Source organism: Bos grunniens, chromosome 23, assembly GCF_055505025.1.
Source record: "Bos grunniens cultivar Pamir isolate PY7600 chromosome 23, Bosgru_T2T1.0, whole genome shotgun sequence".
Taxonomy (NCBI): domain Eukaryota; kingdom Metazoa; phylum Chordata; class Mammalia; order Artiodactyla; family Bovidae; genus Bos; species Bos grunniens.
Window position 1 is genome coordinate 18,788,403 of NC_141187.1, and position 71,030 is coordinate 18,859,432.

A 71,030-nucleotide genomic window follows, 5' to 3' on the forward strand; every position below is an offset into this window, starting at 1 on the left:
CATGGACAGAGGAGCCTGGAAGGCCACCATCCACAGGGCTACAAAGAGTCAGATGCAATTGAGCACACACATCAAAACACCCCAGGACCTGGCTGCAGGCTAACCCGGTCCAGTCCCCCGACACCAGAACTGCCATCTCACAGCCTCAGAAGAGGGAAGCAGGGCTGTCAAAGCCCCCGTCTGGGATGGGGTCCACGGGCAGAGTCCGCATGGGCTTCATACCTGCAGGAGTTCCCAAAAAATCAGCTGAAGCCTCTGCTAACAGAGGCCTGCAGGCAGGAGGACCTAGATAGAGGAGAGCCAGTCTCACCTCCAGGGGTCAGGAACCAGAGGCTGAGCCAGGCCCACCCACCACCCACAAATCCCCAAAGCCGGGCCTTGGGAGAGGGGACCTGCTCACACCTGCCACCACCATGAAATATAGTTGACCCTTGAATGATGTAGGTTGTGAGAGGTGTTCAGGTGTGTATGACTCATAGTCAGTCCTTCGCATCCACCCAACCACAGACCATGTCTGATTGTAGTATTTATTATTGAAAATTATTTGCATAGAAGTGGACCCAAGCAGCTCAAACTCACGTTGTTCAAGGGTCAACTGTGTGCTTGATTATTCAAAGCACCTTTCCCAAGGTTCTCCCACAGGCTGTCAGGATCCAGGGAGACGTCCACGCCCTGTGCAGTCCGTGGGGCAGCGAGGCAAACATCAGTCATCATTACTGTGGGCTCTGCACAGGGAGGGGCCAGCCTAGAGCTGTGGGTTTTGGGGTTGTTTTTTTTTTTTTGCCATTCTGCACAGCTTGTGTGATCTCTGTTCCCTGACCAGGGATTGAAACCAGGCCCTCAGCAGTGACAACGCCAAGTTCTAACCACTGGACCACCAGGGAGTTCCCAAGCTGTGCTTTAGAAGATTACTCTTGGGAGAAGGTTAGAGGGGGCAGTCTTCCACTTGCCACCCACCTGGGCCCCAGGGATTAGATTCTTCAGAAAGAAAGCCTCTACCTTAGCCTGGTTTCCTCCAAGAGTGGGGTTTGAGAGGGCTTTGGGCTGGAGTAAAGATAATTTATTTTTGAAGTGACCCCAGGGAGCAGGAGTGACAGAGGACAGGGGACAGAGTGAGACAGGGAAGTGGAGTCAGCCAATACCAGGAGGTTCTGGCACATTAGCTACCCTATGGGTGACTGGTGACCCAGCAGGGACCTATTTAAAAGTCTTAGGACATGTGTCTCAGAATTGTCTGCCCAGGGCGTTCCTGGTGACTCAGGGGTAAAGACTCTGCCTGCCAATGCTATTGACTTGGGTTTGATCCTTGATCCATGAAGATCCCACAGGCAGTGGAGCAATTAAGCTCGTGTGCCACAACTATTGAGCCTGTGCTCTAGAGCCTGGGAGCCACAACTACTGAGCCCATGTGCTGCAACTGCTGAAGCCTGCATGCCCTAGATCTCGTTCTCCGCAACAAGAGAAGCCACTGCAATAAGCCTTGCACTGCAATGAAGGGTAGCCGCTGCTTGCTGCAACTAGAGAAAACCCACACGGCGATGAAGACCCAGCACAGCCAAAAATAAATAGTTTGGGGTTTTTGGTCTGCCTGCTCAGGAGGGCAAATAGGGAAACATTTATCTGTTGGCTTCTGTCCTTCTATTGAGCAAAAGTGTCTCCCAGGGGCCTTCTTTCGAAGGTGTGCACACGGGGGAGACCTCAGGAGGGTCTCAGGCTCCAAGGAGGAGATCCTTGTGTAGGACCTCGGAGAAATCCTGGGGAAGGAGGTGGGAGGCTCTGGGCTCAGCTAGGCTCTGTCTGATGGAACCTGCATGGAGGGGTTTGAAGAAGCGTGGGGTCTAGAGAAGCTTGGACCCTGGTGTCCCTCATGGGCCTTCGCCTTCCCACCTCCGTCAAGCCATCAGCTGCATCAGTAGCTGCCTGCAGGGCCAGCTTTTGAGAATATGAAAAATACTTTCCTACAACCAGGGAAAGCTCAAAGCTTGCCGCTCCCCCCCGCCCAGCCCCCACCCCCCCTTGGTGTGGAAGCAGGCGCGTTCTAAGTACTCGGTTTCAGAGCCCTGCTCTGTCCAGCTCAAGGACCAATCTGGCTTAGCTTCTGAACAGCTTCCCTCGCCAGGGGGCCTAGGCCTGGAAGGAAGCTCAGTCTGTTCTGCCTGGAACTGCGGCCAGAATCTCCCCCTAAGTGCCTGGCTGCTCGTGGCCCCCCGCCCAGCCTCTCCGCAAGCACTTGTTTCCTGCCCAGCCAGCCGACCTCACTTCATTTCTCTGGCAGCAGCTGGGTCGGGCTCCTCCACCTTCCCCCTGCTCAGCGTCTTGCTGTTTTCCGGGGCCAAACCTCCAGCGCCCTCCCACCTACCCCGCCAGCTCCAGACATTGGCAAGGGCTGTCCCGGCCCCCCGTGGCTTGGCCCTTTCCGAGCCTCTTTGGGGCCCTGCCCGAATCAGCAATGACAAGTACCTTCTCTTCCTTCTCCCTCGCACAAGGTGACCATTGTCCACCGCGCAAGGGAGGACCATCCGTGTTCACGCTGCGGCGGTGAAAGGATGTTTACCCGAGAGAGACCTCAGCACTGCTTCACGCTGCGAGCAGCCACTCCACTCCGTGTCACATGCAGGCCAAGCGTGTATCTCTCCCAGGCCCACATCACAGGTGCAGAAAGCAGGCCTGCAGGGCACAGAGTGGGCAGGCGGGCTCAGGAGAGGCCCAAAGGCTCAGAACAGGATCATGCCAGGCCCACAGGTGGCCTCCACTTGCAGAAATGAGGCTTTGGCAGGTCTTACCGCTGGGGTAAGACCTAGAGCCAGACATCCTGGAATGTGAAGTCAAGTGGGCCTTAGAAAGCATCACTACGGACAAAGCTAGTGGAGGTGATGGAATTCCAGTTGAGCTATTCCAAATCCTGAAAGATGATGCTGTGAAAGTGCTGCACTCAATATGCCAGCAAATTTGGAAAACTCAGCAGTGGCCACAGGACTGGAAAAGGTCATTTTTCATTCCAATCCCAAAGAAAGGCAGTGCCAAAAATGCTCAAACTACCGCACAATTGCACTCATCTCACATGCTAGTAAAGAAATGCTCAAAATTCTCCAAGCCAGGCTTCAGCAATACGTGAATCGTGAACTTCCAGATGTTCAAGCTGGTTTTAGAAAAGGCAGAGGAACCAGAAATCAAATTGCCAACATCCACTGGATCATTGAAAAAGCAAGAGAGTTCCAGAAAAACATCTCTTTCTGCTTTATTGACTATGCCAAAGCCTTTGACTGTGTGGATCACAATAAACTGTGGAAAATTCTGAAAGAGATGGGAATACCAGACCATGTGACCTGCCTCTTGAGAAACCCATATGCAGGTCAGGAAGCAACAGTTAGAACTGGACATGGAACAACAGACTGGTTCCAAATAGGAAAAGGAGTACGTCAAGGCTGTATATTGCCACCCTGCTCATTTAACTTATATGCAGAGTACATCACGAGAAACGCTGGGCTGGAAGAAGCACAAGCTGGAATCAAGATTGCCAGGAGAAATATCAATAACCTCAGATATGCAAATGAGGCAGAAAGTGAAGAGGAACTAAAAAGCCTCTTGATGAATGTGAAAGAGGAGAGTGAAAAAGTTGGCTTCAAGCTCAACATTCAGAAAACAAAGATCATGGCATCTGGTCCCATCACTTCATGAGAAATAGATGGGGAAACAGTGGAAACAGTGTCAGATTTTATTTTGGGGGGCTCCAAAATCACTGCAGATGGTGTCTGCAGCCATGAAATTAAAAGACGTTTACTCCTTGGAGGAAAAGTTATGACCAACCTAGATAGCATATTGAAAAGCAGAGACATTACTTTGCCAACAAAGGTCTGTCTAGTCAAGGCTATGGTTTTTTCCTGTGGTCATGTATGGATGTGAGTTGGACTGTGAGGAAGGCTGAGCGCCGAAGCATTGATGCTTTTGAACTGTGGTGTTGGAGAAGACTCTTGAGAGTCCCTTGGACTGCAAGGAGATCCAACCAGTCCATTCTGAAGGAGATCAGCCCTGCGATTTCTTTGGAAGGAATGATGCTAAAGCTGAAACTCCAGTTCTTTGGCCATGCAAAGAGTTGACTCATTGGAAAAGAGTTGACTTATGCAAAGAGTTGCCTCATTGGAAAAGACTCTGATGCTGGGAGGGATTGGGGGCAGGAGGAGGAGGGGATGACAGAGGATGAGATGGCTGGATGGCATCACTGACTCGATGGACGTGAGTCTGAGTGAACTCCGGGAGTTGGTGATGGACAGGGAGGCCTGGCGTGCTGCGATTCATGGGGTCGCAAAGAGTCGGATACAACTGAGCGACTGAAATGAACTGAACTGACCCCTGGGGGTTCCCTCTGTTCAGGCCCTGAAACACTCTCCTCCATCCCATCTCACCTTCCCACCTCCTCATTCAACCCTGCCAGCTTCCGTCCCCACAGCAGGTGTTCTTATCACCCCACCTTTTAATATTTATTTACTTATTTGTCTGCCTTCGTTCTTAGTTGCAGCACGCAGGGTATTTCATTGCACCAGGACTTGGACTCTTCACTGTGGGGTGCAGGCTTGGTTGTCCCACTGCATGTGGGATCTTAGTTCTCCAACCAGGGATCAAACCCACATTCTCTGCATTGGGAAGTGGATTCTTAACCACTGGACCACGAGGGGAGTCCCTGATTCCGCTTTCAGGGATAAGGGCACAGAAGCTCAGAGAGATTTATCAGCTTCCCCGCAGGGAGAGGAGAAGAAAAGCAGATAGAGGGAAGGAAGAAGAAAGGGAGGTCTCTATCAGCACCTTTTTTTTTTTTTTTTTTTGAGTGTAGTTGCTTTACATACTTGTGTTAGTTTCTGCTGTGCATCAAAGTGAATCAGCTATATGTATACATATATCCCCTCTCTTGGATCTCCCTCTCACCCACCCCCCATCCCACCCCTCTAGGTCATCACAGAACACCAGGCTGAGCTCTCTACACTCTACAGGAGAATCCTACGATGCAGGGATGGCAGAGCTGGCCCTGAGGAGGTTTCTAGACTTCCTCTTGGGAGACAGGGTGACGAATTGCTCAAGGTCACATGGAGCATCTCCCACTGAGCTAGGGCTTGGGGGTTTGGACACTGGGGTGGTGACTTCGTGGTCACCCTCTGCAGGAGAGAAAGAAGGTTCTAAGCCAGGACACGCCTGCCCTGGAGGCAGGTAGATATATGAGGTTCTGTGTCTGGCCTGTCCAGCCTGCAGCCTTGGCAGGGGCCACACAGAGAGGGGGCCACATAGAGAGGGAGCACTGCCAGTTACTCCAGACACTTTCACTGGCTTTGCCCCCTACCTCTGCGCAGGCCCTAGAGTCCTGGGCTGGAGCCGAAGCTGGGCCAAGACCAGAGAGCTTGGAAGGAACCTTTCCAATGGGAGGTGCTGTGGAGAGGAGCTGAAAGGGGGTGGGCGTGGCCTCCATGCACATTCAGAATTCTAGAATCGATGAAGTCCTTCCAGCTCAAGACTTTGTGTCTATGGAGTGTGAGGTGTGTTTCTCTCCATACCCCTGCTGCTGCTGCTGCTAAGTCGCTTCAGTCGTGTTCGACTCTGTGCGGCTCCATAGACAGCAGCCCCCTAGGGTGCCCCCAAATCCTACCAGGCTGTAGTCAGAGGGATCTTGGAGACACAGCTCCCCAAGATTTTTATGGCTGCAAACAAATCAGCCCCTCAACATAGTTGAGCCTAAATAACAATGGTTCCTTAATTTTTTACGATTCTGGGTGTGGTCCTGGCTGTCCTTCAAGTTTTACCTGGGACTAGGTCACTTGATCAGCTGTATTCAGCTGGAAGTTCCAAGTGGCTTCCATCACAAATCTTAGGGCTCCATGCCTCCTCTCTCCTCCACTTAGTGTCTCATCCTCTAGGGCCTCTCTCTCCTGCAGAACACCCTAGACTTCTTCCAGCATGGTGGGGGCTGAGTGGGAGGGAGGGAGAAAAGAAGCGAGGGGAACGGCTAAGCCCTTCAAGGGCTAAGCTTGGAACTGGCACAATTTCACTTCTGCTACATTTTTTTCCATCAAAGCAAATCACAGGCCCCAGCCAGATTCAAGGAGAGAGAAAGTAGACTACACCTTTTTTTTGTCTTTTTTCAATTTTTTAATGTATTCAGCTATAGTGGATCTTCACTGGGGCATGTGAGACCTTTAGATGGAGCATGTGAACCCTTAGTTGCATCATGCAGAATCTAGATTCTGACCAGGATTTGAACCCAGGCCCCCTACATTGGGAGTGCGTAGTCTTAGCCACTGGTCCACCAGGGAACCCCCAGTATCTACCTCTTGATGGTAGAAAAAGCAAAAAATACCTGGCCATCTTTAATCCATCTCAGAGAGGCGTGAATTCACCAGTTTTAAGAAAGTCAGGACAGAGCCCCAGGGGCCTGATGGAGACTCCGGCACTTCGAGATGGGTGAGGCCCCATCCCTGCCCGTGGGACTCTCTCCCATCGGCTCCTAGATGACAACTTCCCCCAGTGCTCTTCCCACAGTGGCCCCAGAGGCCTGGACTGCAGGAGGAAGGGCTGGGGTCAAATGAGGCTGTGCAGGGAGGTGGGGAGGGCACCGGCCCCTCTGTACCAACTGTCGAGGCTTCTGAAGGTGAAGGTGGGTCTCTTTATTGCAGGATGTGAGGGGAAAGCACCTATTCCTTACAGAAACCCACCCCACGAAGGCTTTGGCTGGGACCAAGCTTGAGGAGGCTGAATCGTGGGACAGGACAGGCTCTGCTCATCTCACCGCCCTGGGGGGGTTGGTCCTGGGGGACCCCAGGTCCCCCTCTTCTCGTCTTCCAGGTGCCCTCTGCAGCAGTGCTTAGCTGGTCTTAGCAGGCCCAGACACTGGGCAGCCATGTGGGTCCCTGAAGACTCCCGATTCCCACCCCTCTCCTCCTGGCTCTCATCTAACTTATTCATGCAGCCCCTTGACAGCTATTTACTGAGCACCGGCTGTGGGCCAGGCGCTGTGCTAGTCACTGAGGCTCTATCAGTGAGCAAAATAAACAAAATCCTTGTCTTCTTAGAGTCCAAATTGGAGGAGAGGGAGTGTGTTTATAGATAATAAACAAAATAAATAAGTAAATTATAGAGTGCTGCATTCATTTCCTGTGGCTGCCATAACAAATTACCCCAAACTTGGTGGCTTAAAACATCAGAAGTGTATTCCCACACAGTTCTGGAAACTAAAAGTCTGAAATCAAGGTGTTGGCAGGGCCACACTCCCTTCACGGGCTCCAGGAGGAGAGAATCGGGCCTCTTCCAGAATAGTGGTGCCTGGCAATCCCTGGAGCTTCCTAGCTCGTGGCAGCTCCCTTCCAAAGACCACTTCCATCTTTACATGCCTTTCTCCCCTGTGTTTCTGTTTTCTCCTCTTCTTATAAGGACACAAGTATTGGACTAACTGCCACCCTAAATCCAGGACTATCTCATCTCAAAATCTGTAATTTGAGCACATCTGCAAAGATTTCCAAGTCAAGTCACATTCTGAGGTCAATGACTTTGGGGGACACTATTCAACCCACTACAGTTATATTTGCAGGTTCCAGGGGTTTGGACATAGACGTATCTTTTAGGGGACCACTCTTCCACCTACTACAAATACAGTAGAGAAAATAATATGAGGATATTTGAAGGAAAACGAAGCGTGGTAGTGCCTCTCTGGTGGCTTGGGGATAAAGAATCTGCCCACCAATGCAAGAGACGCAGGTTCGATCCCTGGGTTGGGAAGATGCCCTGGAGAAGGAAATGGTAAGCCATTCCAGTATTCTTGCCTGGGAAATCCCATGGACAGAGGAGCCTGGCGGGCTACAGTCCGTGGAGTTGCAAAAGACTTGGACATGACTTAGTGGCTAAACAACAGCAACAAAAAAAGCATGGTAATATAGGAGGAAGGGTGTAGGTGCTGGAGTGGGAAGGGTAGCCTGCAGTATTAAACAGATGGTCAGGAAAAGTTTCCTAGGGCTTTACTGGGGCTTCCCTAGTAGCTCAGTTTGTAAAGAATCTACCTGCAATGCAGGAGACCCTGGTTTGATTCCTGGGTTGGGAAGATCTGCTGGAGAAGGGATAGTCTACCCACTCCAGTATTCTTGGGCTTCCCTGGTGGCTCAGCTGGTGAAGAATCCACCTGCAATGCAGGAGACCTGGGTTTGATCCCTGGGTTGGGAAGATCCCCTGGAAAAGAGAACATCCCCTGGAGAAGGGAATGGCTACCCACTCCAGTATTCTGGCCTAGAGAATTCCACGGACTGTACCTTACAGCAAAGAGTCAGACACAACTGAGTGACTTTCACTTTCATGACGACTGAGAAGGTGATAGTCAAGGAAGTAAAGGGGTGAGCAATGTGCATGTCTGAGGGGAAAAGCATCCAGGCAGAGGGAGTGGGCAGTGCAAAGGTCCTGAGGCAGGAACGTGTCTAGCAATCTGAGGAATAGGGAGCTAGAGCAGAATGAGTGGGGGGCAGAGTGGTAGGAGGGTGGAATCACACGGGGCCATGTCAGTCACAGTATGCACTTTGGCCTTGATTCTGAGGAGAAACGGGAACTGACTTCGTTGTCACAGCATCCCTCTGGTTGCTGGGCTAGGCATAGACTGTGGGGGGGGGGCCAAGGACCGAAGCATAACTCAGCTGCCCACTCCCTGCCCCCACCAGGGCGGCCCCCCCGGGCAGCAGGCCCTCTTTGGCTCTGGAACAGCTTCCCAGGACCTTGTCATAGAGAGGCGCCTCAGATCCCCTGCTGCCTGACCCCCTGCCTGCCCACAGGGCTCGGGTTACCCCTTGTCAGCTGTACCCACCAGAGCCTGGGAAAGTCAGCTTTCCAGAAAGATTTCATCATTTTCCATTCGGAAAAGCTTGCCGCTCCCTCCGCTCCCTCCCTTGTTCCTGGGGCTGAGTACAAGGGCTGAGACACTCAGGAGCTCAGAGGGGGCCTTCCAGCCCGCCCCACAGCCACCTGGGACCAGACTACCCCATCCCCCAGCTGGCGAGCCTTCCGCCTGGGGCATCCTTCCTCCTGTCCCCACTGGACTCCGCCAGTCACAGCCCTCATGCCCTGGCACCTCCCCAGCCTGCTAAGTGGGGGTGGGGGCACTGGACAGAGGCACAGGAGAGGGCTGTGGAGGAGGGGAGATGGGTCGAGGGTCCCCCTCCAGGGCTCCCTCACAGAGGCCGAGCCACTGCTGGAAACCAAGCACCTGCCTTCGCATCTAAGGCCAGTGGGCCCCAGCGTGTCTGGAGCCCAGAGTCTTCTCCTCCATGATGTCCCTCATTCCCATTGCCGTTGTGGGCCCCTCAACACAGAATCTGTCAGTGTTTGCAGACCCTGTCAGCATGTGCAGGACCTGTTGTGGTTTGCAGAGCCCGTCAGTGTTTGCAGAGCCTTCTTGGTCATGGAGCCTGTTGCTATTTACTGAGACTGTTTCCTTTGTTCCTCCAGGCAGCCCCCACCCGTTGCACAATGATGGCTTGTAAAGTTCCTTCTTTCTTCCTCCCCTGACGTGTCTCACATCCCTCCCTGTGGTCTCCCCAAGGATCCACAGGGCATTTCCCCAAAGGCTGCAAGGCTCAGACCTTCAGAAATGTCACAGCCAATCCGCACACTCCCCAGTGGGGCCATATAAGCTAAGGGAAGGGTGGGTGGGGCTAGAAGTGAACGGAGAGGCTACCTGCTTCTGAGCTGAAGTCCTGAAACAAGCATCAATTTGAAGGCAAGCAGACCTGGCCCTCTGTCACTTCCTAGGTATGGGCTTTGGACATCTTCTCAAGATTCTGAGTCTCAGTTTTCTCATCCATAAAATGGGGTTGGGGACTTCCCAGGTGGTCCAGTGGGAATTCGCCTTCCAATGCAGGGCACGTGGGTTCAATCCCTAGTCAGGGAACTAAGATCCCACATGCCGCCAGCCAGCTGAGCCCGTACGGCAACTACTGAGCCCAGGTGCCGAAACCTAAGACCCAACACAGCCAAAAATAAAGAAATATTAAAAAAAATAAGATGGCGCTGAGTTAGACCATGTGGTGATATGAGATTCACCTGGTATAACGGGTGGGCAAAGTGTGTGAATGACAAGCGTCTGTGTGTGCTGGGTGTGGGGCTTTCCTCTTCCGCAGAACACCTCCAAGGGCTCAAGAAGCCCTGGGCATTCCTGTCATCAGCTCTGAGTGGTGAAATTAAGCCCACAAGGGTTTAAAGTGGGAGCTGACCTCACGCAGGCCCTGTCTGTCAGGAACTTGGAGAGAGTCAACGTGGGAGCCCTTGGTCACTGGCCCTCCTCCTCCCCCAACCTCAGTGTTGCTTTGATAGTGAGTCGCACCTAAAGCCGCAGGTGTCCCCTGAGGCAGGGGCTACACACTCCCGTAGACTACGGCTCCCTGAGGCAGGGCTGTGTCCCCCCTCAGACTGGGGCGCCTATCCCCTCTCAAACCCCAGGACAGGAGTCTCAGCATCGGCCTCCCCTGCTGTACTCATGCACTGCTGAGTGACCACCCAAGGGGACAGGGTGACTGGTCCTGACAGAGGCACAGGGCAGGGCGGGGCGCTGCTGAGGAAGAATGTGCGGATGAAGGGTCACTTCTCAGGGCTCCCCTGGCGGCTCAGTGGTAAAGAATCCACCTGCCGGTGCAGGAGACACAGGCTGAACCCCTGACCTGGGAAGATCCCACAGGCCGCGGAGCATCTAAATCCAAGCACCACAACTACTCAGCCTGAGCTCTAGAGCCTGGGAGCCGCGACTGCTGAAGCCCGTGCGCCCTGGAGCCCGTGCTCTGTGACAAGAGAGGCCACCGCAGTGAGAAGAACTCGAGAGTAGCCCCCACTCACCACAAGTAGAGAGAAGCCTGCGCAGCCATGAAGACTCACCACAGCCAAAGTAAATAAATAATTTTTTTAAAGGGGGTCACTTCTCTGAGCCCTTGGCTCAGGTCAGACTGGAGCCGTGATCAGCTTGGAGCCATCAGCCAGCTGACTCTATTTAAAGTGCCTGCTGTATGCAGGGCCCACGGGCAGGTGTTCTGGAAGAGACCAAGAGGATCAACCTGCGGTGTCCTGGCCCCTGGGAGACAGGCCGGGGCCCTAGAGGGAGCTGAGTGCTGGGTGGCAATACAGACACAGGGATCTGGGGAGAAGGGAGAGAGGACGCTGTGGTCAGGCAGCGTCCTTAAGGAGACCCTCCTGGGACCAAGTTTTGGGGCCAATGGCCTCGGCTTTGACCTACAGGGAACCCCTGAAGGCCCTCTCCTCATCCCACCCACCTCCATTCCACCCCCACCGCTCTATCCCACCCCTGCCTTCAACTTCTCTGGCAGTCTTGGTCCCTGTTTTCCCAGGAGCCTGTCCTCCCCATCCCTTGAGCCGCCAAGGCTGAGCCCTTTCTCTCCTCCTGCTTCAGCTCCAGCTCCTGCTGGGCCAGGGGAAGCAGAGGAAGGAGCTCCCTCGAGAGTCTGCCTAGGGGACTTCCCTCGTGGTCCAGTGGCTAAGACTCCACGCTCCGAGTGCAGGTGGCCTGGGTTCAATCCCTGCTCGGGGAGCTAGATCCTGTACATCACCACTGAGAGCCCACATGTGGCAGTGAAGATCTCGTGTGCCATAACTAAGACCTGGCGATGCCAATAACAAACAGAAAAAGAGCCTGCTGAGGGCCGCTTGGGATCCACCTCCTGGCTCCTGAGCCCCCCGCCCTGAAGCCTGCATAGACTGGGAATGTCTCATAAGATGGGTAGCCGGGGTGCTCTAGAGAAGGAAGGAGCCCACGGGAGGCCTCTCCTAGATCCCCTGCCTCCACGTAGAGCAGCTACACCCACAACCAGCAGAGGAAGCGGATTCTAGGGCCCACCAGGTAGTGGGCTCCACCCAAGCCATCCCACTTTCGTTCCCTGCTAGCAGGTTGAGGCCAACTCATTCCTCAGCCTGGCTCGGGTTCCTGAGCAATGGGGTGCTGAGGGTCCTCAGAGGTGGCGTTGCTCAGGGCCCCTGGAGGTGACGATGATGACATCAGCATTGACCCAGCCTCAGGAACCTCATTCTGAGGAGGGAGACACAGCCCTGCCGTCTGGAATGCTCTACTCCAATGGGGGAATAGAGCCCCTGTCCTCCAGCAGCCCCCAGACTGAGCAGACAGACACGGCCCCTGCCCCCCTTCAGGGTGGTCTGACTGGGCCTTGAACACCTCCATCCACATCCAGCGAGTGAAAGCCAAGAGGTCATCATCCCCTGCCTTAGGTCAGAGTCTTCCCACGCCCCCTCAGGACGAAGGATAGGACCAGCATGGAACAGGAAGGGAACTTAGAGACCTGTGTCCCCGCTGGTCACTGGCAGGCAGGCCCCTTCATCGTCGCCCATGGGGCCCAGTCTTTCCCAGAATTCCTGCTAAGAAGCATTCCTTGCCATATGTAGGAGAGGAGCCCAGGGGCGGCTTTGCCCTGTCCCACCAACCGCTTCCCTCACCCCAGACGCTGATATGCTCGGAGAGGCCCTAGGGGTGAGGGAGCAGGGGAGGCGGATAAGCCGACCTTCCTCCAGACCCTGTTTTGGCTGGAAGGCCGCTGGGCTGTTCTGTCTGTGGGCACAGAATGGACAAGGGACCCTGGGTGGGAAGGGCTTCCAGGCCCGAGGCCCCAGGGGGTTGGGATGGCCCATCCACTGGCAGGTGGGTGAGTGCTCCAGAGCCCCCGCTGAGGTTCACGGTTTCTCTTGGCTCCTCAGGACACCCACTTCACTCGTGATCCCCACTCCCGGAGACACAGACAGAGGTCCCCTGAGCCTCCCCAGAGCTTCCACCAACGTCCCTCAGGCCCCTGTTATTCTCCTGTCTAGAAACCTTGCCCCCAGCAACAGGGAAAAGAGAAAGAAGGGACTGTGTCCCCAGTGAAACTAATGGATAGAGCCTGGCCAAGCTCTGCCTAGACCCTGCCCCCGCACTGCTCAGCGGTGCTGCAGTTGGGCGATAAGATCCAGGGAAGGCCACGTTCAGTCTGGGGGAGCTGAACTTGACCCATGTGTTAGATAATTATAGGAAATTGTTTTTTTCAGTATGAGAATGGCTTGCAGGTTCATATAGAAAATTGGGTTAATTTTTGAGAGATGCAGGCTTCCCTGGTAGCTCAGTTGGTAAAGAATCCGCCTGCAAGGCAGGAGACCCCAGTTCGATTCCTGGGTCGGGAAGATCCACTGGAGAAGGGATAGGCTACCCATTCCGGTATTCTTGAGCTTCCCTGGTAGCTCAGCTGGTAAAGAATCTGCCTGCAATGCAGGAGACCTGGGTTCGATCCCTGGGTTGGGACAATCCCCTGGAGAAGGGAAAGGCTACCCACTCCAGTATTCTGGCCTGGAGAATTCCATGAATAGTATATGGGGTCACAAAGAATCAGACACAACTGAGCGACTTTCACTTCACTTCATTTGAGAGATGTATTCTAAAGTGATTAGAGGGGACATGTTGTAATGTCAATAATTTACTTTCAAATATTTCAGTTCCAAAAACGATGAAACAAATCTGGCAAAATGTCTACTGTTCTGTCTTGGTAATGGATGCTTGTAGGGTCATTGTACTATTTCTCTCTACTTGTTTAAATGTTTAAAGTTTCCCACAATAAAATATCCCCCCAAAAAAATTAAAAAAAAAAAGAAACATTGTATCAACCTGAACTTGAACACCAACACTACTACTTTCTTGCTATGTGACCTTTGGCAAATCACTCAACCTCTCTGGGGCTCATTTCCTCTATAGTTAAATAGTATGACTATTGGGCTTCCCTTGTGGCTCAGCTAGTAAAGAAGCTGCCTACAGTGCGGGAGACCTGGGTTCCATTCCTGGGTTGGGAAGATCCCCTGGAGAAGGGAAAGGCTACCCAGTCCAGTATTCTGGCCTGGAGAATTCCAGGCACTATGTATAGTCCATAGGGTCACAAAGAGCCAGACACGACTGAGCGACTTTCACTACAACTACTGCATACTCCTCTTAGCAGGGTGTAGTGAGGATTAAACATAATAACTAACGGCGAGCAGTGCCTGGGACATAGTAAGTGCTCAGTTAAAAATGGGTGTTTGCAAAAAAAAAAAAAAAGTTATTTGTGGGACTTTCCTGGTGGTCCAGTGGTTAAAACTTCATCTTCCAGTTCAAGGGGCTCAGGTTCAATCCCTGGTCAGGGAGCTAAGATCCAACGTGCTTCCTGGTCAGAACATAAAACAGAAGCCATATTATAACGAATTCAATAAAGACTTCAAAAAAATAGTCGACATCAAAAAAAAAAAAAAGCCTTTTAAAAATATGGATGTTTGCGAAATGAAAGACGGGGAGGCTATTGAGAGGAGTCATTTTCTCAAATTCTGAACTTCAGTTTCTCGGCCCTCAATAAGCAGTAGTTAATGATATTACTTGAGTCAACGACTGCGCCCCCAGCCCACAAACCAGGCCAGGTTAGTGTTGGATGCTGGGGAGAAGAGAAGGCTGGGGGTTACTTTTAACAGGGCCAGTAGACACTGGTTCCATACAAGAAGCCCCTTCCCCACTTGGTACCCAGCTCAGGAACAGAACAACCTCCCACCCTTTGGCCATGCCCAGCCACTCAACGTCGAGAACAGTCAGGGTTGGGAGGTCAACCCCCTCAATATCCTCCATGGAGAAGCAGGGTGGGGAGTGAGAGCCCTGTTCCGAGGACAAGGGCAGTGGGGCACGCAGCGGGTAACGGGAGAAGGCCAGCACTTTCCTATTTTGGGAGGCAGGAGGCAGCAGGTGGCTGGCTGGTGCTGAGACATGTGAACCCTCCTGTCAGCAGGCCATGTGGCCAGCAGCAGGGCAGCCTGGCACTGCTGGGCATGGCCTGGGCCCCGAGTGAGCCCCCCGGCCAGGAGTACTTGTGGCCACAGAGGGAGGGAGGTCTGGTTTCACCATCACAAGGGCATTCTCCCTAATTCAGCTAGGGAGAAAAGGCTGCCTAGAACCCTCAAGTCCCCCAGGGAACCAGACTCCAGGGTCTGGATATTCTGAGGTGCTCCCAGTCTGAGTGCTGTGCTTAGTTGCTCAGTCATGTCTGACTCTTTGCAAACATTGACTCCAGCCTACCAGGTTCCTCTGTCCATGGGGATTCTCCAGGCAAGAATACTGGAGTAGGTTGCCATGCCCTCCTCCAGGGGATCTTCCCAACCCAGGAATCAAACCCAGGTCTCCTGCATTGCAGGCAGATTCTTTACCGTCTGAGCCACCAGAGAAGCCCAAGAATATTGGAGGGGGTAGCCTATCCCTTCTCCAGGGGATTTTCCTGACCCAGGAATCCATCCAGGGTCTCCTGCATTGCAGCTGAGCTACCAGGGAAGCTCATTGCAGCTGAGCTTTACCAGCTGAGCTACCAGGGAAGCCTCCCAGTCTGGGGAAATGCAGTCTTTGCACTCCAGGAGCTCCTAGTCTGATGAGAGACATGGCCTCTGCCCTGGGGAAGCCCCTAGTCTGACAGAGGAGACGCAGCCCCAGCAGGGGAGGGTTCCAACTGAGGGGGAAGGCTGGCCACTGTGGGGTGTGGGGCTGGAGCGCTCCACTAGGCTTGGAGGCAGCCCACGATGCTGCAGTTTCCTTCGGCAGCCTGGTTATTTCGGGGTGGGCAGGAGGAGCAGGCAACTTTCCAGATTAAAATAGCCTTCCCTGGGTGTCATTCCTGAGACGTGCACAGCTCCCAGCTGAATGTTTGTCACATGGCTCTATTCCTCCCACCCTGCCCAGGCGGGCTGGGCAGGGCTGGGATGGTAGTCCTACCCAGGGAGGGGGGCGGTGCAGGGAGCAGAGTTGAGCCTTGTTTCCTAATTGGGGCAGTGTGGGAATGCAGCTCTGGCCACTGAATGCTGCCCATCACTTGCCCAACTCCTCCTTCCTAAAGGGGCCGCCAGCCCCCTCCCTCAGGAAGCCTTCCCACACTGACTCCAGCTGTATGAAGCCCTCTGGCTCCACCTGCCTCCCCAATGCTGTGGCCAGTCAGTCATTTCCCATGGTCAGGGGCTTCCCTTATCACTGGGGGTCCCTGGAATCAGGACTGGGGGTCCCTGAGGCCAGGCTGTGTCCCCCCCTGAGACCTGGGCTCTGTGAGACCAGGGCTCTGTCTCCTCACCACCTGTTTCTGGTCCAGTGAGAAGAAAGTTGACCCAGGACTCGAGAGCTCTGGATTCCACGTGACTCTTGAGGGCATCTCTTTGCCCTTAAGGCCAGTGGCTGGCCACACATGGCTCTTAAGAGCAGAGATGCTCTAGTAACCAATCCAGGTTGCAACCCCAGCCTGGGCTGTTCCAGGCTGTTCATCACCTCCAGTCACTTACTTAACCCTCTGACCCTCTGCAGGGTCAGGAGGGCAACAGTAGCTCCGGCCCCTGGGCAGGTGTTAAGGCTCAAGTGAGATAACGCACCCAAGAGAATTGGCATGGTTCGTGGCAAAGGGTGGGGAAAAGGTGAACCAAAGAAAAGTGTAGCAGTCCAATTCTCAGGCCGGTTGTGGGTTGGGCAGAGCTCTAGGCTCCATGACCCTGGAGTCTGGGGCCAAGAATGGCCCTGGAAGACCACAGCGTGACCTAGGTCACCAGCCAGGCCAGGGCTGTGCTAGGATTCTGATCTGCAGTTCGAGGAACAGGACATGACCTGACTTCGTGAAAGCTCTCTCTCGCCCTTCCCCCCCTCTTCAACTCTCTCTCTGGCTACCCAATTCCAGCTGTCTCTGGTCCTTGTCGCTTGCTGCGCCCCTGACTTTCCCCGCCCCCCTCCCTCCTCATCCAGTTATCCTGTACATGTGACATGTCTGGCATGGCGTGACCCCTCTGAGCGGGGCAGGGGGCTGGGGCTGGGCCCACACAACATAAATATGTCCTGGGAGTTTACATTGTGGGGGCCAGGAATACACACCAGTTGGCCGGCTGCTGCCCCTGTTTATTCCCTGGGGGTTCATGGCCAGGGCCGGGGCAATCCTCAGGTGGCTGCAGCTGTGTGGATGTCAGTGTGCCAGGGACCCCAGAAAACCCCAGGCCACCCACGCCCGTCGTGTCCCAGCTGCCCCTCCCCACCCCCATGGACCACGCCATGGTGCGCATGGGCGTCTGAGCGAGTGGCCCTCCCGGACCTGTGGTTAGGGGCCCCTTGGCCTTCCTCCCCTTCGGCCCCCACCCTGCTCCAGGAACCCAGATCAGGCCACAGTCTGTTTTTTCAGGTCAGGCCAAACTGGGCCTCGCTCAAGGCAACCACTATTAAGGTTTCCCCTGGAACTCTCCCGGGCTGTTTGGCTTTTCTGAACACTTGACGTCATCACTCAGCATCTTCTCCAACCTGCTCGGTGAAGCAGGCTCTGCCAGGGTTGTCCGTTGTCTACACGGGAAGGTTGAGGTCCCAGGGTATACAGGCCCTGAGTTCCATCCAGAGCGGTCTGTGGTGCTTGTACTCAAGGTAGACAGAGATGGGGACTTGCTGGGTGGTCCAGTGGCTAGGACTCCACAGTCCCCGTACAGGGGGCCTAGGTTCGATCCCTGCTCAAGGAACTAGAGCTTGCAGGACACAACAAAGATCAAAGATCCTGAATGCCACAACTAAGACCCAGTGCAGCCAAATAAATATTAAAAAAAAAAAAAAGATAAAAATGATAGCCTCACAGTGGCCCTGCACGGTGATCCACTCCACCTGTGAGAAAAACTGAGGCTGGAGGTGGATAACTGACCACTTGCCCATGACTGGTGAAGTCAAGTGACAAAACCAACTCTGCCTGGCTTCCTGCATGGTCCTTCCCAACCCACTGCCCACACTCTACCCAGCGAGCTCAGGAACCTTCTGGTAGCAGGTGGGGGGACAGTTCTCAGAAAGGTGCAACTCTTCCTTCCCTCCCAAGATGTTCTTATTGAAAAGTCAGAAAGTATCCAGTAATATAGTTATTTTCACTGACAGCACAAAGTCCTGTGTTAAGTATTGGCAGGAAGGACTAACAACAACAGCAATAACTAATGTTTATTGAAGACTTGCTGTGTGCCTGCTTCTCTGCTCTAAGTGCTGTATATACAACATCTCAGAGACCCCTCACCATGACTCTATGAGACATGGTATTAGTACTATTTTTTTTTGGCCACACTGTATGGCATATGGGATCTTAGCTCCCCAGCCAGGGATCAAACCTGCCCTCCCTGCTTTGGGAGCATGGAGTCTTAACCACTGGACTGTCAGGGAAGTCTCGGAGACATGGTATTATTAAATCCAATTTACAGTTGGGAAGACAAAGAAAGGTAACTTGTCCCAGGTCCCACAGCTAGAAAGCATCAGAGCCAGGAGTGAGATCCAGGGCCATCATGCTTTGTGTAGGTTATCTGAGTGGAGGCTGACCTCAGAAACCAGCTTAAACAGTGTGGGTGTGAGAACGCAGACACACACACACACATCAGTTTAGGAGGGGACAGGCAAAGCTGAGCCATGGTGTACAGAAGTCATCGGAATAATGCAGGATAGGTTAAGGAACGGATCCTGGCAGAGGTGGGTTCTGTGTCAGACCTTGAAGGAAGTGAGAGATACAGGCTATTCCCAATGTGTGGGACCCTGGGCAGAACTAATCTCTAACATAGTATTGAAGAATTGTTCCTGGAACGATGGGGTGGTGATAGCATGGTGGTGGAGATGGAGGTATTGGCGAGGAGAGCAGTGACGGGCGGCTGAAAATGACAGTGACATTTGAAATTAATTTATTTTTGGCTGTGATGGGTCTTTGGTGCTGCGCGTGGGCTTTCTGTAGTTGCAGCGAGTGGGGACTACTCTCTAGCTGTGGTGCTCAGGCTTCCCATTGCAGTGGCTTCTCCTGTTGCAGAGTGTGGGCTCTAGAATGCGTGGGCTTCAGTAGTTGAGGCTTTGGGGCTCTAGAGCGCACAGGGGCTTCGTAGTTATGGCACATGGGCTTAGCTTCTCTGTGGCATGTGGGATCTTCCTGGGCCAGGGATCGAATCCATGTCTCCTGCATTGGTAGCTGGATTCTTAACCACTGGACCACCAGGGAAGCCCAGTGGAAGTGATTTTATAATAGAGGAAGTGATGGTGGGAAGGAGATGGAGGTGGTGGTGATGGAGGTGGTGGCAATGGAAATGGGAATGGAAGTAGTGATAGAAGCAAGGACAGAAATCCACTTCCTTTACACTTCTGTACATCCCTCTACACACACAGCCCTCTCTACTCTACACCAGCCATCACACATTCCTTAGCCTCACAGTGACCTTTGGGAGGGCATTTTTGTCTTCATTCTAGAAATGATGATGATGAGCCACAGACAAGTCACATTCTGCTTGCCCAAGGTCACAAGGCCAGGAAGCTGGCGCCAGGCTCTCTGCCTTCAGGGCTCCTCCCCGCTCAGAATGGGGTACTAGGGCAGCATTGTGATGTCCTGAGTGGGTGGCAAGGCAGGGGCCCTCCTGCGCTCCCCACATAGAGGCCTTGGCAGACCTCGGTTTGGGGGCGCAGGGAGGAGCAGGACTGGGTGCAGAGGAAGCCATTCTAACCCCAGGCCCATCACCACATGCTGTGACCTCTGCTGGTGGCAGCCAAGGCAGATGTCAGCTGCCAGGTGACAGCGGGCCGGCGAGGCAGAGCCAGCCTGGCGGGAGCCCCACACACACCAAAAGGATGAAGTCAGGGCTGGGAAATAATCCTGGAGTCAGAGGAAGGCTTGCTTTGGGGTGGCATTCCTGGAAAGTTCTGTTCCGATTGGCTTGAGGCTGGGTCTCTGCACAGGCCTTCCCAGTCAGGAGCGAGTTTATTAATAACCCCTGCCCTGCCCTCTGCCCTCTCCCTGGGCAGAAGTCAGAGCTTCCTGGGGCTTCTGGCCTCTTACTCCAGGGGTGGTGAGGCTCACTGTGGGTGCAGGCAGACCTAGGCTTTAGTTCTAGGCTTAGGGTACAAATGCCCTGCACCCCTAGACTGCGTTCCCCACATCCCCACAGCCCCAGGGCTCCTTTGCTTCAGCCACAGACTCTCAGGGCTTCGGAGAAATGGTGAACAGGGGTGGGTGGTGCACACGAGCACACAGGACTGCAGGAATGCATGGGTGCCTACGTGCCTGCTTGGGTATGCAGATGTAAGCATGTGATCGGGGTTAGAAGAGTGGTAATGGGCTCCCGAGGGTGCACACGTGCAAGGCTACATGTGGCTGGCCTGGAAGCATATAAACCGTGTCTCACTGAGGGGGTTCTGTGTGTGCCCTTGTGAGCCCTGGGTGATGGGTGTGGGTGGCAGGGGCAGATGACTGAGTGTGAGGGGTGCTAAGGGCCTTGCGAACAGGCCACCTCCCCCTAAGTGGGTCCCGCCTACAGCTCATTAGCACCTAAGACCTAAATTTACTGCCTCCACTTCCCCACCCACTGGCAGTGACCTCATTAGGCTCCTGCCCCTTCTCAGGTCAATGGGATGAAGGGGAGGGATGACTCCTTAATCTGCAACACAGGATCTCTAGGGGAGGAAGGGAAGTCCTAGGGGCAGGGCAGAGGGGAAACCAGGTACAGACCTTAATATAGTCACAGGGCAAGCCAGGAGGATGTCGGCTCCTATTACACCTTTCTCCTCCTCACCATCATACGACCCAGCTCCTGCTGGCAAGGTGTGGGCGGGTGAGAAACGCAGGTCCTGGGTGGTGCTGGGGGCCGCCCTGCATGCTGCCCTCCTGCACATCCTTAAATGACGCCCTTCTCCCAACCGGTCCTCCTGGCAAAGAGCAGGGTCCGGTTGGCCATTCTGCCTGGCTCTGACCCAGCTCAGCTGGGTGGTCCTGACTCCTCCCAGTGGGCCATGCCAGGAAGTGGGGGAGGGATGGAGAACTCTAGCGCTGACTCTGGGACAGTTGCCAAAGGAACAGGCTCTTCTGACCCATGCCCTCCCCTACTTTCTCCTTCACCCCCCTGATCCATGATCCCCAACTCTGGCACCCCTAAGGGCAGAGCTCTGAGCTGAGAGGTAAGAGCCAGGGTAAGGAGCAGCAGAAGGGCCGGGGCAGCAGCCCCTTCCCGCTACTCCAGGAGAGCAGTGTGTGTGCTGTGAGTCGGGTTCAAGGCAAGATCCTTCCCTAAACCCCTCCTTCGTAGAGACCCCTGAGCCCACACAGATGGCGACACACTTGCACCCCCAGGGAGCCGGAGTCTGATGGAGCTATCATGCCAAATCCCCTCCGTTGAGCGTCCTGTGTGACCTTGGGAAAGTGCTCAACAGCTCGGAGCTTCGGTTTTCTTGTCTGTGAAATGACAACACTGCCACCCGTCCCAAAGATACTTTGTATATGCCTGGCAGAGAGTAAAAGCTACGTGAAAAGATAGCTCTTCTTCTTCAATGTGGGATTTTTGTAGAAGAAATCACAACATTTGGTCTTTAATCTGAGAAACAGATTGCAGTGGGATCTCTGCACACCCATTCCCACCCAGAGATGGGTCAGCTACGGAGGGTCTGGGCTGTCGAGACACTGCAGGGCCTCCCCAGGCTCAAAGTTTATAGTCAAATATCCTGGTAAGTCAGCCACACAAGGGACCCCAGGCCCAAGGACAGCAGTGCAACAGGGGGACAAGGCAGGTTCTGCAGCCACCCACCCCAGAAGATGCTATCCGACGCAGTGACTTCTGGTCATTGACTTCCCGGAAACCCAGTTGAAAAAAAAAAATTATTAATTTGGCTGCACTGGGTCTTAGTTTCAGCATGCGAGGTCTTCAGTCTTCGTTGTGGCATGTGGGTTCTTTAGTTGCAGTAGGAGGGATATTTTTCTTTTAGTTGCAGCATGTGGGATCTAGTTCCCTGACCTGACCTGACCTGTCCCCCTGCATTGGGAGTGTGGAGTCTTAGCCACTGGACCACCAGGGAAGTCCCAACCCAGTTTTTTAAATTTACTTTTTTTTTTAATTGAGGTATAAGATTCATGCCTCACATTAACAAACGTGAAGGGTATTGCTTGGCGAACTTGTGCATGTATGTGTGTATGCCCCTGTGACTACCACCCAGACCTAGCACGGAGTATTTCAGCCCCACGGGAGGCTCCCTCAAGCCCCTCCCAGTCAACACCGTCCCCTCAAGAGAGAGGTGACTGCTCTGACTTGTTTCACCATAGATTGGCTTTGCCTGTTCTTGAACCTCATGCAAAAGGACTCCTGGGGCACTCACTCTTTGTGTCTGGCCCAATTTATTGGACGTGAGGTCTGTGGGGGTCATCCACGTTGTTTCAGCAACTCTAGTTCTTTCTTTTTCATAGCTGAGTAGCCTCCCATTGACCAGCTCTGCCGCAACTGATTGATCTGGTCTGTGGATGGACGTTTGGTTGTTTCCAATATTTAATTCATAACATTAAAGCAGCCACAGCCTCCTTAGACACGTCTTTTGGTGCATATAACCATGGCTGCCCATTCTTGAGAACATATTTTAAAGGGAATGCCTTGTTAAGAACTCCAGGGAGGGAAGGAGGGATGAAACATAATTGCTCTCTTGCCTGGCACCATGAACTTTTTTGCATCCACTGGACCAATCACAGGGGAAGAAGAACAGAGACAGAGCAGCCTCCAAGAGGGACTCTACCCACCTCGTCCCTGCGTCTAGAGCCACCGTGACTGTGTGAATGCATGATTGTGTTCATCTCCTAGGGCAGCCATAACGAACTACCACAGACTTGGTGGCTTAAAACAACACAGATTTATTCTCTCATAATTAAGAAGGCCAGGGAATTCCCTGGTGGCCCAGTGGTTAGGACTTGATACTCTCACTGCCAAGGGCCTGGGTTCAACCCTTGGTTGGGGAACAAAGATCCCCCAAGCTGCTCAGTGCAGCCAAAATAAAAAAAATAAAAGAGGTCACAGTCCCAAATCACCATGCTGGCAGGGCTGGTTGCTTCTGGAGACTCTAGGAAGAGTCGGTTCAGTGCCTCTCTCCCAGCTTCTAGTGGGTGCAGACAGTCCTTGGTGTTCCTCAGCTTGGAGCCACATCACTCCAGTCTCTGCCTCCATCATCGTGTGACCTTCTTCCCTGTGGGTCTCCGTATTTCTGTGTCTACAAGTCTCTCCTAAGAGGACACCAGTCATTGGATTAGGGGCCCACCCTTATCCAGTCAAATCTCATCTTGATTACATCTACAAAGACTTTGTTTCCAACTAAAGTCACCTTTGAAGGGACTGGGGACTAAGATGTCAATATGTCTTTTAGGAGGACAATTCAACCCACAATGGTGATTATGACTCTGCAAGTTTGTGTGTGGTGTACATGAGTGTGTGTGTCAATGTGGGTATGAATAAGTGTAAGGGAGGAGTGAGAGTATATGTGTGAGTGTTTCTGGTTGTGCTTATGTGGCTGTGGACACATGTACAAAAGCATGTATGTATGTGTGCCCTGTGTCCATGGCTTGGACAACCTTCTGGAAGGGCTGAGAAACGTGGCAAGGTAGCGAGATAGCCACAGGCCTGGCTCCACGCTCCCAGCTGGGGCGGCCCCATGAGTCAAGAGGGCGGAAGACTGTGAGAAGCAAGGACAAAGGTGTTTGCTGAGCTGGGTACAGCCCGGGAGGTCGAGGCAGTGGCTCCAGGCAGCAGCGTGGTTCCCAGGTCCTCTTCCAGGAACGTTCCTAGAAGGCCCCTCCACCCAAGCACCCATCCCCAGAACCCCATTTGCCTGGATGGGGCGGTGCAGGCTGACTCATCCCCTCCCTGGGCTGGAAGCCAGCACTCAGCTACCTGTTGGGCCAGTCAAGTAGGGGCGGGGCAGTCAGTCAGCCCCTCCCAGGCCCTGCCCTCAGGCCAATCCGGAGCAGCGCCCCATCAGCCCCAACACATGACCAGGGCTGGACCCCAGGAAGTGAAGAAAGCCAGTGGTGAGCACATGGTCAGGTAAGGCCCCGGATGAAAGCTGCTTTTCTCCCCAGGGCAGCTCTGGTAGGCAAACCCACCACCCAGAGACAGGACATTTGGAGGGTCTCCTCAACAGTTATGTGGGCTGGGGGTCACCTCCTTTAAACTTCCCTACCAAGTTTAAACAGGGTCCTCATTATCCCCATCTTACAGATGCAATCGCTGAGGCCCCAAGGAGTTAGACCATCTGCCTAAGATGCCACACATTTGTTTATATTTGTTGGAACTTTCTTATTCTCTCTGGAAATCCATCCCTGGCCCCCACCGCCAAACTCAGACCACAGCCGCTCCCACTTGCCCACTACATTCCCTTCCCACCCTTCCCCAGGAAGACCCCCGGCCCATGGGGTAGGATCCGTGGAGGGAGAGGGGCTGGTGGTGGTCTCTCATCCCACCTTCCTGGGCTCCTCTCTAGGGTCCCGGTTTTCGTTTTGGTGTGGTGGTGAGCTTGTTGTCTGTGAGGATGTCGGCTGGTTTGTGTGTACACAGGAGAAGGGGATGTGCAGCATACCTCCGGGTGGGTTTGCCTGCCTGGGACACCCGGGGGCATGGCTGCAGGCTGCATCTGCGAGTGTGCCCTGGTGCAGGTGTGTGAGCCGCTGTGGGGGTTCAGAAGAGCCTGCCCCCGACGTGTGTGGGTGTCCACAGGGTGCCGCCCCACCGCTTCCCACTTACCAGGTCACCGCCACCATCCTCGGCAGAGCCCCCGGCCCAGGTGAAAGCCTGATGAAAACCGCCTGTGACTGGGGACAGGCACACCTGAGTCTCAGGCCCAGACCCGCTCACTCAGGAACTCAGGGCTGCGGTGCCCTTGAGCAGGCATCACCCCACCCAGACAGCAGCCGTGTTCTCACCCAATGGGATGGGGCGATTCGGGATGGGGTGGGGGCGGGAGGGAGACCGCAGCATGGCTTCTCCCGCCCCTAGGAGCGCAGGGAGCTCCGGGCTCCCCAGATGAAAGGCTCAGTACCCCAGCGCTCGGTAGACTGTGGCGAGGGGCGGGGGTGGGGGGGGAGAAGGTCGTGCCAGGACTTGGCACAGACTACAAAGTGTGGGGGGCACCCCCCAGCACTCCCGCTGCCGGCTGGCAGGGGGAGGGGCTGTGACGTTCGGTGGCCTCATGCAGCCGGGAGGAAGTAGCTAATTGCTGACCTGATGACTGGGCAGCCTGAGGAGTGGGGTGATGATGCCACTCGCAGAAGCAGGCTCCCGGGATCAAGGAGGGGGCCCTGCAGGGACAGAGCAGGCCAGGCTGTGCTCTGCAAAGGCTGAGGTGGCTGCGGCCAAAGGAGCAGGGGGTGGGGGTGGTTGAGGCTGTGACCGTGGGAAACGGCTTCTCCCAGGCTTCCCTGAGCTTCAAGGGAAAAGAGTTCAGAGGCCCCGGGGGGGACAAGGGGATTTGGGAAGGGGCGACAGTGGGGGTGGAGGGGGAGGAGAGGGTGGCAGAGGCGTCCTCTTGTTTCCCCTCCACCTACGGTCCCCCCACCTTCCCTTCTGTCCCCACCCCCACCTTTGTCCCCTCCCTGGCCCCTGTGGCCCAGGTTGGTGAAGACGGAGATAGAGGTCTCTTTTCACCACAAGACCGCCAGGCACAAGCATCCTACGTGGCCATACCTACCGTGCTGAAGGCCAGAGCATCCAGGAGGTGTATGAGCCATCAGCCGTCCCCAAGGACAGGAACAGAGGGTGCTGTTACAGAGGACAGCACAGGCAAAGGCTGGGTGGTGGGGTTTGTGAGGCTGATGGACGACAGAGGCTTGGCAGCAGTGGTTTTGGGGAGAGAGGAGGGGTGCAGGGCCATTCTGCACTGAGTGCCACCCTGCCCCTTCCTGGCAGAAAACTGTGGGTAACCAGACTCAGATATTCTTCCACACGCTGGGCACAGCTTCTGCTGAGGCAGGGGGGGTCAGGACCAGTTCGAGAGCCACACTGAATAAAGACCCACCCTCCAAGTCCCCAGGTCCTTCAGCTCTAAAGAACCTGCAACCCTTAATGCCAAGAAACAGGACCCATTCAGCTGCAGTTCAGTCCTCTGGGCCCCCAGCGCCCCCTGTAGGCAGGACGCTACACCAGTAGGGGGAGGGGCCTCCACGTGCTGGGAAGAGAAAAGGAGACGAGACTTGCTCTCCAGGAGGTACGAAGACCCCACCTCAGGAACCTGCAGTGGGATAAAGGCACAAACGTTGACCTCAAAGCTCCAATCTGAAATTCAGCCTCTGTCCTCAGGAAGCTTCTACTGTGATGGAAATATACACACTACCATCAGAACTCCATTCAGAAAGGTGAAACACAGCATCTGGCTTCAGAAAACATACCATCCCAGGGTAGAGAGACACACAGCCCCACTGAATTTTTAGGAAGCCCCCAATCTATTGCAGACATATACTAGACATTTCAGTGATTCTAGGGCTGCTAGGAAAATGAATACAAGACGTAAAAAAAAAATGTCCAGTTAAATCTGAATTTCAGATAAACAATGACTTTAGTATAAGTATATCCCATATAATACATGGGGTAGACTTATACTTTAAAAAAGTATTCATTGTTTATTTGCAATTCAAATATAACTGGACGTCCTGTACTGTTATTTGCCAAAGCTGACAACCCCAGATGCCCCCAGTCCGAGGGCAAGAGGACACCCCCACCACACGCACACCCAGACATGGAAATGGAGGTAAACATGTGAGCGAGCTTCCTGCTCCTGGAGTAGTGAAGGAGGTGAGTCCTGGGGCGCCGGCTCGCAGCAGTTTAAAATTCCTTCCAGGCCAGATCCCTAATCCCTCGGTGCACAATGGCAGCCTTCTCCCCCGCCGCCCGCGCCCACGCCCTCCCCCGCGGGGCCGTGGCAGTGCCACCACGGGCCTCTTTAAGCCCCTTTGAAGCCGCCTGAGCCCCGCGCCGCGGGAGGCCCCGCCGCTATGCCAGCTATGCCAGCTATGTCCCCGGCCGCCGCCGGCCACCACCGCTCCCCCATTAATACTGGCTAATCTGGCTAATAAATAAACTCCCCTCCCAGCCTCAGCCCCCTGCTCGCTCCCCTCTAGCTCCCCTAGAATTGACTTCAGGGCTCTGCTGGAACACACGTCCTCAACTCCCTTCTCCCACTCCCTTCCTGATGTTTCTGACTTTTTTTTCCTCTCACTGGCCGGACTCTGGCCGAATTCGGGGGACCTCTGCCTCGCGCGATGCATCAGTATCTCCTTCAGTCCACCTGCGCGCAGGGAGCCTGCCACATGGCTGGGTGCAGGGGACCGGACTCGAAGCTGGGGAAAGAGCCGCAGGACCTAGGAGCGCCCCCTGGAGGGGGGACGAGGCTCTGCCCACGCCCCTCGCTGCCCCGCCCCCAGACCCCGCCCACTGTGTCCTCGGAAGTGGGGAAGCTCCTCCAGCAGCCCCGAACAGGTGGCTCCTAGCCCGGGGAAAGTGCCGGCCCCTCCCCGGGCAGGAGTCCCTTCTCCGCAGCCTTTGTCGTCCCCTGCGTCCCAACCCGCGCTTCCGCGAGTCTGACTCAGAGCCGAGCCCGCATCGTTTCACCTCCTCCAACACACCCGCAGCGCGCGGGAAAATTACAGTATTTCAGCGGCACTGCTAATGTGCTCTAATTACCCACCGCCGCTCTCTTCCGCGGCTCTCAGTGGCATTGGGCCAACGCGCCATAATTAGGCCGTCCCTCCCCGGTCCTGGAACACCGCCGTCACCTGTCCCCTGTCCCTCGCCCCCTGTCCCCAGGGGTGCTCGCCTCGGCCCCTCCCGCAGCCTCCTGCCGTCCTCCGGGACTGCACCTTGGTCCCAGGAGAGAGTTAGGAGACCCCACCTGGGATGGGGAGTGGGGAGGTGCAGGACTTGGAGACCTGACCCCAGGCCTGAAGGGGGCCCTCCCCTTCTGTAAGGCTACAGTCTTTGAGATCTCTGCTGGAAGGGACTGGGAGAGTGGGGAATGGGGCAGGACTCTCTCCATTGAGGTCTATTGGAAAGTTAACTGTTTGGGGCGGGGGTGGTTAGGGCGCCTGGGCAATAGTATCCCATTTTGCACATGAGGCTCAGAGAAGTAAGGCTCTTAGGGAAGGCCACCCAGCCAGAACTTCCAGATCAGCTCATTTAAAGAGTCGGACAGGCTCCTTCTCCTAACAGGGGAATTACATTTCTGTGAAGAAAGATGATATCCCCATCACAGACTGGGAGTATTGGCAGCCGACCAGCTGTGGCCTGTTGGTTGCAAGTGAGCTGGTGATGAGTGGCTCAAGTCTTTCATCCCAGGAAGGGTGGGAGGAGGCCCTGAAGACACAGAACCCAAGCCTGGTGGCCAGGACTTGAGGGGAGCAACTTGGCTGTCAGCCTCTTCATCCAAACCAGCTCAAAACTCTCTTCTATCAGGAACTCTTTCCTGATGCCCAGGGGTTGCAAACTCATGGCCTTGGGCCAAGTTTAATCTTTAGTGAGATTTTGTTTGGCCTTCAGTGTGTATGTGGTTTTTATATTGAATGTAAGATCCTATGACAGTGCAGGCTGCCCTCCTCATTGGCAGAGACAAGTGTGGCCAGATTAAGTCCCCAAAGGCATTTGAGCTCTTGGCTTAGATCAGCCCACCTGGCCTAAGCCTTCACGTTTTCCCTCATCTTCTAGGATCTCAGTCTGCACTGCTGCCCCTTTGTAACTTTTGCATGTTTCTCCATAAGCATGCCGAGATGAGTGTCCCTCCAGCCCCCTCTTTAGGCTCCCCACAGGTGGTGACTGCCTATATTTCTGAGAACCCCTCTGGCAGCCCCTTTTTTCATCTTGCATATCAGTCTCTGCCCTGGGCAGGCGCCACGTCTTTTCCAGCAGGGGTGACGTGGTATTTTTCTGCCATCAGATTACAGGCTGCTTGAGGGCAGGATATTGACTCAGACTGGGATCTCACTGAGGGCTAAATGAATGGGTGTGGGAGTAGCACCCTCTATCATAGGGAGCTCCCTGAGGGCAGGGCCATGTCTCCCCTCAATCTAGAGCTCTTTGAAGGCATTGGATTTTCCCCTCAGATGAGGCTTTTGCACCCCATCCAACCCCTCTGGCTCTCAGCTGCTCCCAGGCATTCCTCCCAGGACACCGTTTGTCATGCTTTGATGAATGAAACCTACTAAGAATAACTCAGTCCTTGTAGTCTCTAAAGGACAGGGGTGTTGGGGGCGGCGGGGGAGCCAAGACTGGTGATTGTGAGGGGCTAGAGAAGGAGGATGAACACAACTATTCATTCAGTAGCATTTTCGCAGGTGCCCATCATCCACTGGGAAGAGACTCAGGGTGGGGGTGCCACAAGCCCCCATGGCACCCCCCTACGGTGCCATTCCTGCTGTTGCCAGTAGGGGGAGGTTCCACAGGACTCCTGAGATGGAAATGCCAGCCCCCTTCTTCCCAGCCCCGAAGTCATCACATCAGTGCCACCCAGCCCCCTCTATGCCTGCCACCAGCTTCCTCTGCCTGGAAGTCAGGTGCTTGGGGTGAAGGGCGGCTTCCACTAGGACAGGCATTGTGGCGGGGGGTGCCTTCATCTTCCTGAGGAGGACTGTCAGAGTGATCACCGTGGGGTGGGGGGGTAGGGAATGGAGAAGCAGTCTCAGAATGACAGGAGGGCATTTGGTGGTGGTGGTGTTTTTTTTTAGATAAGTTATTTATTAGTGGTGTTTTAACTTAGGGATGGGGCATGACTGACCCAGAAGATGAACCCCTGTCCCCGCCCCCACTCCACTCTTCCTTCCTCATCCCGCCCCTTTCCACTCCCAGACCTCAAGCCTCCAGTTCAGAACTGAGCGACCTTTCCAGGGCAACTGTTCTCCCAGGCACTTCACAAGGGGCCCGAGGGGTGGAGAGGCTGTGACCTTAACGCGCTTCTTTGGACGAGGCCTTCCTGGCACTTGGCCCCCACCTGCCACCTCCTGAGAGGGACATTTCGGCCTGGTCTTGGCAAAAACACCAGCCTCTGAGCCAGGCAGCCTGGTATGGTACCAGCCCTGCCGACTCCACTGTGACCTTGAGAAGTCCTTTGCTCCCTGGGCCTCAGTTTCCCCATACCTAAAATGAGTTTGCTCTAGGTTTCATGCTTTTCAAAACTTTCTTTTTAAAAAATAATGGATCCTATTACTTACATAGTAACTTATGTGGAGTCTCCACTGGTAACATCGAAAAAGTTTGGAGTTCTGGGGTCAGAACAGGAGTGGGGGTCCAGAGCCCCAGGGTTCAATCCATCACACACATGTCCACCACAGGTGCACACACAGACACACACGTGTGCATGTAGAATGGCTCCAGGGCACTCCACAGAGCACACTTTACAAACCTCTGAACCCTGAAATCCCCTGAACAAACATTCTGGGGCCCTGCCACATCTGGGAGCTCCAGAACTGGGGACGAGGCTGGGAATGGGGGCCAGCCCGGTGTAGGGAGCAGGGCTGAGAGGTCCCAAGGTGGGGGTCGGGTTGGGGGCAGAGCCAGTAGGGGGAGTCCTTGTGATACCACGTAACACCACTGAGGCTGGGCAAGGGCCTAAGTCCAAAGCTGGGTTCATGCAAACCCTCTGAGCCAGATTCAAGTAGGCTTGTCTGGTGCTGGGTCCCCTCAGCTGAGGGGAGAAGAGGACTGGTAGGGACTGAGTGCCCTCCCAAGCAGGAGGGGCAGCAGGCATAGGAGGAGGGGGAAGCCTCTGGCAGCCTTTCTCTGGAATCCCTCTTGCCAGGCCCAGGATGAGGGCCAGAGTGGCATGGTGGGGGCTGAGCCCCAGGGAGCCCCAGTAGGGTAGCATTCCCCACTATAGGAGACACAAGGAGCCTCCCAGCACCCCCAAAGCTGAAAGTCTGAGGATTTGGTGACCAGCAAGAATGCAGTGGGGAGCAGACCTGTCAGGCTCTGGAGACAGGAGAACGAGGAGATAAGCAGATACCACACAGGGAAGGAAATGGCACGATAAGAGGCAGGACTGGGCCTGGGGCCCTGGCTTAGGGCAGTGGGGAGGGTTCCTGCAAAGTGGGGAAACAGCAGAAGCAGCCCAGTTCCTCCTTGCTGGCAGATGGACTGTGCTCAGGACTCACCAGGTAAAGTAGGTGCTGCCCCCTCCCTGATACCCCAGGCAGTCCTGGAGTGTCCATGTTCCTGATTTCCCCCAGAGAGCACGTGGGGGGAACACAGAAGTCTCCCCAGGTCCACCTCCCTGGGATTTATGATGCGGGATGGGGCAGAGCCACCTCCAAGCTACCTCCCCATCCTCTATCCCAACTACACACACACACACACACACACACACACTGACATTTGTCCCCTAGAGACTTCACAGCCTGAGCCCTGGAAACTCCAGGATCACTGCTATGTGCCAGGCATGGCTCTGGACACTGTGGGTTCCAGGAACAGAAGAGTCAGCCTAGGTCTTTGCCCTCGTGGTGCACATGTTTTAGGGAGTGAGTGACAACAAGGCACAAAGGAATCAAGTTCAGGTCGCGAGGAGACAACCATGGGAGCAGAATGCTGGGTGGCTGGGGCTGTTTAGATAGTGTCATCAAAGAATGTCTCCGTGAGGAGGTGACATTCCAGTAGAGACCTGAGCTGCAAGAAGCCAGCTGTGCTTTGGGGCCAAAGGACTTGAAAATGTATGATATTTTTAAACAGAAAAGAACATGTACCCATAAACGTTCAAGGGCAGGGACATGAAGAGCATCTGTAAAATGTCCGGCACAGTGACAGGAAATTCACATTCATCATCTACTTCCCTCTTCCAAACCCTGGTGTCAAATAGTATTATTTTCATTTTACAGATAAAAAATATGAAGCCCACAGAGATCATTCATTTACAAAGATGTATTGAGTTTTAGTCTCTAAAAACCCTATAATAAATTCCTCGTGGGGTGTACCATCTTAGATTCTACAGCCTGAGAGCAGAGAGGAAGATCTGGGAGGGCTTCCTGTAGGAGGAGTCCATGTCTATGCTGAGTCTGAACAGATGAGGAGGGGATGACAGGGGAAGTGAGGGGGTGAGGAGGGAGCCAGTGGGTGGCTCCAGTGGCAAAGATGCTGTGGGCAGAGTAAAAGACTGAGGAGGGGGTCCTGCCCAGCTGCCTGGTCAGCAATGTGAGGGGCTGGGGTGGTGAATAAGGAGCCCGCATGCAGGGAAGGGGGCCGGGGGGAAATGGGCCACGGGTTGTGGCTGTTGGGCAAGGCTGGTCAGGTGTGGCCTCTTCCAAGGCTCTGGTGACCTGGCCCCCGTGAGTGACGATGTTACTAATGGTAAAGAGTGGTGCCAGCCAGTGACAAGAAAACTCACAGGCTCACACACTCCTCACATGCAGACAGACAAGTGCCTGCCACACACACAAACACACGTGCAGCTGGTCTGTATTGACAAGGGTCTGCAGAAGGCACAGATACATGCGCACACATGCACGCGGAAGAAAGTGCATTTTTATTCCTTCCAGCAGTGCCGTACATGTGGTGCTGAATAATATGGTGAGGCCAGGAGAGAGGCGTCTTGGGAGCAGCTCACCCCTGACTCCTCATCTCCCAGCTTTCCCAAGGAAGCCACCGTCCGGAACCCACTTTGGGCCACTTTCCCAGAGGATGACCCCTCGACAGGAGTCTATCCTGAGGTCGAGGGCCCCTCCAACAGCTTCCTCCTCAGAGTAGAGTGTGGGGTTGGGAAGGAGGAACCTGACCCCTGGCCAATGACCTGGTCTGCAGAGTCTAGGGGCGGGCAGAGGGCAGCACCTTGACTCTGAATCCCCTACCCTGGCAAGTTCAGAAGCCTGAGACATGTGCCCAGCCCGTGCCTAGGTGTACTCGCACCCCGTGGGCTTCCTAAGAGCAGGGACCACGTGTTACCTGCCACTATCGCACCCCTCCCACACAGAGGGCACCCAGCGCCGGGGCCATGGCTGGCAGAGCTGGGACGGGAAGGGGCACTCTGCTCAGGGAGACAGAGATGGAGCACCTCCTAGCAGGGTGCAGTAGCAGCTAGACAGGAATTGGGAAGAGTACGCAGCCGCCTGGGACCCCCAAGGCTGGGACCAGGTTGGACGGGTCTTTCATCTATGTGCGGCATCTGCCCTGTCTCTGGCAGCCCTGTCGTGGCTGATGACCCATCAGTGATTCACTGCCAGCTGTGGGCACGAAACGGAGAAAGTGACCCCCAGCTGAGCTCATGCACTCACAATTAGCCCTCTACACCCCCTCACCACGGCAGCCTCCTGGCCTCCACGCACGCACATCCCAGGCTGCCCTTTCCCAACCACAGTGTGCCTCCTGCTGCTTATTTTAGCCTGATGAAACCTCTTAAAATGTCAGAGCAGGAACCGAGCTCCAGATCATGCAGTTCAACCCCTTCATTCAACCGGTGAGAAAATGGCGATTCAGGGAGAGTGAGTGACGTGTCTCAGGTCACAGAGCTAATTGGTGGTATGACCAGAAATTGACTGCAGGCTTTGGGGGGGTCCCAATCCGGCCATTCTAAACTTTGGGCGGATGGGGTGGGAATGCAGTCTGCTTCAGGCAGCCCGTTGCCAGTCTTCTGGAGCCTCTGGAACCAGCATGCCTGGATTTGAGCCCCAGTTTGCCAGTTATCACCTGGGAGACTATAGGCAAGTTACCTAGACTCTCCATACCTCTGTTTTCCCATCTGTAAAATGGATCTAACAATGGTACCTACTCCCAGGTTAATGTGAAGATTGATTCAGTTAATATCTCTGAATTGCTGAGTGCAGTGTCAGGCACAGAATTAGTACTCAGAAAATATTAGCTAACTTGGCTGAGTGCCTACTGCTTGGAGTCACCAAGAATTGGTCCTTACTGTGGAAAGTCCAAAATCTTGGTTTTATCAGCTGGCCCAAGGGTGAGCAGATCCCAGGAGGCTGGCTGTGTCGAAAGACTTGCAGCAAACTGATGGATGTGTTACCATGGGGACAGGGGTTGCTGTCAGAAGGACCGTGGTGGCCACAGTGGCTGCCTCCCACTCTGGCAGCCACCCCCTGAGATCTAAAGATTGCAGACTTCACAATCCGGGGCAGCTGGAGATTCGCAGGACTGTTCAAGCTGGGTGAGGCCGAAGGAATGCCCTTTTGAACTCAGGAATGGGCCTCCGTTCCTCTGCAAAATAGTTAGAGGCTATGATGGTTGTGTGCATGAGATCAGGGGCTGTGGTACCTTTCCAGCTCTCCCCCTCCCTGACCCTCTTGAGGCTAGTCGCCTCCGTTCAGAGCAGTCTTGCCGGGTCCCAGTTGGATAAATATTGACAAATTCTTCTCCTTCCACGTTCTTCCTTTATCAGTCACCAAAGCCCTAACACCTCACACCGGATGAACTATGATCCCAGAACACGTATGAGGTTGGGATGGTCTCATTCCAGCCCCAGAAATGCTTGTTGAATGGATAACTCGGTGAATCAATGAATGGAGCCATTCCCAGAACCTCCTGAAAACTCACCCTGAGCTTTCAACATTGGGCAACTCTCCGCGGAGCCCCAGCCATGCGCTCCATCTGAGGAAAGGCTTTCCTGCAGCTGTCTCAGCCATCCTTACCACCTCTCATCTCCCACTAACATGGCAACCTTTCTCTGCCTCCATGCTGCCCCCACCACCCAGTCTAGACAATTCCGTGTGTCTGCAGCCTCCCCCAGCAGGAGTGCTGCTGTTACAGCCATAGTCACTGCCCACGTGGTGAGTGGTCGGGCTCTAGCCCTCTCCTGCTCCCCACGTCACAGCTGTCCCCTGTTCACCCCACCCAACCTCCTATAATGGCCTGTGTAAGAACACTGACTTTTTCACTTGCTGTTCCAGGTCCACTGAGAGCCCACGATGCCAGCCAAGCCTGAACCAAGTCCTGGCCCTGCCAGCCCCATAGAGTCCTGTGGGTGACCCATTCTTTATTGGGAGCGTTACCTACTGTCTGGATGCCAGCCATCAGGGAAGACTGAAACCCCTCAGATCAGGAGTCCAGCCTGAGCTGGCAAGGAGTTTGTGCCCCTTTGGAGGCTGGAATGCTGGACCCCAGTTCCATCCTCAGGTGCCAGGACGTGGCCTGAGCATTGTCTCCAGTCTGGTTCCAGCTTTTCCCCCATCATTGACCCACTGCCCAGACCTCTGCATGGTTCCTGGCTACCGAGATCTCTTCACAGCAACCAAAGAGTATCTGAGCTTAGAAGATCCTAAGGAATCGCCCAGTCTGGTGGAGATGCTCTAGAGTATTCAAAAACATAATCGTCTTTTTCACTGGAACAATTATTAGGGGTGTTTCTGCACTGGGTGCTGTGGGATAGAGAAGCTAAATGTCCCACAGTGCACAAGGCAATCTGCACAGTGACAATGGCACCTCTTCCTTCGCTGGATAAACAGTGATTCTAGTCAAAAGTGCTTAACTGTGTAGTTGTAGTAACTAAGAGCTGCGGAGGATAAGGGACTGGCCCAGGATTACATGCGCATTTGTCTTATAGACAATCCCAAGAGGGGAACCCAGGCCTTCTCCCTCTTGAGAATATCAGTGTCATCTGTTCAATATTCCACCAGCAGTCACCAAGTTTGAGGCACTGTGGGAGAGTCAAAGACTAAAGTGAGACCCATGCAATGACTTCACAGAGGTGTCATTTGAGCAGAGGCTTAGAAGTTGGCTCATGGACTGGTGGCTCAGAGAGTAAAGAATTTGCCTACAATGCAGGAGACCTGGGTTCGATCCCTGGGTCAGAAAGATCCCCTGGAGAAAAGGAATGGCTACCCAATCCAGTATCCTTGCCTGGAGAATTCCATGGACAGAGGAGCCTGGAGAACCACAGTCCATGTGACCACACAGTCAGACATGACTGAGGGACTAACACTTCCACTTCCATGGACCTGTGACTTCTGAAAGTTGGGGAGAGCATAACAGGAAATGATGGGACATGAGGACAGGTGCCCAGGAGTGAAGGTCGATGAGAAGTGAGCACAGACTTTGGGGAGAAAGCAGAGGAGAATGGGGAGGAGTTGGAAGGTGAATTGAGACTAGAGCACAGAGGACTTTGCATGTCAGTTGAGGGTTAGAATTTTCTGCTACAGGCAATAGGAAGCCACTGTGATATCAGAGTAGAAGGTGGGCAGTGGTGAGCACTCTGCTTCATAGCAAGTTTCCTGAGACTGCCTATGGAGAAGCAATGGGAGGGAAATTATAGGGGCAGGAAATTGCGGTCTGAACATTCCTCAAGAAAGACACACATGATGTCATGAATGAGAACAGGATCAAGGGAATGGGGTGAGAGAATGGAGACCACCTCAGAGCCAAGCCACACTGCAGGATTGGCCATGTCCTTAGCATTTAAACCAGGGATATTATCTGAGTTTGGGTTCCCTCGGAAGTAGACCCTAGGAAAAGGACTTGAGAGAATTCCCTGGTGGTCCTGTGGTTGGGAGTCCGTGCTTCCGCTGCAGGGGGCACAGGTTCGATCTCTGGTCAGTGAACTAAGATCCCACATGCCACTCAGAGCAGAAAAAAAAAAAAGAGGAAGAAGACAAAGCATTTGAAAATAGTTTATCTGGGAGATGATCTCAAAGATAAACAGTAGGGGAATGGAGAAATCAGGCAGGAAAAGGAGGATAGCAAAAAAAAAAAAAAAAATGTGTTACATCAAGCCAATTACCCCTGTGGGCAACTGAAGATCAGTCTTGCTGGAAACCTCTGAGAAAACAGTAGAGAACACACACTTCTGTGTTAATCCTTAAAGGGCAAAGGAGCTGGGAGTATTTATCCACTGACTCACACCAGTCATTCTTTGAGGGGTTGCTCCTGGGAGCATTAACTCTGGCACTTCTGGAATGCTCCACATGCAGGAGCAGGCTTTACAGCCAGAGAAAGTCCTCAGGTATAATCTCAGGTGCTTGCAGTTGGAAGCTACCAGGTAGCTGTGTAGGAAAACGGTGAGTACCTGTAAGATGGGGCAAGGCATTGATTGTATCTGCAACACACATTCTTTACATGCAAGTGACATGGGTTAGCCAAGACAGCTCCCTGTCTAAAAGTGACTCCATAAGTGAACTAGGTAGAATCTTTCTTTCTTTCTTTTTTTTTTTTTTTGGCTGCATCATGTGGCAGGCATGTGGGATCTTAGTTTCTCCACCAAGAATCGAACCCACGCCTCCCTGCATTAAAAGTTCAGAGTCTTAACCACTGACCACCAAGCAAGTCCTAGGTAGGATATTTCTGAGAGAGGACATTGACTGATGAAATGCTTGGCTTCTGTGACCCCAGGAAGGCAGAGAAGGAATCTGAAGTATAATAATCGGTTCTATTAATTTACTTTATGTTTTGATGCCAAGTTATCAAGTGCCACCGCCACTGCCGCTAAGTCGCTTCAGTCATGTCCGACTCTGTGCGACCCCATAGACAGCAGCCCACCAGGCTCCCCCGTCCCTGGGATTCTCCAGGCAAGGACACTGGAGTGGGTTGCCATTTCCTTCTCCAATGCATGAAAGTGAAAAGTCAAAGTGAAGTCGCTCAGTCGTGTCCAACTCTTAGCGACCCCATGGACTGCAGCCTACCAGGCTCCTCCATCCATGGGATTTTCCAGGCAAGAGTACTGGAGTAGGGTGCCATCGCCTTCTGCGTATATCACATGAAGTAACTCTATACCTAGTAATGCTTTAAAATCTAATCTTATTTTGACATAGTTACACTAGCCTTTTGCTTTTGTAAGTGTTGTATGTTATACCTTTTTCTTTGTATTTCAGGTAACTCTATGTAAACAGTGTATAGTTGAATCTTGTTCTTATCCAAAATAAGTCTGAAAGTCTTTGCCTTTGAATAGGAAAGTTTTACATATAATAAAATTATCTTTATCTTTAGGTTTAAAATCTACTGTTTTTCTCTTTCCTTTCCTTTCCCAAGGACATCCAACCAGTCCATTGTGAAGGAGATCAGCCCTGGGATTTCTTTGGGAGGACTGATGCTAAAGCTGAAACTCCAGTACTTTGGCCACCTCATGCGAAGAGTTGACTCATTGGAAAAGACTCTGATGCTGGGAGGGATTGGGGGCAGGAGGAGAAGGGGACGACAGAGGATGAGATGGCTGGATGGCATCACTGACTCTATGGACGTGAGTCTGAGTGAACTCCGGGAGTTGGTGATGGACAGGGAGGCCTGGCGTGCTGCGATTCATGGGGTCGCAAAGAGTCGGACACGACTGAGCGACTGATCTGATCTGATCTGATCTGATTTTTCCCTTTTTTTATCTTGCCTTCTATATGTTCTATCCACTCTATGTTTCCTCTCCCCTTTCTTTGCATCTGTTATTTCATCCGGTTACCTTCCTCTATTATTTCGTAAAGTTATTTACTCTTTTACAATGTCTTAGTAGTCACCCAGAGATGACAGCATGTATTCTTAACAAATCCTGCCAAGTCGCTTCAGTCGTGTCCGACTCTGTGCGACCCCATGGACTGCAGCCTACCAGGCTTCTCCATCCCTGGGATTCTCCAGGCAAGAACACTGGAGTGGGTTGCCATTTCCTTCTCCATAACAAATCTTAATATTAACTGATTCTTTTACTCTCTTCCCTTAAAATATAGGCAAAGACCTTGGGGCTTTAACTCCCCACAAACACTATCATATTATTTTTCTATACAACCAGTATTATTTGATATTTACTCACATATTTGCCATTTTCATTGGTCTTGATTCCTTTCTGCATCTCTGACCTCCCATTTGGGTTTATTTTCCTAATAATCCCAATAGAAAATTTCCCAATAGGAAATATTTCCCAATAGAAAATATTCTATTAATGTGGGCCCACTGGTGACTAATTCTTGTGATTTTTATTAGACTGAAATGTATCTATTTCTTCTTTACTTGAATTTTTTTTTCTGGGTATTGAAAAAAAAGTTGGTGGTTATTTTCCATCAGCCCTCTAAAGAATCCCACTGTCTTTTGGCCTCTGCTCTTTTCCATTAAGAAATCAGTTGTATATCCAATCTGTTATCTCTTTGAACATAATCTCTGCTTTTCTCTGTTTTTTTTTTTAATTAATTTATTTTTTATTGAAGGATAATTGTTTTACAGAATTTTGCTGTTTTCTGTCAAACCTCAACATGAATCAGCCATAGGTATACATATATCCCCTCCCTTTTGAAGCTCCCTTCCATCTCCCTCCCCACCCCACTCTCCTAGATTGATACAGAGCCCCTGTTTGAGTTTCCTGAGCCAAACAGCAAATTCCCATTGGCTATCTATTTTACATATGGTAATGTGAGTTTCCATGTTACTTTCTCCATACATTTCACCCTCTCCTCCCCTCTCCCCATGTCCATAAGTCTATTCTCTATGTCTGTTTCTCCATTGTTGCCTTGTAAATAAATTCTTCAGTACCATTTTTCTAGATTCTGTATTTATGTGTTAGAATACAGTATTTATCTTTCTCTTTCTGACTCACTTCACTCTGTGTAATAGGTTCGAGGTTCATCCACCTCATTAGAACTGACTCACATGTGTTCCTTTCTATGGCTGAGTAACATTCCATTGTGTATATTTACCACAACTTCTTTATCCATTCATCTGTCGTTGGACATCTAGGTTGCTTCCATGTTCTAACTATTGTAAATAGTGCTGCAATGAACAATGGGATACATGTGTCTCTTTCAATTTTGGTTTCCTCAAGGTATATGCCTAGGAGTGAGATTGCTGGGTAGTAAAAATATGGAACACTTCATGAATTTGTGTGTCATCCTTGTGCAGAGACCATGCTAATCTTCTCTGTATTGTTCCAATTTTAGCGTGTGCTGCCGAAGCGAGCACTGCTTCTCTCTGTTTTCAAGATCTTCTCCTTATCTTTAATTTTCAGCTTTTAGTTTTATCTAATAGTAAAAATGTACTTTCATTTTACTCATATAGGCATAGGTAAGACTCTTGAGAGTCCCTTGGACTGCAAGGAGATCCAACCAGTCTATTCTGAAGGCGATCAGCCCTGGGATTTCTTTGGAAGGAATGATGCTAAAGCTGAAACTCTAGTACTTTGGCCACCTCATGCGAAGAGTTGACTCATTGGAAAAGACTGATGCTGGGAGGGATTGGGGGCAGGAGGAGAAGGGGACGACAGAGGATGAGATGGCTGGATGGCATCACCGACTCGATGGACGTGAGTCTAAGTGAACTCCGGGAGTTGGTGATGGACAGGAAGGCCTGGCATGCTGCGATTCATGGGGTCCCAAAGAGTCGGACACGACTGAGCGACTAATCTGATCTGATCTGATATATCCCTTCTGCTTATCCTGATTTAGGCTCTCAGAGTGTACTGAATAAATGGATTGGTGTCTTTTATCGGTTTTTGAAAGCTCTCAGCCATTATCCCTTCATATCTTGCTTCTATCCCAGTCTCTTGAGCTTTTTCACTGTTTCTTCTAGTCTAATAGACTGTTGTCTATATTTCTATCCTTTTACCTTCCCATGCTTCATTCGAGATATTTTTTTCTCATCTAACTTCTAAGTAACTAATTCTTTATCAGCTGTGTCTAGTCTGCTATTAAACCTATCCTTTGAATTCTTAGTATCAGTTTTAGAATTTCCATTTTGGAAAAAAATAGTTTCAATTCTCTGCCAAAATTCTTTTTTTTCCCCCAGTTTTATTGAGATATAAGGACATGCAGCACTGTGTATGTTTAAAGTGTAAAGCATAATGCTTTGACTTACATAAATCATGAAATGATAATCTTAATAAGTTTTCTGAACATCCATCATCTCATATGAATGCAAAATTAACAGAATAGAAAAAATTTTTTTCTTGTGATATGAATTCCCAGCATTTACTCTTTTAATAATTTTCATGTATAACACACAGCAGTGTTAATTATATACATTTATCAAGTTATACATTATATCCCTAATACTTTTTTTGTTTTATAACTAAAAGTTTGTACCTTTTGACTGCCTACATCCAAATCCACCTACCCCCACTCCCTGCCTCTGCTAACCACAAATCCGGTCTCTTTTTCTATAATTGTTTGCTTTTGAAGTATAATTGACCTACAACACTAGGTTAGCTCCTGTTACACAACATGGCGATTTGGTATTTCTATACACTTCAAAATGATCGCCATGATAAGTTTAGTCATGACACATCATCATACAAGAATATTACATAGATACTGACTCTATTCCCCACACTGTGCATTTACCCATAATGCATTTATTTTGCAACTGGACGTTTGTACGTCTTAATCCCCCCCAGCTGTTTATTTCCCTTCCTGTCCCCTCACCTCTGGCCTCTTTGTTCTCTGTGTCTATAACTGTATCTATAACTCTGTATCTATAACTATTCCGGTTTGTTTTATTTGTCCATTTGTTAAATTTTTTAGATTCCACTAGTGAAATCATGCAGTATTTGTCTTTGTCGGACTTGTTTCACTTAGCATAATGCACTCTAGGTCCATCCACGGTGTCACAAATGGCCAGATTTTATTCTTTTTATGGCTGAGCAATATTCCATTTTATATCTCTCTCTCACATTTTCTTTACCCATTCATCTACTAACAGGCCCTTGAGTTGCTTCCATATCTTGGCTATTATAAATAACATTGCAATGATCATAAGGGTGCATATATCTTTCTAATCAGTGTTTTGTTTTCTTCAGATAAATATCCAAGAGTGGAATTGCTGGATAATATAGTAGTCCTGTTTTTTAATTTTTTGAAATGTCTCCATACTGTTTTCCACAATGGCTACACCAATTTATATTCCCACCAAGTTTGCCAAGCATTCCCTTTTCTCCACATCCTTGGCAATCTGCCAAATTCTTAATTATGTCTTATCTCCTCGATCATGCTAAGCATTTTTTTTCCATACCATGGGGCTTGCATGATCTGAGCTCCTCTACCAAGTTGTTAACTCAGGCCCCAGCAGTGAAAGCACCAAGACCTAACCACTGGACCACCAGGGAATTCCCTATATTTTTTTATTTTAAATCTGCATGCATAACTCCAACATCTAGAGAGGTTGTTATATATGTTTTTCTTATATACTATATATTTGTATTGTTTCATCATGTTTCTCATTTTTGGTTTTTAGGTTTTGAGAGGAGTCTTGTTTGGGGGGGGGGGGTTGTGAGATTTTGTTTTGTGTGTGTGTGCCCTGGACATTGTCTCTGCAAAATCATTTGTAGAAATTATCTAACCCCAGAATGATAACTTCTTCCAGAGAGGATTTACAAGAGCCTGAAGGCACTGGCAGTCCTGGATCACCTTAATCCAATTTTAGGAACTAGGATGAGTCCGAGCTGAGCTGCAACCCCTGTTAGAACTTGTCTACTCCCAGCTCATCCTTCCTCCTCAGATACAGCCATTTAGGGTCCCAATTCAAAGCAAGGCGGGCGAGGGGGATCCCCAAACACTTCTCTTGATAGGCCTGTCTCTTACCACCCAGGATGCACTCAAGAGCATTGATCAACCTTGCAGCATCTTAGCTGTTTCCTTCCTTCCCAAAGGAAAAGCATTTCTGAAACCAGGAATACCCCCCTCATCTTCACATCTCAACCCAATAATTCTCTATGGCCTTATTGATCTTACTGGCACTTGGATGCTTTAAACAGTCTGTTGTCTTGTGTTTTCATGTATATATACCCATGTGTATATATATATGGTGGTGGTTTAGTTGCTAAGTTGTGTCTGACTCTTGCAACCCCATGGACTGTAGCCTGCCAAGCTCCTCTGTCCATGGAATTTTCCAGGCAAGAATACTGGAGCGGATTGCCATTTCCTTCTCCAGGCGATCTTCCTGACTCAGGAATCGAATCCAGGTCTCCTGCATTGCAGGCAGATTCTTTACCAACTGAGCTATGAGGGAAGCTCATATATACATACATACATATATACATACATATATATATATATATGAAGAAGGCAATGGCACCCCACTCCAGTCCTCTTGCCTGGAAAATCCCATGGACGGAGGAGCCTGGTAGGCTGCAGTCCATGGGGTCGTGAAGAGTCGGACACAACTGAGCAACTTCACTTTCACTTTTCACTTTCATGCATTGGAGAAGGAAATGGCAACCCCCTCCAGTGTCCTTGCCTGGAGAATCCCAGGGACGGGGGAGCCTGGTGGGCTGCCATCTATGGGGTCGCACAGAGTCGGACACGACTGAAGCGACTTAGCAGCAGCATATATATATATATATATATATATAACATTTACATATATTTCTTTTTTCTCTAATTACCTTCAGCAATAAGGTTAATCCACATTTCCTAGTCTCCTGTTTCTGAAATCAAGCACCATGATGTATAGGAAACTTCTGAGACATTTGCAACAGCATTAAAAAAGTGTGTGTGTGTGTGTGTTTTTTAAGCCAACAGTTTGCACAACACAGATTAGCATGTTATGAATTGTCACAGCAGAGTTTATGTTTCTGAGTTAAAAAAAAAAAGATCTGGGATTTATATAATGCATTGACTTTAATACCAAAGAGGGTTGGCTAATCAGGATTATAAACTTTCAAAGGGCAAAGTTAAATGTTGAGTTTATGTTTTGAACAAGGTCTAAATGTTTTGAAAGTAAAATTAAATTACCAGTTCATTTTAAAAGAACCATGACCGAGGGAAATTGACAGGACTGGTGGGTGGATGGAAATTTATAGGAAAGGATGAGGGTGGTAGGAAGGGGAGAGGGCAGGTAGACCTGGGGATAACACAGTGAGTTTGGCACTGGACGCCTTCCTTTACTGGGCTGGAGGGAATCCAGCAGAGAAGCCTATACAGTGGCCAGAAGTGGGGTTCTAACCGGGTGATCTTGTAGAACAGAGACATGGACTTGGGAGCTGTTTGTGCACAGATTGGACTCGCACCAGGCAACACTGGAGGAACATGAACAAAGCCAGGAGATGCCATCAGAGCACTGGTCCTTGGGGACAGAGGGAGGCAGAACACGTGCCAGGTGCTGGGGAGGAGGGAGAGGCAGGACCAGCCATCCTGGGAAGAGGCTCTCTCGAAGCCTTGAGGATTGTAGGGTCAATTTCCTCCAAGACGTTGAGGCTGAGGCGTGGAGGAGGACTCTGCTCATTCCGAGAGCAATTTCCGTCGAGAGTGTCGGGAACCCGGAGGCTGCTAAGAAGGGGTTGGGGAGTGAGTGGGAGGCCAGGAAGAAGCAGCGATGTGTGCAAACTTCTTTTTTAGAATGTGTGGGGCTCTGAAGGAAGGAATTGAGGTGGTGATTAAGGGAAAAGCCAGTGAGAACTACTGGAGGAAGTTTGTGGGCAGAAGGGAAGGAGCGAGGGCAGACAGAGCGACCAGAGAACCCCCAGAGATGGAGCAGAACTGAGGGAGTCAGCGCCCACCCCACGGGCCCCTGAGCTTCACCCATAACTCTGATTCCCATTTTCCTGATGAGGAAAGTGAGATTCAGAGAGGCTTTACTTCCCCAGTGACCGCTAGAGGAAACTGAGACAGGGATGGGACCCAGATGTGTCAGATCACAAAGCTCACCCTTCAGCCCCCTCCCGACCCACCCCCGTCATGATTTCAGGGTTTCCGCGATCGTGACCACCCCCGTCACCACCACACGGCCACCGTCATCACACCCACCATGGCCTCCACCACGGTGACCACCACCGGCACTGTCCACCCCACCACAATAATTACGTTCACCAATATGAGATTTCCTGTGCTGGACACATGCAGTTTCTGTCTTTGGGGTCTCCTATTCCGAGAACACACGTGAACAACAAAATGGACTAGCAGAGACACTCAGCAGCCAAACTTTTTGATCATGCGGCCGGTCAGGAGCTCTGCTGCCGGTAGTCAGATGGCTGCATTCCTGGTGTCTTCTTGGGGGAAAAGGTACATCAGAAACTGGCTTTTCCGTTTGCTCCACTGGCCTCCCCATCACTCGTCCTCACTCCACCCCAAACCTCTACTCATTGTCTCCAAGCTGGGAAAATTAAACAGATTTTTCTGAAGGAAAATCCTTAGGGAAGGGAGTGTGTACAGAGGGATTAGGACTGGGCTAAGGCCCAGTCATCCTCGGTCCTCCTCTGAGACTCTTGGCTTCCTGTGGAGACATGCTCCCACTCTCTCGGGCCCCCTCCCCTCCCCCAACTCACCGCGCCCCTCCCTGGTACAACCAGGGATGGGAAGCCCAGGGCTGCAGCCTGGCCGCACCACCCCCATGTGGGCCCCAGACCCTCCTCAGCTCTTCCACACAGTGCCTGTCCCCCAACCCCCAAGCCTGAGGCTAGGAGAGATGGAAGTCTGGGATGTAAAGAGAGATGGGGTGGGCAGGAGTAAGGCCTGAGGATGCTCAGAGAAGTTTCCACGCAGGGCATCTCATTCTGAGCTGCTCTGTCAATTCCCCCTCCTTACTAATCCCAGGATTAGAGAAAGTGGAATCTGGGAATTCAGGAGCCAGAGACCGGGAATGGGGCAAGGGGAGGTGAAGGGGACCAGGCAGCTTGAACCTGCTGTGTGGTTTGGTCAGGCCATAGACTTCCCCCAGCTTCACTTCCTCACTTGTCAAATGAGGGTCATCAAGTCCAACCGTGACTGAAGAGGGCGGCTATAAGATGTGGTATTGGTAAGTAGAGGCTAGCTGACTGTTACCGTTGTTGTTATGAGCACAAGGGCAAGGAGGGGTGCAGAAGAACAGGCGTGTCCCAAGCCCTGGAAGGCTGCATGGTTCAGTGAGGAGCATGGCGCTGACATCAGATAGGATCACAGCCCTGGGATCAGATAGCACCAAGCCACTGGTGTCAGGCCTGGCTGGGCCTCCTCCCTACTGAGGGAGCCTGGCAGTGACTCCCTCTTCCCAGGCCTCCACTTCCGTGTTGACGCACAAGATGCCTTGCAGACCTCCTTCGGGACTGAGTGACAGCTAGCACCGGTGCGGGTATAGAGCAGTGTCTGTCATGCCTGCCACATTTCTGTTGACATTTTGCCTCTGTCGGAACCTAGTGAGTCCCCTTCCCTCCCCCAACTCACCAGGGGTGAGGGCTCCTGCTTCCATCCTCTGCTCTCCTCCGAGGAGATGCCCAGTCAAGAGATGCCCACCATCCTTCTCTTGTCTGACCATGTTTTTAATTTTTGGCTGTGCCGGGTCTCTATTTTTACATGTGGGCTTTCTCTAGTTGTGGTGAGTGGGGGCTACTCTTTGTTGTGGTCCAGCACAGACTTCGTATTCTGGTGTCTTCTGTTGTTGTGGGATCCGGGCTGTAGGACCCACGGGCTCAGCAATTGTGGCTCTCAGGCTTAGTTGCTTCGAGCATGTGGAATCTTCCCACCCCAGGGATCGAACCCATGTCCCCTGCATTGGCAGGTGGATTCCTACCCACTGCACCACCAAAGAAGTCTTGTCTCCTCTGATTTTTGCCACACTCCTTTTCTCCTCTTCTCCAAAACCATACTCATCTGGCTTCAGTCACTTCCCTAGCTTCAGTGCCTGCCATAGCTCTCTATTACTGTCCACATGTAAACATCCTTCTCAGGATGCCCCTATGTCCCACCTTCCGGGCTCGTCTTCTCTCCCCCACTTGCTCTGAGCTGACTTCACCCTGGCTGACCCCCTGCTCCCCAACTGTCTGCACAGTGCTCATCTTCTGCCACCCGCTTCTCCCTCCTGCCGCAACTTCCGAGCTCGGCCCTGGCTCATCCATCTCTGAGCATCGGTGGATATAAGAAGTCACAGACAAACCAAATTTCAAGCAGCAACCAAGAGGAAGCCTATCAATAATGGGCCCTAACATCGTTACCGGCGGATCGGCTTTGGGGAGAAGCAGGTAATCGAATTTCCCTCCGGTCTCCATCTGTCTCCATCGCCCCAGCTTCATCCTCTAGGTGCCCGCCCCACATCCGGCAGCCCAAGCCAATGAGTCTCGGGTAATAATGCAATTCCGTTCAAGAGAGCTTGGGTTCTTTGGGGACAAGGGGAAGGTTTCCAGAAGGATGGGAAAGAGGAGACAAGAGTCAGGGGGACAAATACAGGAAAAGCACCCACCACAAGACTGATCTGGGGGAGGCGGTGTGGAAAGGAGCCTGTGGTCTTTGATATTCTTGCTCCTCTTGTGTTTTTATCCATGTTGCCTTCCTTTCAAGTTTCTGGAATGGCGTCATGCGGGAGGGTTCTGAGCACATAGAAGGTGCTTAGACACATAACTCCCACCCAGCAGGGCAAAAGGGCTCAGACTCTGGCCCCAAGCTGCCTGGGATGGTGCCCCACCTCACCCCTGGGCAGGGATGTGACAAGAAAGGCCTATGTGACTTCTCTGTGTCTGGGTCAGCCCCTCTGTGAGATGCAGATGGTAGCAGTGATGCCCAACTCACAGCTGGCTGTGAGGACTAAGTGAATTGGCCCAGTGAAAGCCTAGGAGTGGGACCTGAGCTCTGCGACTGTTTCCGTCAGGGGAACTCTTACCATATCACATGGAGTGGGAATGGCTGCTCCTCAAGGGCCACCCAAACCCTGCCTGTTTGCAGCAAAATGGGGTAGGAGTGACAGCCTTACGGCTGGCGGTGGCTGGCAGCAGCTGAAATCCCCTTTCAGCATCATAACTGAGCCCCACTCCCCGCAGCATCTCAGGGACAGCGCACTGGGGCTGCAGGCAGCATGGTCCTGGTGTACACGGCTGGCCCAACCCCAGAGCTTTTCATTCCCCTGGTGTGGGGTGAGGCCCTGGTGAGGCTGACAGACAGCCAGGAGTGGGGACCGCAGTCTCTGACCTGGGAGACCACCTGAATGCGGTTACTGGGCCAGGCAGAGAAGCAGAAGGAGAGGTCAGCAGGACCTGGAAACACCGAGGCCCTCACAGGGAGCAGTGGGTAGCAGCGAATCTCTGGTTGCCAGTCCCCCATTCTTTTATTCCAGAAAAACTTGTGTTGGCTTGCTCTGTGCTGGGCTGGCGTGAGTCCCTGGGACTCCAAGAAGGAAAGACAGGATCCCTGTCCTCCAGGCCACAAGTTCTGATGGGGTAAGCAGCGCAGTCAAGCATAGTAAGAATAGCTACCGCTGGGGCGCATCCTGAGAGAGCTGGAGTCAAGGAGAAGGGGGCCATATAGAGGTAGTTTTAACAAAATTGGAACTCTACTGAGCATGCTCAAAATTTATATTTTTTAGCGATAACTTCTTGCCTTAGTAAATAGCCATCCACAACACGACTGCTCTAGGTTACATCCTACAGAATAATATTATGTGTCATAATTTCTTCAGCCATTTCTCTACTGTAGGGTTTTTTATTTTTCTCTAGTTTCCACTGTTATACATAGGGCTGTGGTGAATGAATATTCTCTTATACAAATAGCTGTTCATTTCTTTGACTGTCATTTAAAAACAAAATCCTGGAAGTGAAATTGCTCGGACCAAAGCGAGATGCATTTTTTTCAAATCTTGCTCCTTACGCATGATCTCCTGTTGTAGGACATCCTGGTGATGAGCCTTGGGGAGGAGGGCCCCACCTCAGCAGGTCCCTCTAGGGAATGCCCAGCTGGGATTTCTTGTAGCTTGTGTTTATCCATCACAGGAGTATCAGCCCCTGTTGCTTCCCAGGGAATGCTACAAATTCTTAGAGCCTTGGAACTTTTTGAGCCTCATGTAAAATGGGACTAAAGGCCAAGCTGCTCAAGCCTAAAGAACAGCATGCACTATAGAATGTTTGGGTCAGTGTGTTGGTTAGGACTGCATTAGGCTGCAAGTATCAGAAACCTGATTTCAGAGGCTTAACCAAAAAGGGCTTATTTTCCTCACACAATGAGAAGCACAGTGATAACAGCAACTTAAGACTGATGTTCCACATCCACACCGCCCTCCATGACCTAGGCTTCTCTAGCTTTCCTTCCCTCCAGTCTGAGCACATAGCTTTCCTCCTCATGTTCATACGATGACTGCTGGACCTCCAGCCATCACATCCATATTCCAGTCAAGAAAAGGGAGAAGAGTGAAGGGCAAGGCATGCTGCCTGCTAAAAATCCCTACCCTCTTTTATTCAGGAAAACCATACAGTTATCTCCACTTCCACCTCATTGGCAAGAACTATGTCACAAGGCCCACAGTTATTGTGAAGAAACAGGAGTCTAGCTTTTGCTGGGCACATTGCCCTGGAGAGAATTGGACTTGTATAAGTAAGGAGGGCAGGGAGGAGGGCTGCCACCTTGCCCACCCAGCATGACAAACTGCACAGATGCCTGAATGCCTCTCTCTAGAACCAGCAGCCTGGAGGCAGTGAGTTTCCCAAACCCAGAGAGATTCAAAGAGAAGTGACAACTTGGCCAAAACTCATGGAGGGACTCAAACAACAGAAAGGAATCAAGAGACTCCCCAGATCTCTCTAGCCTCAGGGCTTTAAGGGAGAGTCCCACACACCTAATTATTACATGAGTTTTATTTGATGCAGAAAGTATCTTGAACCTGGCTTCCTGAGTAGCTCAGTGGTAAAGAATCTGCCTGCCAAGCAGGAGACACAGATTCGATCCCTGGGTTGGGGAGATCCCCTGGAGAAGGAAATGACAACACTCTCCAGTACTGTTGCCTGGAAAATCTCATGGACATAGGAGACTGGCAGGTTATAGTCCATGAGGCCGAGCAAAAGAATAGGACACAACTTAGCAACAAAACAACAACAGTCAGGGTTCAGAACAGCGCCTGGTGCACGGTAATGCTGCATAAATCCTTGTTGAATAAATAAACTCATAAACGTGAAAAGAAAGAAAATGTTGTGAACCAAAAGTCCTAAATTCAAACCTCACTCTTCCCCTTACCATGTAACCTTGAGCTGCTGCTGCTGCTGCTAAGTCGCTTCAGTCGTGTCCGACTCTGTGCGACCCCAGAGATGGCAGCCCACCAGGCTCCCCCATCCCTGGGATTCTCCAGGCAAGAACACTGGAGTGGGTTGCCATTTCCTTCTCCAATGCTTGAAAATGAAAAGTGAAAGTGAAGTCACCCAGTCGTGTCCGACTCTTAGCGATCCCATGGACTACAGCCCACCAGGCTCCTCCATCCATGAGATTTTCCAGGCAAGAGTACTGGAGTGGGTTGCCAGTGCCTTCCCCAGTAACCTTGAGCAAATTCCTAAATTTTCTGAGCCTTAGATTTGCCTGCTATAAAGCAGCAATAAACAAACATAATTATTTAATGATGAACAGGTGCCAGGTACTATGAAAATTATTTACTTAACTTATTTAGTTTCGACACCAAGCCTATGAGATGGTTATTGTAATTGCAGATGAGAAACTACAGCCCTAAAGGGGTCACAGTGAGGTGGTGTTCTTTACCCCTGCACCATCCCTCCTTGTCTGAGTCTTTGAGGTGAAGTGAGATCTACATCGTAAACCATAATGTGCTTCCCAAAGAGTCCACTGAAAGAAAAACACCAACTCCATTTACTTATTCAACAAATATTTATCCAGTGCCTGCTATTCTCGGGACTTTTTTTGTAGGCTGCATCAGTGAACCAAAGAGATGAAATTTCCCATTCTCAAAGGGCCTGAATTTTAATGGAAGGAGACATACAATAAAATATATGAGCTTTGTATTTATATATATTTTCCAGATGGTGATGATAAGAGCTCTGGAGAAAAGTAAGGCAGAAACAGGGGGGTGTCAGGGTGACAAGGGTTTGTCACTTTCCAAAGGCATCACGAGGAGACATTTGACTGAAAACCTCAGGAGGTGAGGAAACCTGTCATGTGAACTCCTGGGGAAGGCTCTTTCCTGGAATCTTTGAGAAACAAGAAGGCTCAAGTGGCTGGAGTGGATTAAGGAAGCAGAGTGGGGGACTTCCCTGGTGGTCCAGGGAATCCGCCTGCCAATGCAGGGGACACAGGTTCGATCCCCAGTCCTGGATCAAACTTAGTTGCCTCGGGGCAACTAAGCCTGTGCTCCACAATTAGAGAGTAGCCCCTTCTCACCACAACTAGAGAAAACCCACATACAGCAATGATGATCCAGCGCAGCCAAAAATCATTTCTTTAAAAAAGGAAATTTATTTTTTTAATCAGTTTTTTTATGCTAAAAAAAAATGAAGCAGAGTGGGGAGAGGAGGTCCGAGCAGCAATGGGGAGGCATCCGTCAAGGTTTTGTGGGTCACATATAAGAATGTGAGGGAGATGGGAGCCTCTGAAAGGTTCTCAGCAGTGGAGCAATGTGATCTGGTTTGTGTGTTAACAGGATCACACTGGCTGCTGCTGAGGATAGATTGAGTGGAAGGGAAGCAGAGAGTTCAGTTAGGAGGGGCTCTTGCGATGACCCAGCTGAGAGGATGGCGGCTTGGACCAGGTGGTTATGGTGGAGCTGCTGAGTAGTGGTTGGAAGACGGAGGCGTTTTGAAGTTAGAGCCAACAGATTTGCTCACAGATTGGACAAAGGGTATGAGGGGGAAAAAAAAAAAAAGAGGTTTCAAGGAGGACTATAGATTTTTTGGTCTAAACAATTTTTTGTTTTAAACAAACTTTTATTTTAGGTAGACAAATGTTCTGGTTATTTATTACTATGTAACATTTGTCTCCAAGCCTAACACAACAATTTTGAAATCTAACATTAAAACTATAGCCTAAGTTTACTGTCTAAAACAATCCCATTTTATTATATCTCACAATTTTGAGGGTCAGGGATTGAGACTGGGCTCAACAGGGCAGTTCTGTTCCACATGGAGTGTCCTATGGGGCTCCTTGGTTGATAGCTGGTCTGGTCTAGGATATATCCAGGACAGCTTCATTCACCTCTTGTGCCGAGTGAGAGCTTTTAGAAGGCTGGACAATGCTGGGATCCTCTCCATGGCATCCTGCAAGTGAGGCGGCTGAACTTCTTTTCTGGTGGTCCAGGACTCCAAAAGATGGAAGCTGTCAGTCCCCTGGTCTGAGCAACTTAAGGAAGGAGTTGTTCTTGGAGCTGGGATGAGGAGACTGTGGGGAAAGCAGGTTTGTGAGGCAGGAACAGGAGTTCAGTTTTGAACATGCTGATTTTGATGTTCCCATCAGTCATCCAGGCGGAGATGCCAAGAAGCCTATTTGAACACACAGGTTTGGAGTTTAAGGAAAAGGCTTGGGCTTAAGACAGAAGCAAAGGCATCACCAGCATACAAATACCATGAGGGTAAGTTAATTTCCCAAGGGAATGTGTATGTGTGTTAATCACTCAGTCCTGTCCAACTCTTTGTGACCCCATGGGCTATATATAGCCCACCAGGTTCCTCTGTCCATGGGATTCTCCGGGCAAGAATACTAGAGTGGGTAGCCATTACTTTCTCCAGGGGATCTTCCCAACCAAGGGATCAAACCCAGGTCTCCTGCATTGCAGGCAGATTTCTTTACTGTCTGAGCCACCAGGGAAGCCCTGCCAAGGGAACAGGCATAGATAAAAAGAGAAGAGGGTCAAGGACTGAGTCCCGGGGCTCTCCACTGGCTGGAGGTCAGAAGGATGAGAAGAAAACAGCCAAGGAGACCAAGAATGCATAGCTGGAGAGGTGGGAGGAGAAAGGAAAGAAAGTACAGATGACTTATCCGCATATAGGCATAAAGCCTTTCCAAAAGCTAATGCCGTTTAACTAAAAATTGCACTTCAATAATATATTCTATGTAAATACTCTTGGAAGTGCAGAATGCTTCATGGCAAGTGATGTTCTTGATAGTGTGGATTCTGAGGGTGAAAGACAGGAGGCAACCTAAATGTTTGACAACAGAGGATTGGTTACATAAATTATGGCATGTTCATAGGATAGGGTAGCATGCCCCTATAGTCCATGAGGTCGCAAAGAGTCAGACTCGACTGAGAGACTAATATGGAAACCCAGATTTCAAAAAATATGTTCAAAATACTGAATGACCTGTGGACAAGTTTATCTTCGTGATCTATTACAAAGTGAAAACTAGCAGGTTATAAATTGCTAGGGTCAACAAGATCCCTGTAATCGGTCCGCTAGGAACGCGGCAACCATTCTAGGCATTTCAAGCAGAAAGGGATTTAGTACTGAGTATGAGGTGTTTACAAAGCCGTAGAAGGGCTGGCTGTATGGTTCACGGCAAGCTTTTAGGTGCTAGGAAGTTGCTGAAACTGCAGGACACCTGAGCCTTCAGCCCCAACACAGAGAAAATGCCTGAAGGCTGCTCCAGAATCTTCTATCTGCCGAAGCATACACACCTACCCTCAGCTGCTGAGAAAACAATGCTATGATTTATGCTTCTCTCCCTCTTGCCAGATCTCAATACAAGCACCTCTTCTAGGCTGGCGGGGATTCTGAGAACTGTAGCTCCCTGGCTTCCAGCCCCTGCTGGGCAGAGGAAAGCATAGACCGGGGGAAGGAAATGATACTGAGTTGCCAGCAAACAGTACTGCACGCTTTTACAAATATTTCTTTGCAAATATGCCTGGAGAAAAGATGGAAAGCATAAACACAGCAGTGGACCAAGTAACGTCAAGCCCTCCCTTCGAGATGTCTCTGCTCTCATGCCTGGAATTTGTAAGAGTATTATTAATATGTTTCCTGGCAAAAGAGACTTTTTGATTAAGGTTTCAGACCTTAAAATAAGGAGGCTTTCCTAGATTATCCGGGTGGACCCAGTCTAATCACATAAACCCTTAAAAGCGGAGAACATTCTCTGGCTGAAAGTAGAAGATGGGGCAAAAGAGGAAGACAGGAGAGAGATGATGGGAGGGAAGTCAGAGAAAGTCCAATGAGTAAAGTCCGATGGCTACTTCATGCCATTGCTGCTTCTGAAATGTAGGGGCCTCACGCAATGACCTGAGAGAGGTCTCTACAGGCTAGGGACTCCCAGCTGACAGCCAGCAAGGAAACAGTCCCACACTGCAAGGAACTAGATTCTGCCAAATTTTAAATGAGCTGGAAGCGGATGCATTCCCCTAGAGCCTCCAGAAAGGAAAATATCCCTGCCGACACCTTGATGTCCGTCTCCTGAGACCCTAAACCAAGAAACTAGTCAAGCACACTGAAACTTCTGATCGACAGAAACTTACATGATAAATGGGTATTGCTTAAAGCCGCCAAGTTTGTGGTTGTTTGTTATGGCTGCAGAGAAACGAATACCAGCCTCAAGATACTGCATCTGGTTTTCTCTGGGTAATTGGACAGCGGTCATTTCTTTTACTATTTTTTCTTTCTTTTCTTTCTGGTCTTTCATTTTCTGAATTTTCCCTCTTTGCTATAAAAAAAACATGTATCCCCTTTTGGGGCAAGAGTGCACTAAATCGCTTCAGTCATGTCCGAATTTTTGCGACTCCATGGACTGTAGCCCACCAGGCTTCTCTGTCCATGGAATTCTCCAGGCAAGAATACTGGAGTGGGTTGCCATTTCCTTCTCCAGGGGATCTTCCTGATCCAGGGATTGAACCCAGGTCTCTTGCATTGCAGACAGATTCTTTACCATCTGAGCCACCAGGGAAACCTGTCTGCCCAAAGAAGAAGGCTTTTCTGAGGAAACTGTTATTTCAAAAAGCAGCCATCTCACGCACCATCTTGGCTCGTCTCACACAACACATCTGGGACGTGTTTACTAGCAGCTCACCCCCTCCCTCGCCAGGGGGCCTGGGCCTGATGCAGAAAATGAGAAGGACTGGAAATGAGTAAGACTCATGCCAAGTCACTCAACAGGGCTCACCAGGGGCACCTACTTTTCCACAGGAAGCCACGTCATTTAAGACTCCATCATGATTTTGCAAGATGATTCTAGGAAAAGCCCTTTGGGTTGTGGCTGGTAGGGACCAACTCAAATGCCCTAAGGGTTCCTCATTCTGAATGCACCCCTCCTTGTTCCACAACTCCAGATCCAAACTCAGGGGCCCATCTGGCCTCTTTCTATCCAAGCCCCTGCCTCAAGTGCCCACTCAGAGTCCTAATGCCCCCAGGGCTAAGGTCTGCCTTGATCTTGCCATCCCTAGAGGAGCTGGATTTCCTCCATGCCCCAGTCTGATGGGCTTCCCTGGCAGCTCAGAGGGTAAGGAATCTTCCTACAGTGCAGGAGACCCACGTTCAATCCCTGGGTCGGGAAGATCCCCTGAAGAAGGGAATGGCAACCCACTCTAGTATTCTTGCCTGGGAAATCCTACAGACAGAGGAGCCTGGTGGGCTACACACAGTCCATGGGATCGCAAAGAGTTGGACACGACTGAGCAATGAACACTCACTCACTCTAGCCTGATGGCAAGAGCCTCTGCTGGCTGATCATTTCCCCTCACACTCTTTTCCCAGCTTCCCATGGCTGGGAAATGGAGTTCATCCCAGTTGCCCCTACTATGTGCCAAAAGTAGCAAAGACTCAAGAATTCTTTAATCCTCTCAGCATCATCAGCATCCAGAGGTCATTGCGCTCAATCCCCTGCCCCTGGGAAATGACTCCATTCACTCCAGCCCGCCGCCTGTGAATGACTGATCACTCTTGTCCTCATTTCTCCTGAAATTTGGTTTACCCCCAACACCTGTGTCTCTGCTCTTGCTCTCTCATGAGAAAAGAATGGGATGCATCTATATTCACTCAATCATATGAACACAGCCACAAAGCCACCTCCCTTCCTCTTAAATGACTGGATCAATTAAGAGCTGAGGGGGGAGGGGGTTGTGGGTCTGGAAGATGCAGAGACTCTGAGTCAAGGGCGTGTTCCTTCTTGTGAAGAGAGGAAGGCCAGTGCAGAGAAGACATCTAAAAGGCCCTCTCATCTCTTTCTGAATACTTGGCTTCAGCCCATCATGTCCACAGGTGCCCTTGGCCACTTTGATGCCCCTGCACCCAACATGGACCACACTGGAGAGTCCCTTCCTCCCTCCCCTAACCCTGGGCACTGCAGAGTGCCCATCACCAAAGGTGATGATGAAGTCAGCCAGGTTCCTAATAGTGGGTCATAGCCAGAGGACCCCACAACTGCATCAGGAAATGGAGGGAAGGTGGAACAAGGCCTTATTTTTAGACTAAAGAACAGCCCTCAGCTTCCGTGCTGATCCAGCGGTGAAGAATCCACCTTGCAATGCAGGAGACACGGGCTCGATCCCTGGTTGGGAAATAAGATCCCACATGCTGTGAGGCAACTAAGCCTGAGCACTGCAACTAGAGAGTTCAGGCCCTGCAATAAAAGATGCCACATGATGCAATGAAGAGTCTGCATGCCGTAACTAAGACCCAACACAGCCAAATTAAATAAATAGATTAAAAAAAAAACAACCCAGCCCTCAGAACCCGGCAGGAGATGGGAGGAGTGCTTACTGCTCTCAGAAGCACTGAGTGAAGTCCAAATGTTGAGAAGTAACCAAACCAGGCTGGATGTCTTCCTGGTTCTCCTGGCAGCTCCAGGGGACTCCTCTAGCCTGCCTCAACTCCCCTAGTGTAGGTGTGCCCACCTGTACCTGTGGAGCTCCCATCAGCCTGAGAAAATCCTGAGGGTCAGACCCATGTCTCCTCAAAAAGACTGGGACTTGAGTTTTCTCTGAGGACGATAGAGGGGTAGAAAACTTTCAAGGACAAGAAGAAGGGTCCCTGATTTCCTTCTAAGACCCTCTGCCTCTGCTCCTTAGCTCTCACTAGTCCTCCTCTTTCCCTGGGCCTCTCCACCCACTGCGTGCGTGCTAAGTTGCTTCAGTCGTGTCCAACTCTTTGCAACCCCATGGACTGTAGCCCACCAAGCTCCCCTGTCCATGGGATTCTCCAGGCAAGAATACTGGAGTGGGTTGCCATTTCCTTTTCCAGGGGATCTTCCTGACCCAGGGATTGAACCCACATCTCTTATGTCTCCTGCATTGGTAGGCAGATTCTTTACCACTAGTGCCCCCTGGGAAGCCCACCCCCTACTCAGCTCTATTTCCTTTCTCAGTCTTGGAGGGGTTTCTTGTGGCTCCGAGTTCCCTTGTGGACTGGAGGCTGAGAGCCCACATCCTGAACTTTAGCTTCTCCCCTGATCTCACACCTCCACCCTATCTCCACACCTCTGCTTCCAAGGGAGGAATAATCAACCAAGGAAGAAGCTCTGAGCTAAGGATAGGTATATTTGTTCAGTCAGTTCAGTTCAGTCACTCAATCATGTCTGACTCTTTGCAACCCCAAGCACACCAGGCTTCCCTGTCTGTCACCAACTCCCGGAGCTTGCTCAAACTCGTCCATCGAGTCAGTGATGCCATCCAACCATCTCATCCTCTGTTGCCCCTTCTCCTGCCACCTTCAATCTTTCCAAGCATCAGGGTCTTTTCCAAAGTATTGGAGTTTCAGCTTCAGCATCAGTCCTTCCAATGAATATTCAGGACTGATCTCCTTTAGGATGGACTGGTTGGATCTCCTTGCAGTCCAAGGGACTCTCAAGCGTCTTCTCCAACACCACAGTTCAAAAGGATTGGGTTAATAAAAAAGCAGAATACATGAAGACTAAATGTGGTTCCTTTCAGAAAAACAAGGAGGCCAAATACTGGGAAACTCAACATAACCCACAATCTTAATGTGTAAACAACATATTTTATGGGAAGAGTCTAGAAGTAGCTCCATATGAGAGACAGATGTCAGCTATCCCCGTCAAATACCACCACGAGTATTTAACATAAATTTGGAGTTACTTGACAATGCAATTAGATAAAAAAATAAAATAAGTATAAATATTGTAAGGAGAAAGCATAATTATTATCATTGGATGATATTCTATACACGGATATTCTAAGAGGATCAGCTAAAGGGCTTCTGGTAATAATCAAAGGATTTAGTAAGGTGACTAGCTTAAAAACAAGACTTCCAGGACTTCACCGGTGGTCCAGTGGTTGGGACTTTGCCTTCCAATGCAGGGGATGCAGTTTCGATCCCTGTTCAGGAAGCTAACATCTCACATGTCTCACAGCCAAAAAAATGAAACATAAAACAGAAGCAATAAAGAGAAAAAAAAACGGAAGCAATATTGTCACAAATTCAATAAATACTTTAAAAATGCTCCACATTAAAAAAATCTTTAAAAAATTTTTTTAATAACAAGATTTCCTAAACACAAGAATTAAGATTCCATGCACAAAGTCAATAAAATCATAACATGAAATGTCGAAAAAATGTGCAGGGATACATGGAAAGAGCTATACAACCCAAATGAGGGACTTTATCATGGACTTGAATAAATGGAGAGAGAAAGACTTTGTTCTTGGATAAAAATTAGTAACAGTGAAAACATGTCAAAGTTCCCATAATGAATCCATTAATTCAATAGATTTTTTTTTTTTAAGAAAATGTGACAAAGTGACTATAAATTCATCTGGAAAAATAAACAGAAAAGAATAGCCAGAAAATTCTTGGAATAAAAGAAGCAAACCAGCAAGGGGAGGGAGGTGGCCCTAAAAAATACTTTTAAAAATATTATACAACTGTAACAATTAAAAGACTAATAGAGTTTTGCCAAGAAAATGCACTGGTCATAGCAAACACCCCCTTCCAACAACACAAAAGAAGACTCTACACATGGACATCACCAGATGGTCAACACCGAAATCAGATTGATTATATTCTTTGCAGCCAAAAATGGAGAAGTTCTATACAGTCAACCAAAACAAGACCAGGAGCTGACTGTGGCTCAGATCATGAACTCCTTATTGCCAAATTCAGACTGAAATTGAAGAAAGTACGGAAAACCACTAGACCATTCAGGTATGACCTATATCAAATCCCTTATGATTATACAGTGGAAGTGAGAAATAGATTTAAGGACCTAGATCTGATAGATAGAGTACCTGATGAACTATGGAATGAAGTTCGTGACATTGTACAAGAGACAGGGATCAAGACCATCCCCATGGAAAAGAAATGCAAAAAAGCAAAATGGCTGCCTGGGGAGGCCTTACAAATAGCTGTGAAAGGAAGAGAAGTGAAAAGCAACGGAGAAAAGGAAAGACATAAGCATCTGAATGCAGAGTTCCAAAGAATAGCAAGAAGAGATAAGAAAGCCTTCCTCGGCGATCAATGCAAAGAAATAGAGGAAAACAACAGAATGGGAAAGACTAGAGATCTCTTCGAGAAAATTAGAGATACCAAGGGAACATTTCATGCAAAGATGTGCTCGATAAAGGACAGAAATGGTATGGACCTAACAGAAGCAGAAGATATTAAGAAGCGGTGGCAAGAATACACAGAAGAACTATACAAAAAAGATCTTCACAACCCAAATAATCACGATGGCATGATCACTGACCTAGAGCCAGACATCCTGGAATGTGAAGTCAAGTGGGCCTTAGAAAGCATCACTACGAACAAAGCTAGTGGAGGTGATGGAATTCCAGTTGAGCTATTTCAAATCCTGAAAGATGATGCTGTGAAAGTGTTGCACTCAATATGCCAGCAAATTTGGAAAACAGCAGTGGCCACAGGACTGGAAAAGGTCAGTTTTCATTCCAATCCCAAAGAAAGGCAATGCCAAAGAATGCTCAAACTACCACACAATTGCACTCATCTCACATGCTAGTAAAGTCATGCTCAAAATTCTCCAAGCCAGGCTTCAGCAGTATGTGAACCATGAACTTCCTGATGTTCAAGCTGGATTTAGAAAAGGCAGAGGAACTAGAGGTCAAATTGCCAACATCCGCTGGATCATGGAAAAAGCAAGAGAGTTCCAGAAAAACATCTATTTCTGCTTTATTGACTATGCCAAAGCCTTTGACTGTGTGGATCACAGTGAACTGTGGAAAATTCTGAAAGAGATGGGAATACCAGACCACCTGACCTGCCTCTTGAGAAACCTGTATGCAGGTCAGGAAGCAACAGTTAGAACTGGACATGGAACAACAGACTGGTTCCAAATAGGAAAAGGAGTACGTCAAGGCTGTATATTGTCACCCTGCTTATTTAACTTCTATGCAGAGTACATCATGAGAAATGCTGGGCTGGAAGAAGCACAAGCTGGAATCAAGATTGCTGGGAGAAATATCACCCTGCTTATTTAATTTATATGCAGAGTACATCATGAGAAACACTGGGCTGGAAGAAACACAAGCTGGAATCAAGATTGCCGGGAGAAATATCAATAACCTCAGATAAGCAGATGACACCACCCTTATGGCAGAAAGTGAAGAGGAACTAAAAAGCCTCTTGATGGAAGTGAAAGAGGAGAGTGAAAAAGTTGGCTTAAAGCTCAACATTCAGAAAATGAAGATCATGGCATCCGGTCCCATCACTTCATGGGAAATAGATGGGGAAACAGTGGAAAAGTGTCAGACTTTATTTTTTGGGCTCCAAAATCACTGCAGATGGTGACTGCAGCCATGAAATTAAAAGACGCTTACTCCTTGGAAGGAAAGTTATGACCAACCTAGATAGCATATTCAAAAGCAGAGACATTACTTTGCCAACAAGGGTTCGTCTAGTCAAGGCTATGGTTTTTCCTGTGGTCATGTATGGATGTGAGAGTTGGACTGTGAAGAAGGCTGAGCGCCGAAGAATTGATGCTTTTGAACTATGGTGTTGGAGAAGATTCTTGAGAGTCCCTTGGACTGCAAGGAGATCCAACAAGTCCATTCTGAAGGAGATCAGCCCTGCGATTTCTTTGGAGGGAATGATGCTGAAGCTGAAACTCCAGTACTCTGGCCACCTCATGCAAAGAGTTGACTCATTGGAAAAGACTCTGATGCTGGGAGGGATTGGGGGCAGGAGGAGAAGGGGATGACAGAGGATGAGATGGCTGGATGGCATCACTGACTCGATGGACATGAGTCTGAGTGAACTCTGGGAGTTCGTGAGGGACAGGGAGGCCTGGCGTGCTGCGATTCATGGGGTCTTGAAGAGTCGGACATGACTGAGCGACTGAACTGAACTGAACAATTAAAATAGTCTGGGACTGGTACAGGCAGACAGATGGGTAGTAAAGAATGCTGAAATAAACGGACCCAAGTCAACATGAGAATTCAGTTCAACATACTGAGACACTAGGACAAAAACAAATAAATTATATTCCCTACCTCACTCCTAACACTGAAAAAAATTTTAACAGGATCAAAGATTAAAAAAAAAAAATTTTTTTAAAGAAAACATTTGAAAACTAAAGCCATAAAAATGCCAGAAGGAAATATGTGTAAATGTTTTTTACGATCCTGGGGTAGCAAAGGAGTTACTAGTCACAGTACAAAACAGAAGTCACAACAGAGAAGATTCGTAAATGCATCTCTGTAGAAACTAAAAGAAGAAAACTCCATAAACAAAATCAAAGGATGAAATAAGGGAATAACACCCACAAGATGTATGACAAGATGCTCATTTTCCTAATTGAAAAAGGACATCCTTTATAAAGCGATAAGGAAAAGACAATAATCCAGTGGGAGAATACAGGTGAAGAATATACATAGGTCGTTCACAAAGAACACGCTGGCTGATAAAAATATACGAATGTTCCATTTCACTAACAATTTTAAATGCAAATGGAACAAGATATAATTTCTCAAATAGCAGATGGGCGAAGATTAAGAAGCTTCCTTTTTTTTTTTTTGTGGCTGCACCAGGCTTTAGTTGTGGCACACAGGATCTTAGTTGCAGCACGTGAGATCTGTTTCCCTGACCAAGGGTCAAACCACCAGCCCCCCTGCATCTGGAGCACAGAGTCTTAGCCACTGGACCAGCAGGGAAGTCCCTAAGAAGAGTCGTACCACACAAGGTTATGGTTACAAGGCTGTCTCACGATGGAAGGGAAATTAGTACACTGTGGAGAACAGTTAGGCATTACCTATGAAATTTTAAATGTTCATACTCTTTGACCTATAAGTTCAACTTTTTGGATTTTATCCTGTAAAAGCATTTTGCATGTGCCCGAAGATAAATGGCCAAAGATGTTCATTGCAGCATTGTTTATAATTTTTTCAAAGGAGCAGTTCAGGGAACAATCCAGAGTTTTATTTATAGGGTCTTAGTTAGAGTGAAATTCTATGCAGCTATTAAAAAGAATAAGGAGGCTTTCTATATACACTATTTCGGAAGGATATCTAAGATAATAATATGTGAAAAAAAATGAGTTGCTAAACTTACCTATAATATGCATGCATTGCTAAGTCACTTCAGTTGTACCCGACTCCTTGCAACCCTATGGACTTTAGCCTGCCAAGCTCCTCTGTTCATGGGATTCTCCAGGCAAGAATACAGAAGTGGGTCGCCATGCCCTCCTCCAGGAGATCTTCCTGACCCAGGGATCAAACCCGCATCTCTTACGTCAAACCCGCATCTCTACGCATTGGCAGGCAGGTTCTTTACCACTAGCGCCACCTGGGAATTCCTACCTGTCATATGGCCTAACATGTGTAAAATAAAATTTAATATAATATACTTTAATTGGACTTCCTTAAGGGTCCAGTGCTTAAGAATCTGCCTGCCAATTCAGGGGAATTGACAGGTTCAATGCCTGGTCTGGTAAGATCCCACGTGCTGCAGGGCAACTTAAGCCCAGGCAACACAACTACTGAAGGCCACATGCCTACAGCCTGTGAGCCGCAACAAGAGCAGCCTCCGCAACGAGAAGCCCACGCACCGCGACTAGAAACCAGCCTCTGCTCTCCACTACTAGAGAAAGCCCGCGTGCAGCCCAAAGACCCAGTGAACCCCCAAAATAATGAATAAATAATTTTTTTAAATATACTTTAATTATGCCTTAGCCCAGTCACACCTCCTCCTTCAGAGGTTCCTAAGGAAGTTTAATGCATAAGAACAGAGGTAAAAGGAAGCAAAATATCATGTTATTATTAGCTGGGGCCCTGACCTCAAACCCGAACTCCAGTTGCTAGAACAAAGGCCCTTCTGACTCGCTCCCAGTAGGGGATGCAGTGATTCACAAGGCCTGTGCTCCCACTGCCTTTGTCCCCATAACTCCACCTGGGTGTGACCCTGACACCTCTGACCCCGAGGACAGCCTCATGTCTGTACAGATGGATCTGCTTTGCTCAGAAGAGCCCCACCCACTAGCAGCCCCAGCATCTCTCCCTTCTGGGTGTGAGGGCAGGGCAGACGGACGAGGGGTAGGCAGGGGTTGACCCACCTTCTGGGGTCAGAGGTGATGAGCCCTGCCGGATGCAGGGGGTGGACCAGTGTCAGGAATCGCAGCAGCTGGTGGCTCGGTTTGTGGGTGAGTGGGCAGCCAGCCTGCTGTGGTGAGGAGGGAAAGGCTTTGTGGGAAACATGGTTGGCGGACATAGCCAGCATGGCGTGCACCATGGCCTCTGGGGAGGGGACCCTCGCCCTCGGCCAACACCCCCAGGCCCTGTCCCCAGGCACCACAGACCACCTGTATGCCCTGTAGGCCTTGAGTCACTTCCTTTTGGTGTTTTCCTTTTTGCCCAGGTAGGCTCCTGACTCAGAGCCCTCCTTCTCTCCTTCCTGTCCCTCTATGACTCACCGGCAAGGACAAGACCCACCTGAGGGCCAGGAGAAAGGGGATCCTGACTTGGGAGAAGTGCCTTCACCTTGCCTTACCTCTGTCCCTCCAGTAACTTGGTCTCCCCATCCCTGACACAGAGCTGGCCTCAGCCCTAGGGGAAGCCCAGCTCAAAGGTCATCTCAGTCTGCCCCCTGCATCTAATCCAATAGGAACCAGAATCCTCATCAACTCCTTGCTTCAGAAAGGTTCCTGTCTCCAGTTTCAACAAATTTAGCCTTCTTTCCCAGGCCATGTACGCTGGCCCTGCTCTCTCCTCTCCCGCATTGCAGCAAAATCCCTCCAGGGTGAAACCATATCTCATTCCTTCAAAAAATGTTTTCTAATTGAATCAGTTTCAAGCTAAGTCTCCAGAGCAGCAGCCACAGGCCCAGCAGGTTGAGAAACACAGAAATGGAGTCTATCCATCATTAGGGAGACTTTCTCTATCCCAGTGACAGACACTATGGCTTGTCTATTCAGTCTCTGTCCCCAGACCCCTTTTCTCCTTCAAAACCCAGCCCACCTCCTGCGGCCCCATGCCTCGCTAGACAGGGAAGCCTCATTCTCCCTACCAAGAGTTAACCAAGGAGTGTGCGTGTGCCTTAACCTTTGCCTATGAGAGTCAATGGTAAGTTTTGCTACTGGCATTTCAGAGAAAAGTTTACTTGATCTAAAAAATGCACCCAGAGGAACTTCCGCCTTGTAATACAAGGGACACAGGTTCAATCCCTGATCTGGGAACTAAGATCCCACATGCCACAGAGCAACTAAGCCTGCACATGGCAACTACTGAGCCAACACACTTTGGAGCCTGCAAGCCACAACTACAAAGTCTATGCGCTGCAATGAAAGATCTCGCATGATGCAATAAAAATACTAAGATTCAATGCAGTCAAATAAATATTAATTTTATTAAAAATATACCCACAGAAAAAGATGGTCCTTCTTCAACCTCCAGACATATCATGTCTGGATGTGATGTCTGGATCTTCAGCAGCCATCTTGCAACCATGAGGAGAACTATAGTACTTAAGAAGCAAGCCAGCATCTGAGAGCAGAGCAGAAAAACAGAAAGAACCAGGGTGCTTGATGAAGTGGTAGATCCACTCATTTAACCACCCTGGACCCACCCTACCTCAGGACATTTTTTTCTTATGAAATGAAAACTTCCTGTATTATCTAAACCATTTTGAGCTGGGTTTTGTGTGACTTCCAGTCAAAAGTTCTTATGATACAGCTTGGTGTTTGGGAAGTCTGGCTGAAGAAAGCAAATGAGTCGTTGTAAGGAAGGAGGATTGTGGCCTGAGGAGGAAGGAGATCACATTTTCCAAACCTCTGGCTCATCTTCTGCCCCAGGACATGAGCTGGGGGCTGAGAAGAAATGTAGGCCAAGCGTGGTTAGAGATGAGATACATGGGGATGAAGTGAGGGGGCCTCGGGGAGTCAGCAGCTCAGATGTGATGAGGGAAAGGAACAAAGATGTTCATTACAGCATCTTTTCTAATTGCTTGAGTGAATTCGTTCAGTCGTGTCTGACTCTTTGCGACCCCATGGACTGTAGCCTACCAGGCTCCTCCATCCATCTAATTGCTTAGACTTCTTTAAAAAAAGAAAAAAAAAGCTGGAAACAACTCAGCAGTTCATTTATAGAGAATTGTTTAAATAAGTTACAGCACATGTCTAGACTAGGAGCAACCTATCAACAGAGCCCTGAAAGAGGAGGTGATGGCTCAGCAGGGACCCTGGATGGGGTCATGTCGTTCTCCCCACCCAGGACCTCCAGGGAGAACCAAGTCTCCAAGCCCAGCAGGGGCTTGGGTTCAGGATTCAGTTACTATCATACATTCCTTTATATTTTGCAATCCAATCCCTGATCCCCCAGAACAGCTCTGATCCCCTAGGACAACGACTCCCTCCTTGAGCACAAGGACCCCTGTTCTATCTCTGTGGGCTGACCTGGACCCAGTGCAGCACTGGGGGCCTGATTCAAGGGGGTCCAGGAAGAAGGGACCATCTGGGAAATGTAAGAAGGGAAGGAGGACAGTCCACAAAAAAGAAACAGGCAAGTGGAAGGACCAAGGTTTCCAGAGCCCAGAGGTGGCCAGAGGAAGAAAGGAAAGAAACAGGCTCTAGAGGGAGGGAAAGAGGGGTTCGGGTGGGGACGGTGGCACTAGAGAGCAGATTCGGGCTATACAGCACTGTGGGGAGGAGCACCTGGCCACAGACCCCATCAGACATCTCACCTCCCAAACCAGGGCACGCTCACACACACACGTGTGTGTGTGTGTGTGTGTGCGCGCACGCACGTGCAGATGCATGAAATAAACATTTCATAAAACCACACTTCAGCTACTACAGGTAAGAGGCTGTATTTCCTATTCTGTTCTATTTTGTGTTTTGAAATGCTGGTCACGACCTGGGGAATTAATCTCCCACCCCACTAGCAGGTCACGACCTGCAGCCTGAACACCCTGCCCCAGGGCAGTAACACTCTGGGAGTCACCTACCCACCGACCACAGCTGCCCAGGACAGGGCAGTGCAGACCCTGCCCGAGGCACTCAGACTCCTAGAAGCTATTTGACAGGGTGATTTTATGTCTGTTGTATCCAACAATAAAATGTTGGGGCTTGTCCTTTGGATGTCTTATTTTCTTTTTCTAGCAATTCTTCAGTACTGTATTTTATAATTTTATTGGTCTCTGACAAATTGGAATTTAAAAGAAAACAACTGATCCTTCCCCCGGGCAGTCTGAGAAGCACTGCTTCAGAGAAGGGCCCTGCCCGGCAGCTCCCAGTCCAAGACGGAAGATTTCTCTGGGGAGTGGCCTGGAGGCGCTTCCCTCCACCAGGTCCACACACAGAGGCCCCGTTATCTGCCTGCCCATCAAGGCTGATCCAGAAGGGCGCCTGCCTGCATCCGCGTTCCTCCCTGGGCTCCCACAATGCCCTGCACGGACTCCTGCTACATTAGTTCTGTTTGGTCGGCTCTTGAGGGACCCACGTACATGGCATTCAGGCCCAATGCTTTGCACATAGTACGCATCCCAGAGGAAGAGAGAAGGGAGGGCAGAGACAAGGTGGGAAGAGGAGGTGTGGACTCTGTATGGTCACAGGGATGAGAAGTCTGGATCCAGGCTCCTCCCAAAGCCAGAGAAACACCTTGGATGGAGATGCTGGGGAAATCCCAGCCAAGTTGGGCTGGGGAGGGCAGCAAGGGAGCAGGGTGGGGCCCCACTGGAGCAGAGAACTAGCAGGCTGCTCTGAACCAGGCCTCCCCAGGCATCTCGGACCAGCCCTGAGGAAGGGAGACTAAGGTATGGTCCGGGGAACTGGGCAGGGCCCTGAAGCTGAGGAGAGTTTGCCCCCAGGGCAGAGCCGCAGGCTGAGACCTCTGGCGGTGGTGCTGGGAGGTCTTCATGCGGAGGACAAAGGGAGTGGACTGACCCAGGCAAGCATGCAGCGGGTCATTTCATCCAGCCTTCTACCTCCATCCCAAACTCTGGTAGCAGCACCTGGACCCTCCATTCCAACATGCCCAGGAGCTAAAATATTCCAAGTCCTTAGTATGGCCGTGGAGGTGGGGGTGCAGGGAAGAACTGCCCCTACCCTACCCTGGAAGCCTCATTTTGGGAGTGTCTTGATTTGGGGGTGTTGCTGTATGACCTCAGGCAAGTTGGTAATTTCTCAGAGCCTCAGTTTTCTCATCTGTCAAAAGGGAATAATCATCTCTACCTGAAAGGACTGCTGTGTGAATGAAGTCAATAATGCACGGAAAGTGCCTGGCAGCTGAGGGGCGGTAGTGCTGGCACCTTCTCCTTGCCCCGGGCTGTTCTTTGGAACAGCGCTCGGCCAGGAGACTTGGATATCAATCACCAGTGTGTCCACTGTGGGCCCAGCCATCTGGTGGTGCCTAGAAGGAATAGGTTGGAGGGAAAGTGGGCAATCCAAGAAGGCTTCCCAGAGGAGGTGAGCTGCAGGCAGGAATAAACGCCTGAGAAACAGAGCAAAGAGAGAGTGAGCTTCCCACGCAGGAGACCTGACCTCTTCACAGGCTTCTGGGAAAAAAACAGACTGGGGTGGGAATGGAGGGCTGACCAGCCTGAACAGCTCCTAGAATGGGGCAAGGTGTGTGGGGTGGGCAGCTGGCAGGTAGGGGCGTGAGTGCCATGCCTGAGGCTCAGTGTGCCTGTCCCTGCCCTGGAGTGCCTCTGGCCCCTGCCTCCTGAAAGGGGACAACAGATAAGCAGTGGAAGGAGCCCCACCTAGTCAGGTGGGCAGTCTTAGCCTCGGAGAGCGAGGCTGCCAGCTTGCCACCCGGAACTGGCAGCAAAGCCACCAGGGGCCTGGGAGAGGCCCGGGAGGGGAACAATGTGCTTTGTGTGCGTCAGTCATGCTGGGGTGGGCTCTTGTGATTTTCCTAGAATGAGTGTGGGCCCAGGGAGGGGTAAGGTGGGAGATACCTCTGCCTAGGAAGCCTGGCTCTGCCCACCACTCTGCCCACCACCCAGAGGGAGAGCAGCCCCGGCTCTCACCCCCTCCACCTTCAGCCACAGCCTCCACAGCCTGCTGTACCTTGACTCAACCAGAAGCCCCTTCACACACACACACACACACACGCAAGGGTCACCCAGTGCCCAAGGGGAGGAAATGTTTCTGAAAAGAGGGGATTCTCCTTGTACCAGACAGCACAGAGAGGCCAAGAGAGAAACAGGGGGGCCTGACAGGAGACCGGGGGGCCCTAAGAGAGACAGGGGGACAAGAGGAAGAAAACAGGGACTGAGACAGAAAGTGGGTGGGGGCAGAAGAGAGGACTCCCCCCAGAGGCTCAGTGGCCAGAATCCGCCTACAGTGCAGGAGCCGCAGGAAATTCGGGTTTGATCCCTGGGTTGGGAAGATCCCCTGGAGAAGGAAATGGCAACCCACTCCAGGATTCTTGCCTGGAGAATCCCATGGACAGAGGAGCTTGGCAGGCTAAGGTCCATGAGGTCACAAAGAGTCGGACACGACTGACATGACTTAGCACGCATGCACACACACAGGGGAAGAGAATAACAGAGACCGAGGCGTGAGAGGCAGGACCTCAGAACACGGCAGGACATGGCCCTGTGGGGACCCTGGAGCTCTCGGGGGGAAGCAGTGTCTTCCTCCATCAGCCACGCAGGACGGGGTCCCGTTTCCTCTCCCACAGCACCCCCAGTCACCGCACCAGCCTGTCACCAGGAAATTTTCCACCTCCTCCCCTCAAGATGCAGACTGGAGGGTCCACGACACTGGCCCACCTCTCAGTCTCTGCAGACTTCACGTGAGGACACCAGCCCATCAGCACCTCCGGCACCCAGCACTGGGCCGGGTCAGCTTCATGCTTCCCCTAAAAGGCATCACCTTACATTTGGAGAAAACTGCCCCCATCCCCACTCTGCTTTCCCGGTCCTCCACACCATCCAGAACCCTCTGGAAATCTCTTCCCGTCATTTTGTTTGTCTCTCCTCCAAGAGAGTAATTTCCTCTGCACACTCAGAGCGCGCCATCTCCTGTGAGATGCCCAGAAAGAAGCTCTGGGCACACCCAGCCCAGCTCCGAGGCCCAGGAGAGTTGCAGACTAGCCCAGAAGACGCTGGTCACCCTCCTCTTTTGTTTGCTGCCCCAACCCATCCCCTCTCCAAGACAAAACAGTCTTCCCAATCCCACCAAGAGTTTGAAGGGGAAACCTTTGTTGGACAGGCTTCAAGTCCAATTACTATGCGTTGTTCCTTCCCTTGACTGGATGGTCAGCGTCTCCCTCTTAAAGAAGCAACCATATCGCTTTTATTCTCAGGGCTTCAGTGCCCGGCCCTTCACTATGAACTCCTCCAGTGGGCCTGGTATGGAAGCCAGGCTGCTGACCCAAGACCTCACCCTCTGATCTCTTCTGATTTTGGTAAAGCAGAAGGTGGCTGTGCCTTGCACCCCTTGCCAGATGACCTGTGCACTGCTGGGCACAAGTGTGCCTGGGGCCCCCTGATTCCACCTTCTCCTCCAGCATGTCCACCAGCACAGCCAGGGGACCATCAGAAAGAAGGACCATGGGGACAGAGGCTGTGACCTTGTGGGAGGGAGAGGAGCAGAGACAAAAAGAGACCAGGAAGGAGGGAAGCAGAGACTGGACCAAGGAAAGACAGAGAGAAAGAACAAGAGAAAGGGGGAGGGGCAATGGAGAAAGAGACAGAGACAGGAAAAAGGATAAAGAACCAAGATAAGGAAGCGATGCGAAAACAGCTATGTTCCCTCCAGTGTGATCTAAGACAGAGCTCCGTGCCCTCCAATGTGATCTAAGACTTCTGTCAGTCTTAGAGATCAAGGTGGAAGCTTGGCCCCGAGGGCAGAGGATGAACCTGTTTCCCAGGAATTAACCCCATGCCCTAATAGCTCAGTTGGTAAAGAATCCGCCTGCAATGCAGGAGACCCCAGTTCGATTCCTGGGTCAGGAAGATCCTCTGGAGAAGGGATAGGCTACCCACTCCAGTATTCTTGGGATTCCCCTGAGGCTCAGCTGGTAAAGAATCTGCCTGCAATGCAGGAGACCTGGGTTCGATTCCTGGGTTGGGACGATCCCCTGAAGAAGGGAAAGACTACCCACTCCAGTATTCTGGCCTGCAGAATTTCATGGACTTTATAGTCCATGGGATCACAAAGAGTCGGACACGACTGAGCAACTTTCACTTTCACTTTCAACCCCATGCCTTAACCGGCCCCTGTGGCCCAAGACAGAACCTGGGACAAGAAAGGGATGGGGAGGGGCCTCTTCCAGGCCAGAGCGGGGATGGGAAAAGAGACTATCAAGCCCCAATGTGGTTCATCTGCACCAAGGACATGCAAGGATGCAGCAGGAGAAACTGTGATTAGACAAGAGGGAGCACTTGAAGACAGCGAGGGCTCCAGAGTGCACTGCCCGCAGGACATGCAGCAGGAGGAGTCTGTGAGGAGGGCACTGACGGTTGCCCTGGAAGCCCAGCCTTCTCCCTCCTGCCTCCACCCCCAGCAATGAGTCAGGGATTCCGCAGCGGTTTGAATTCCTGTCTTGCTTTGGGCAACGGATACACTCTCCTGGGTTTTCTCTCCTGCCACTGAAGCAGTGAAATCTCCAATCCTTCTCTACACCTCTTTCTCCATAGCTCCAGGGCAGGCCCTGCTTCCTCCCTGCCCACGCCAGCCCTGGCTTTGCATGTGCTGGGAACCCGCTTCCCAGATCCGGCTTCTTCTCATCCCTAGGAAGCCAGTTTAGACAGCACGGGTACGACTGGGCCATTCACAAGGGCCCAGCACCTAGCAGGGACCCCTGAGGGACTGACTGACTGAATGAACCAGTGCAGAAGGCCCTGTGAGAGGCACTATCTTCAGGGAGCTCAGAGTCTATTGGTAGAGATTCAGGCCTGAGGGAGCCCCCAGTGGACAGAGCTGCAGGATGCAAAGGAAAGAAAGCACTGCATGGGTCCCACAGCGGGGTTCCCTCTGAACCTCAGAGCAGGGTGAGCCTTCATTGATGGCAGGGCCTAGCATGGCCTGCTCCTATGGTGGGCTCAGCAAACACTTGTAGGAGGGAGGGAGGGCTCTCACGGCCCTCGGTTTCTCTTGGAGGGCTGTTCACACATCTTGGAGCTCCCTGGTGACCAAGACCACCTGGGTCTCCTTCAGCCCCGCCATCCCAAGGCCAGGCGCAAAAGAGCAAAGAGAGGATCCCTGTGGCCACACTAGAGCTCAGACTTGAGCTGGAAGACTCTAAGCACAAGGAGGTCAGGTGTGGGAACTTCCTGGTGGTCTCGTGCTCCCAATGCAGGGGGCCTGGGTTCGATTCCTGTTGGTGACCTAGATCCCATGTGCCACAACTAAGACCGATTACAGCCAAATAAA

General features: G+C 50.9%; 2 long non-coding RNA genes and 1 other non-coding gene across 4 annotated transcripts; 1 reads left to right on the forward strand and 2 right to left on the reverse strand.

Moving 5' to 3' along the window:
- Window positions 1-22,647: 22,647 nt before the first annotated feature.
- Window positions 22,648-24,875, reverse strand: LOC147346857 (uncharacterized). Its single transcript, XR_015152738.1, has 2 exons — window positions 24,547-24,875; window positions 22,648-23,033 (listed from the first exon to the last, which is right to left on the reverse strand). It is a non-coding gene; the product is annotated as an uncharacterized LOC147346857 (long non-coding RNA).
- On the forward strand, window positions 23,724-40,152 carry LOC147346858 (uncharacterized). 2 transcript variants are annotated; one of them, XR_015152740.1, is made up of 4 exons: window positions 23,755-23,850; window positions 34,659-35,789; window positions 37,729-37,936; window positions 39,727-40,152. It is a non-coding gene; the product is annotated as an uncharacterized LOC147346858 (long non-coding RNA). The 2 variants fall into 2 exon arrangements; XR_015152739.1 differs by lacking the exons at window positions 37,729-37,936; window positions 39,727-40,152 and adding an exon at window positions 26,469-26,589 and having other exon boundaries at window positions 23,724-23,850; window positions 34,659-36,462.
- LOC147346859 (U6 spliceosomal RNA) lies at window positions 39,526-39,630 on the reverse strand. Its single transcript, XR_015153298.1, has one exon. It is a non-coding gene; the product is annotated as a U6 spliceosomal RNA (small nuclear RNA).
- Window positions 40,153-71,030: the final 30,878 nt, after the last annotated feature.